This window comes from Microplitis mediator, chromosome 6 (assembly GCF_029852145.1).
Source record: "Microplitis mediator isolate UGA2020A chromosome 6, iyMicMedi2.1, whole genome shotgun sequence".
In the NCBI taxonomy this organism is placed as follows: domain Eukaryota; kingdom Metazoa; phylum Arthropoda; class Insecta; order Hymenoptera; family Braconidae; genus Microplitis; species Microplitis mediator.
In genome coordinates, this window is record NC_079974.1 from 8,089,418 (window position 1) to 8,150,746 (window position 61,329).

The 61,329-nt window shown below is 29.7% G+C and overlaps 2 protein-coding genes across 4 annotated transcripts; one reads left to right on the top strand and one right to left on the bottom strand.

Moving 5' to 3' along the window:
* Nucleotides 1-28,067: 28,067 nt before the first annotated feature.
* Nucleotides 28,068-30,165, bottom strand: LOC130670476 (uncharacterized). Its single transcript, XM_057473882.1, has 3 exons — nt 29,460-30,165; nt 28,764-29,360; nt 28,068-28,696 (listed from the first exon to the last, which is right to left on the bottom strand). Exons 1-3 carry the CDS (start codon nt 30,163-30,165, stop codon nt 28,068-28,070), a joined length of 1,932 nt encoding a protein of 643 aa, XP_057329865.1.
* Nucleotides 30,166-31,674: 1,509 nt separating this feature from the next.
* On the top strand, nt 31,675-44,416 carry LOC130669623 (uncharacterized). Of its 3 annotated transcripts, none has more exons than XR_008990226.1 (7): nt 31,675-31,893; nt 32,211-32,456; nt 33,043-33,072; nt 33,158-33,283; nt 33,455-33,674; nt 35,300-35,498; nt 43,811-44,416. XR_008990226.1 is itself a non-coding variant. In XM_057472614.1 (7 exons), the coding sequence occupies exons 5-7, from the start codon at nt 33,519-33,521 to the stop codon at nt 44,142-44,144; spliced, it is 684 nt and encodes a 227-aa protein (XP_057328597.1). In that variant the 5' UTR covers nt 31,675-31,893; nt 32,211-32,456; nt 33,043-33,072; nt 33,158-33,283; nt 33,455-33,518; the 3' UTR covers nt 44,145-44,416. The 3 variants fall into 3 exon arrangements, 2 of the variants coding, with proteins under 2 accessions (XP_057328597.1, XP_057328598.1); XM_057472614.1 differs by having other exon boundaries at nt 43,816-44,416; XM_057472615.1 differs by having other exon boundaries at nt 32,211-32,282; nt 43,816-44,416.
* Nucleotides 44,417-61,329: the final 16,913 nt, after the last annotated feature.

A 61,329-nucleotide genomic window follows, 5' to 3' on the forward strand; every position in this document is an offset into this window, starting at 1 on the left:
TACCGTTGTCGCGCCCCAGGAGTCACCCGAGCCCAGTGCATCAACTGTAACTTGGGAAACGACCGGCGGTGAATGTTGTCCCGACAGCAACATCCACGACTACCAAGCAGTCGGAAAATATCCCTCCCGCCGAGATATCGAGTCCGACAATCCCGTCAGAGACTATCCTCGGAGTTCAGGTTCCAGCACTTGTCGATTAAGGAGCTAGTTAAACCTTTATAGGCCCTGAGTATATTGCTCTTTTTACAGACCTCGGAATCTCCAGTGTACCAACCCCACCTAAACGTGTGCGAGTAGCTACTGGAGAGGAAGTGCGAGTTTGTAGTGCCGCTGACGTATGTGTATGTGTTGAGGACCGCCAGATTAACCATCGCTTCTACTAGATGCCGTCTTTGACCCAACCATGTGTCTTGGGTCTAGATTTTCTTCAGGCAGCCAAAATCACGATTGATTTTTCGTCCAACACTTGGTGGTTTCAAAACCGCCCAACTAAAGTGCATACTTTTACTCCGGGGACTCGTCCTTGCTCGGTGATGGTGTGCAACGGTCTCCAAACGATGACGGAGGACGAGGCAGCTCGATTAACAATTTTTTTGAATTACCACCTACCTACTAGTACTGATAAGACCGGAATTACGACCTTAACCGAGCATCCTATCGATGTCGGTACGTGTGAGCCAATTAAACAGCGACACTACCAAGTATCGCCAGCTATACTCGAGATTATGTGGAAGGAAGTCGACTATATGCTGGAGAATAATATTATCGAGCCTGCGAACAGCAACTGGTCCAGTCCCGTTGTCATGGTTAAGAAACCTAATGGCAAGTATCGTTTCTGTATCGACTTCAGGAAAGTTAACGCCAAGACTAAGCAAGATGCTTACCCGATCCCGATCATGACCGCCATATTAAATCAATTAAGGCGGGCAAATTATTTAACTACCCTTGACCTCAGCCGAGCGTACTTCCAGATACCACTGGCAGAAGATAGTCGAGAGGTAACTGCATTTACCGTACCAGGTCGAGGATTATTTCAGTTCAGACGGATGCCATATGGACTCACCAACGCTCCAGCGACCTTTCAACGGTTGTTGGATAGTCTTATTGGCCCTGAAATGTATCCTCATGTCTTTGTCTACCTAGACGATATTATTATCGTCACTGAAACCTTCGACGAGCACCTGTATTGGCTGAAGAAGGTGTTAGAAAAGATAAAGATGGCGGGACTGACCATCAATAGGGACAAGAGTGTCTTCTGTCGCGCTGAAGTCCGGTATTCGGGCTTCTTAGTGAACAGCGAAGGAGTCCAAGAGGACCCAGAGAAGACCTCGGCAATTCGTGAATTTCCGATACCAAGAAACCTCAAACAGGTGAGAAGATTTCTTGGTATGGCATCTTGGTACCGACGATTTATACCAGAGTTTGCTACCGTGGCTGAACCTCTGACCAGGCTGACCAAGAAAAATATTTCTTGGCACTGGGCTGAAGAGCAGCAGAAAGCTTTCGAGATTTTAAAGACTAGGTTGACATCAGCTCCAACTCTAGTCTGTCCCGATTTTTCAATACCGTTTACTCTCCAGACCGACACAAGTAGCGTAGGGTTAGGATAGGTATTGACGTAGGTAGTTGATGGCCAAGAGCGGGTGATAGCCTACGCGAGCCGTGCACTCACGGAGGCTGAAAAGAAATACACCACGACCGAACAAGAATATCTCGCAGTCATCTGGTCGATCAGGAAGTTCCGTTGTTATTTAGAAGGGTATGAATTTACTGTGATCACCGATCACAGTAGTCTACGCTGGCTGAATAACTTGAAGAATCCTACGGGCCGTCTGGCTAGATGGGCCCTGGAGATGCTGGAGCACATGTTCACTATCGTTCACTGGCGTGGAGCTTGTCATCATGTACCGGATGCTTTGTCTCGAATACCGGAGGGTGAAGCCGAGCTGCTGAACCTACTCGAGGAGGTTCGAGACCCGTGGTATCTGCGGAGATGCCGAGATATCACGCGAGCTCCAGATAGATTTCCCGACTGGCGCGTGGAGGGGAATAAAATGTACCACCACCGGCCAAATCATTCCGTCAACTATGAAGTTGAAGATCTCGATTCTTGGAAGTTAGTGTTACCGAAAGAGATGAGGAGAAGAGCGCCCCAGGAAAATTAGAGACCCCTCAAGCAGGTCATTTGGGCGTGGATAAGACTCATCACCGTTTGGCCTTCTTCTACTACTGGCCAAATATGTTTCGAGACGTAACGGAGTACGTGAGAAGGTGTGATGCATGCCAGCGAGATAAAGTGGAGCAAGCTGCACCCGTGGGCCACATACACCAACGTATCATCGAGTCACCTTGGGCCATGATTGCTGCAGACGTTATGTGTGCTGGTATTCCAAGTAAATCTGGTCATACAGCTATTCTGGTGATCCAGGATTCATACACCAAGTGGGTGGAATTATATCCACTCAAACGAGCAACTGGAGCAAAGATCGTGTGTGCCTTGGAAGACCTAATTATGTGTCGCTGGGGAGTACCGAAAGTTTTGCTTACCGATAATGGTACCGAGTTCGTCAACAGAGATTTGCACGCTCTGGCAGCGAGAATTGGTTATAAGCACGTGACCACTCCACCGTATCACACGCAAGCAAATCGAGTGGAGAGAGTCAACAGAGTCCTGGGGACTATGATACGTGCTTCTATTGGTGCTGATCATCGCGAATGGGACCTGCATCTGCATGAGTTCCGATTCGCGTATAATACCGCATTTCACAGTTCCGTGGGGGCCATTCCAGCCTTTGCCAATTTTGGTAGAGAGCTCGAGGCGGCTATTTCGCTTCGGCGAGAGGTGGAGAGGGTTATCGTAATTATTCCGCGTCCACACCAAGAATGGGTCGACCGCATGGCACGTCTAAATAAATGGAGAGAGTCCATTGTGCATGCGTTGGAGACTGCATTTTAACGTCAGGCGCACTATTATAACTTGCGCCGACGACACCGACAGTATCAAGTTAGTGACTTGGTATTGAAACGTCAGCATGTGTTATCCTCAGCCGCGAAGAGATTCACGGCTAAGATGATGACCCCGTTTCATGGACCATTTATTGTTTCTCGTCGTATTTCTGATACGGTATACGAGTTAGAGAGCTTGGACGGCCGGAATCTCGGGAAGATCTCTGTCCAGGATCTTAAACCGTACCACACTCCCGAGTAATTAGTCCTGATTTATTTAGTATATCGTTTTTTTTGTGTCGTCTTTTTTTTTGTTGTTGTTTCGTTTTTTTGTATCATGTAAATCGTAGGAAAGGCAACGGTCTATTTATAAATCTCGGTGATAGCTTGGCCAGTCCAGCCGCTACCACGTACTGATTCATTCCTTGTTACAGATGGCGAAAAGTGTCGAGGAGTTGCAGGAGGAGTTGGCACGCGTGATGCTAGCTGCCGACGAGGGGGATGCGATAACCGAACCTGACGCGATCTCGGTCATCACCATCGACGACTCGAGACCTCCAACACCGGAGGAGAAGGAGGAGTTCATTGACATCCCGTAGCCTCCACAATATTTACCGGGGATCTACATCCCACCGGAGCCGGACCATCCTGTATGGGACCCGGTCCAGCCCCACCGACCGTACCTGGAGTGGTTAGAGCAGTACCGCCCAGGCCTTATGCAGGCAATTATGGTGACTGCCGTCAACATGGGTCACCGAGGAGGGCATGGGTGTGCTCTTGAGAGGTCCACAGTGCGTCTCGCTATTTTCGCGACCCGTTTAACTAAGTTAAACGTAACCATATATTTTTTATGTTGGAGCATATATTTTTTTTTACATTTTTTTCATTGAGGATTTGTTAAAATTTTGAAATATAATTGAAATAATTTTGGGAAAAGTAATTATTATACCCTAAAAAATAAAACTCAGTTTTGACTTTATTTTGGCGTGTTTTTTTGAGTCACGATAGAAACAAGTATTTCGCGATTTTAATTTGTTTAGCATATCAAAATCAAGTCAACTTGATGAGTTAACAAGTGTAGCCAAAATCAAGTTAACCAAGTCAAATAAATCAATAAAATCAAAATCAATTGATACCTTAAGGTAGTTGTTGACAAGGGCAACTACTTTTTTTTTTTCCTTTAGAATTTTTCTAATTTTATTCAACACATAATTTATTTAAGAAGTTTCACAAACCTTTGAATAACTTCTAATGTCCCCTCGATTTCTGGTGGATAGACAAACTCGAAGATGAAATAGGATAAAAATGTTAATAATATTCCATCCAAAAATGATTTTGCACTAATGGAAATCTTTTGCTTAATCACAACATCATATTTGCTAGAAGAGTCGTGTATATCTTTCCCTGAAAGTTACAATTAAAGAATTTTCGATTAATTTCATATAATTTATTTTATGTGTGACATGAATAATCATCAATGCAAACCTCTAATAATGAGTACTGGATTCAGGACTCCGACCAATCCTAACAATTCTTCATCGCTTGCGTCCTCCTAAAAACATAAGAGTACAAAATTTATTAAAAAATTATCATTATAAAGTATGTAATGAAATTGGTAACTTACTTTTATTACTGTATAAAGCAATTCCAATTTTTCTTTAGCTCCCATATATTTAGAGATAAAATCAAATAATATGTTCTGAAAGGGGACTTTGTTATTCAGCGCAGTGCGCTTCTCTTTAGCCTTTTTCAATTCATGCTGAACATATTTCATATCTTCAGTTATGTTTTTACCTTTAGACTTCTTCTTAAATTTTTCAATCGCAAATATTGCCTTATTTCTTGAGAAACAATTGATTGGTCCATATAATTCTTTCAACGAGTTATCTTCTTGGTAAAGATTGTTTGGAGACATGACAAAACTCGTTGAAAGAATTATATGGACAGTGGAACTATGGATAGTTATTCACTTTAGCCGCGAAAATTTAATTCTAGATTCTTCGAAAAAACGCGCGAAATATAAAAAAATTGTTATCTCAAATAATTGTCTTCATCATCGAATGTTGCTCCTTACTATTTGACTATCCATAAGCGCAGGATAATAACTAATTATTGGTTAATCTTCACAAGTGTTGAAAAATTTCCTTAAATTGTTTATTTTACGGTAAGTATATCTAACAATTTCATTATTAACTTTAAGGAAAATGAATGGACAAAAATTAAAAGGTTACGTATGAGACAAAAAAATATTATGTTCCAAATTTTTTGGATAAAAAGTCATATTTTGGATCTTTAAACGTTTTTGGATTACTCATAACATTTTAGTTTTTATTCTTCCAAATGAGCACAAAGAAATTAATGAGAGATTAAATCTCTCAATACAAATCAATAAATTAAATGAAAAATCATATTTTTTTCTCTATAGTTATTTTTTTAAGCTTCGAGTATTAGAATAAAATTTAAGTTTTAAGAATAATGTTGATAATTAATTATTATTAATTTTTAAAATAAGGTCCTTAAGTGTACCCATAATTGCTCACTAAAAGTTGTGATGTACCATTACTCGATCAACACATGGCCCTATAGTCGCTCAAAGACAATATCGATTAAACTATTTAAAAATGTATTTAATAAGATATAGTTCTAACAATTCTTAAAAAATTTGACGTAACCTAAATCTATTATAAAATAATTTGATACATTATATTTTAATATATTTAGATTCACAAATAATTATTTATCAATAATAATATTTTTAGTTGTAATTTTTTTTTATAAAAATTATTAAAAAACGTCTTAAAAAACAATTAAAGTGAGCGACTAATGGTACTGAGCGGGTATAGGGGCTTTTACCTTATTTAAAATATTTAAATCAAATATATTCGATGGTAAAATAGAAATAAATACCATTAGAGCACAAATTATGTCCCCAGTAAAAACTAAATTCTTCTTAGGAATTTTTGTTTTCTCGTGGTATATTGCAATCTGATTAGTGAATAACAGTTGAACAAACTGTTCTAGTACTAACTCTAACCACCACACATTTTAGGTTTCTATTCTATACTACTCTATTATTACGCATCAACATTCTCAGAGTTATAGAATTTTCTCAGATTCTTGAAGTATCTAAATTAAAAAAATTTTATTAGTCATTTTTCACCATAATGAATCTGATTGATTTATACTTGCCGAAAGGCAAATTATTCTATTCATATGATGAATTTACCGAATGGTGTAATAAATTAAAAGCTCATGAACATCCAACCAAATTGTCGGGCTTTGATATAAAAACTTTGACTGCTGCTAAATTAAAAAGATCCAGCTTTACGATCCAGATTATGGATCCAGCTTTACGTTACTATAAATTCCATAAAAAATGTGAATTTTTTGGTGAATTTGTATCAAAACGGACCACTAAACGTAAAATAACGTATGATTCCATTGAAAATATTATTATTGATATCTTCATTGAAATAGCAATGATAAATTATTTTAATTTTCAATAAAGTTATTTAATTTTAAAATTTAATAAAACATTTATTTACTTTTACAGATCGAAAAAGGTTAATTGCCCATTCTTTTTTTATTTTCGAATAAATCAAGAAGGGAATGCTTTGGAACTAATTGACTGTCACTGGTCGCATAATCACCCACCTCATGTATTACCGGTAAGAATATCTATAATAGTTAACTTTCGTAATAAATTTGAGCAATATATAAAATTATATTCTTAATAATTATTAATTTAAACATTTATTCGATTCTGATGAAAAAATTATACGATGTAATGTTTTTAGATTGCTGATGAGTCAAATGATGTTGCTCAGTCTACTGAAACGCCAGTACCTGAAACTACTGAGGAAAATCCAACTAACAAAATCAATTCCGACAAATTTCTTCATATACTTAATGACATTGAAAATTATCCATTCTTGTTAGCGAATGAAACTATAAATCTTGATGATGTTGTCGAATCGATTAATGAACTTGTACCGATTGTTGATGAAGCTATTGGGAAATATGGTCATATAATAGCTCACAAGTCTCGTATCAATGCCAACAATAAAGAACCTAGATCACTTGCAACTGAAAATATCGAAGAAACTGGACGTTTTGCTACTGAAATTTCCAATGAAGGAGCTGAAAAACGTGGGGTTATAAAACTTCACGAAACATCTAAAGAAAAACATATTGTGAATACAACAGCTGAAGGCTCTGGTGATGGATTTCCCAAAGAAGCTGTAGGTTTTGATACAATTGTTGAGACTAGAGGTCGAGGATTTGATGCTGAAAATCGTAAAGAAGCAACTGAAGTTCGAGGAATTATTGTCGAGAGCAGTAATGGAGGATCTAACGTTGTAATCCTCGATAAAATAGACAGAAGTCTTGAAGATATTGTTGACACAACAGCTGAAGGCTCTGGTGATGGATTTCCCAAAGAAGCTGTAGGTTGTGATACAATTGTTGAGACTAGAGATCGAAGATTTGATGACGAAAATCGTGAAGAAGCAACTGAAGTTCTTGGAATTATTCTCGAGAGCAGTAATGGAGGATTTAACGTTGAAAGCCTCGATAAAATAGACAGAAGCCTTGAAGCTATTATTGACACAACAGCTGAAGGGTCTTGTGGTGAAATTCCCAGAGAAGAAGCTAGAGTTTTTGATGTAATTACTGAGAGTGGAGATCGAGAACCTGGTGAAAATCCGAAAAAAGTAGCCGAAGATTTTGAAGCTATTACTGAGATTAAAGATGGCAGATTGATTGTTAAAATGTCTGCAGAAACTGCTGGGAAATTTGAGATTTATTCTAATGAAGTCGAGGAGCAAAAAAAACAAACTGATAAATTTTCAAGCAATTCAGTAACTGTTGCCGTTCTCAGTAAAACTAAAGCAAGCAACTCTAGGGATTCAAAACTTGTAGACATTTCTACAATTCAAATTAGTCAAAGAAAACCAAGAGGCCGTCCAAAAGGGAAAGTTTTGTCAGCCATTGGGCTGCCTATTGCAAGAGTTCCTAAAAAAAACATCAATGATCATGACATTTCTACTCTAGCTTCTTTTACAAGTTTAAGAATTGAAGATCAAATTGAAAAAATTGTTAAATGGGTTATTAAAACTCATGATATCATTGACAAGGTTATAAATAAATGTAAGAAAATTAGAACTGCTGACATACGCGAAAAATTACCAGATTCCCTTCTAGATGATGAAGTCATCTGGGCTACTAATGTGATTAATGATTGTCCTATTCCATTTTTATCATTTATTAGTCACTTTATACCTATAAAAAATGAAAATTATTTTTAGTAGAAATTAAAGTAAATAAAATTATTTACTTATTTTCACGAATATAATTTATTATATTTTAAATATATATAACATATAGATTCTTTAAGATATGAAGGATTTAAGTAACACAGATATAAATATAAAACTTTATTAGTAAATAAATAACGAGTAATTATAATATAAAGACATGTAAATATTCAATTAAACGATAGTTATCTAACAGTAATTTTAATATATATTAAATTTAAATCAAGTTTATTGTTACGTCAAAATAACACATATTAAGAGTTGTGCTCCTGTTTAGCCTTCGCCGAGCGAAATTACTGGGACGGAGCTATAAGGATGACTGTTTATTATAAATAAAATTAAAATAAAAATACTTACGGTTCGTTGTCTAAGAGATAATTAAAATTATTAAAAATTAAGTAAAATAAAATTTGATTAATTTAGTAAAATAATAAAAGCAAAATTAAAACAACTTCCAAATTTATTTAAATCAAAACAATTATTTAAAAATTATTACAAAACAAAATTAAATTTGATTTAGACAATTAAATGCGGTTTACAATTTTGAACGCTTTATAAAATGATTTAGTTCTCGATTTCACTTGTTATTTAATTTATTTAAACAATCAATTTATTATTTAAATTTATTATTAATTATTTATTTAATTAAATTGTTACCTTGATTTATTTGATGATTATTATTATTATCAACAATTATTTATTTGATATATTATTTATTATTCTTCCTTCTCAACCCTTGATAATTGATGTAATTTTATCAATATTGAATTTTATTTATTAAATGAATTATATTTAAATAATTCAAATTAGATTTGATAATCGATGGAGTGTTTATCAAAATTATTTATTAATTAAATGAATTACCACTTTTGAATAATTCAACAATTATTTTAAAAAACTTTTGAATTATATTTTAATAATTCAGTTTATAAACAATTAAATCACCATTATTAATGATTTAATAAAATTAAGGACTTTGCCTTGAAATAATTAAAATTTCGTCAATGACGAATGAGCTCACTTAGGAAACTGAAATCTTTTTCGATTTCCAGAAGAGCTGTTACCAGGTAGTAACATTCCTTCCAATAATTATTTAATTATACCAATTATTTCATTGGTCATAATTGAATCAATATTTTTTTATAATTATTATTTATATATATATTTTTCATGACTTCCAATGCAGTTAGCAACATACCCCTTGCGACCTTCAACCCACTCTGGAAACACTCTGGAATCATTGTCAGAATGTAAACATTCTAAATCCAGTATGTTTCCAGAGTGGTTTTGTGCCCTTTTTCCAGAGTGAAACCAAAGTGGTTTCAGAATTGATCCAGAGTAGATCAAAGTGTTTTCAGAATGGACCAGAAGTGAATCCAGAATGAAATCAAAGTATTTTCAGAATGGACCCACAGTGAGTCCAGAATGGAATCAAAGTGTTTTCAAAATGGGCTCAAAATGAGTACAGGATGAAATCAGAGTGTTTTCAAAATGGGCCCAGAGTCGATAAAATTAAAATACTAAGGAATAAAAAAATTGGGTACTTTCTAAACACATAAATCAATAATAATCTACAGAAAAACAATTTTAACCCCAATTTTTTAATTAACTATGCTTTTGTTAATTAGTTAATTTTTACTTGTTGAAAGTTTACATAAAAACCCTGATTATTTCCAAACTAAAAACCCCGAATTCTTTTTACTTCTTAAAGCTATTCTTGAAAAGGTATAGAAAAGATCGCTGGTGAAAAAATAAAAAAATTTCGATTTTATCAACAATCTAAGCCATTGAAAAATAAAAAACGTAAATAAAGCAATCAAGAAAATTTTTTTTTTTTTTATTATTTTGTTTTTTTATTGCTGAAAGCTACATAACAATAATTTGAAAAAAATTTTTACTTGCATTGTTAAAATAATTGTCATAAACAAATACATTGCTAATTAGATTTAATAAAAGTTTTTTTTGGGAGAAAAACGCTTAATAAAAATAAGGAATTTTAAGAAAAAAATCGTTTCTTAAAAAAATTTTTTTTTGCTAAACAGCGCATTAGCTAATTAATAATTTTTTTTTTACTCAATATTGATATTAAGGAACCATAATTTTTTTTAAATCATCATTTATCGTGTTCTGTTATATTAGAAAAAAAATTTTTTTCATTCATTTATTATTTGTTTATTAAACAAACAATTTGTTATAAGCAAATAAATTTTCACGCAATATTTTTTTCAAATACTAAAAATAACCATGCGTTTTTTTTGTAGAAAAAATTTTTTTTTTATCTTTGATATAATTTTTTAAATTATTGTACACTTGGACTTGTCGCTACCTTTCTGTTCTTCTCCATTGTTATTAAAATAACTTATGGAATTATGAATAACAGTAATTTTTATGAATACTTTTTAATAAATACAAAAAAAATTATTAATTAGCAAATTCGCTTTTTAGCAATAAAAAACATTTCTTAAGAAACAATTGTTTTTTTAAAAATTGTTATTTTCATTGAGTATTTTTATCCCAAAAAAAATTTTTTGCTTTGACCCGGGTTTTAATGTGAAAGACTTAAGAGAAAAATTTGCTGGGAGACGATATATGTGAAGGAGGAGAAAGTCACTGGTGCTAAGCAGCAGTGGAAGTAGTTCAGTGTTCACCGCTAGATCGCGCCCAACTTATGATTGTCCTGTTCCTGGTTAGATAGGTGTTTCAGAGTTTTTATATTCTATATTCAAAAATAATTCTGGCACGGGTACTCCTCTGTTATTTGACAGAGTGACAAGTGCCTGTTTGGATGGTCATATATTAAATGCTATATTACATTGTGACAATAATGTCAAATATTTTTGTTTTCTTGAAAAAATTGTTTTTACAATCCAGAAACATAAAATACGTTTCAGGTAATGACAAAAAAAAATTGATTTTTGTATTCAATAAATGCTCTTGAATAATCTTAAAATAATATATTTCGGTAAATTTTTTTTTTTCTTTCAGTATTCATTTACACTGAATACCCTCTGGTTTGAGTATGTATTCACTCTGATCCCACTCTGGAAACATTCTGGAAACACTTTGGTATCAGTTTGTGTTCAATGTGAATGCATAACGGTGTCAGTATGTATCCACTCTGGATACTTTCTGGAAACACTTTGGATTTACTCCGTATCCGCTCTGGAAATACTCTGGGTTCACTCTCAGAAAAGGGCACAAAACCATTCTGGAAATACTCTGGAGTCCGTATGGTTGCATCGTGTTACCAGAATATTTCCAGAGTGTATCCAGAATGTTTTTAGTGTCGCAAGGGACGCATAAAGCATTGGAGTCGAATTCATAAATCAATATTTATTGATTCTTACTTTTTCCTTTATTGCAATATATTCTTTTGTTATTTAAACATTTATAATTCATTTCATTTTTAATTATTAATAACTTGTTTATTAATAATTATTATTTAATTATTATATTTTATTATATCATTTCATATTCATTTATCATTTCATTTCTTTATTAATAAACATATTATTAATAATTAATTTTATTTCTTTTTCTTTTAACAACAAATATCTTTATCTTTTAAAGATATTTCAAAATTCATTTCATATTTTTTTTTTATAATAATAATTTCATAATTTTCATTTCATATTTATTTAATTGTTTTCATTATTTATTCATTCATATAATTTCATTTTTATTTCATTATTTCATATTTCATATTTATACATTTTTATTATTTCATTATTTCTTTACTTATTTATTTATTAATAAAATTCAATTTTTATTTATAAAATATTTGAATTTATATTCAAATTTTATAATCATTTATTTGTCATCATTAGATATTTCATTATCATATTTATTTATATTTATTAAACAACAATATTTCATAATAATAATTTGAATTTAAATTCAAATTTAAAAATCATCAACCGTAATAATGGCTGGAAGTCATTTGCTAATTAATTAATTTATGCATAGCCAGATGGCATAGCATGTACGATTTTTAATAAATTGATTGACAGCAAGAATACGACGTCGTGACGTCACATTATGAATCGTTAGTGCAGTTTTTTTTTTTATAATTATATTAACAAAATGGCGGCTTTAATTAACTGTTGATTTTTTCCTGAAAATCTAGAAAAAATTTCCTGAGGCCGCCATTTTGTTAATTTTTGAAAAAAAAAAAAAAGCTTCGATCAGGCCCAGGATTATCTATTTATAAAACTAATTTTCTTCATCCGATTGATTTTAGATGAATCTCCAAGGACTTATGACAGTCACCGCAAGGACCTTTTTTTTGAAACTGGGTCAACACAGACAGCTATAACTTTGAAAATTATAAATTTTTTTTTTTCAAATTTTCGTGACTTCAAGTCAAAACATTGTTTAATAATGCCATATTATTACTTTTGTAAAATAAAATGATTTAATAGCAAAAAAAAATTACTGAAAATTCTCATTTTTTCGTGTCTCTGACTGCCCCTAACCCCTTAATTCTCTAAAGAGAATTTAAAAGTATTGAAAATTTCAAAATATGAATTCTCCTTAATTCTATTTAATTCTCTGAAGAGAATTTAAAAGTTTTAAAAATTTCAAAATATGAATTCTCCTTAATTTTATTTAATTCTCTAAAGAGAATTAAAAAGGATTCAATTCATTTTTAATCCTCTTTAATTCTCTTTCTTAACCAGAAATATACCGTCCACTCATGTCGATTCAAATGCCAATTAGTATCGAAATATTGTAGAACTTTAGATGGAGCCATTTTCCGAAACTCTTGATAAGTAGCATTGTAGTTTGATTCGCTAGTACTTTTGGCTAACTTTTCTAAAAATTCTAATGTCGCGGTACACTGAGTAGAAGAAATTCCCATTTCTCTAACTGAAACTGTGCGACCGAACGTACGCAATGTATGGAATAAATATACACTGAGAGAAAATTTCATTCTAGAGTAATAAAATTTTATTACTATCTAATAAAACGTTTATTTGGCTAATTCCAAATAAAAATTTATTAAATATTAATAAAATTTTTTTAAATACTAATATACGTTTTATTAAATACTAATAAAATTTTATTAAATACCAATAAACTTTTCTACTCACTCAGATTTTAAAAAAATTTTGGAAAATCCAAAAGTGCACGCCTCATAACGCTTATTCAAAAATACAAAATAATTTATTATTTAAGTATCCTACCGGAGGAATTAGAATTAAATAAAAAAATAAATGATATTGGTTTTATTATTTTTTTTTTAATATTACTAAGTTACTTGAATTTTAGGATTCATTCTTTCGCGGTTTTGGCGTCCGATGAGAAACGTACAGCGCATGCGTGTACATATTTATCAGCCTGGCTAACAGCGCCCGAACGTGGCCAAAGGCTGAAGTCCCACAATCATAGAAATACACCCATATATATAGATATACACTAATGCAAAAAATTAAAGGAGCAGAAAAATTTTATAAATTTTTTAGTGATTTTTGGAAGGCTGTAACTTGGTAAAAAAAAATCGTATCGAAAATTTAAAAATAGTATATTACACACTGAGGGAAGTAAAGTAAGAAATGTCTCAGATCACATGTAATTGTTGGCCGAGGCGAAGCCGAGGTCAACAAACATGTGGTCTGAGGCTTTCTTATTTACTTCCCGAGGAGTGTATGCTATTTTTCTCCTCGACGGAGGCGGAAAGCGGCAACTTCGTTTTGCACAGCGGGACGAAAGTTGACGCTTTCCGCCCGTCGAGGAGAAAAAGCATTTTATAGCTTGAAATCTCTAGTTTAGGTGTATTTTTTTCAAAATTTTTTAAAAGCTCCGATTATTGCGCAAACATGAGAAATACCGCGAGCCAAAAAATTTCTAAATTTTTTTTTTTTTCCGAAGAGCCTACGGACCGCGGAAAAATTCTTTCAACTAAACGAATGCATACATCGTTTAGCAAATTTATTCAGCTTCAATTTGGTTTTTTTTTTTAACCTCGTAGGACGATTTGTCGCAGAGATATCAGCCTTCAAACAGAAAATGATCCTTTTGGCTTTGATCTTCGATATTTCAGGTACCAATGATCGCACAGAAAGTTGAAGGGCGGCGTTAAAAACTTGAATAAATTCCCTACAAGACCCTGTCATCATTTTTTGAAAAAAAAAATTTTTTTTATTTTTAATATCCATTAGAAGAAAGTACAGAAAAATGACTTTTTTCGGTTTTTTAGTAAATCAACCGCTACTCTGCAAATATCGATAAAAAAAATAATGTTGCCAGGGACTTTTTTAGCTTAATGTACCCCCAAGACCCCTGTAAATTTTTAAATTGATCTATCGAACCGTTTTTTGGGAATCATCGATCAAAGTTTAGCTAAACAATTAAAGGAGCAAGTTTTGTTCCTTTAATTGTGTAATCATAATCAAAATGAAAAAAATTTTTTTTTTCGACTTTTCTCAAATTTTTGCGTTGGTAACTCAGCAAATGCAAGGAAATGACAAAAAAAAAAAAAATTTCCAAAAAATGTCAAAAAAAAAAATTTAGAACACAAAAAATTGAAACTCGTTTTGATAATAGTGCACTTGTATTACCTTACAAATACAAAATGAATGAAACACACGCAATGTAAGTCCGGCAAATTGCTTGACTGGGACATGTTGAGAGTAATGCACAACCTCAAACGCTTCGCGTTATGAGGCGTGCAATTTAATAAATGAACTGATAAGAGTTTAAAGTTATTAAATAAAATGAAAAGAAAAGCAGAAAACCAGACAATTTAGAAGAGCATTTGTCAAAAATAAAGACTGATTTTATAAATTCAATAGAGTATTTATTTATTTTTATTATTTAAAATCTCTACATGTAATTACATTGGATCCATTCGCTGTAACATGTATTTTAAGAGGCTTTATATAAGAATTTGTATCATAATACATAAGTTGAAATTTTTCATTAGCTTTTGGTAGAGTTAGAAGAAAACCTTTGACGTGATTACATAAACCAATAGTAGAACTTTCTTGGTAAATAAAATAAATGCATTGGTCTTTATTGGTAATTATACGACAAATAATCCCGAACACTGGATCATCATTAATATTTTGCCGAATGTAGATAGCATATCCAGGGCTAAAAATTTTTCCATTAACTTTTGTCCATGACATTTCATATAATGAAGACCCCGGTATGTCCAAGTTAGAATCAATAGTTTGACCAACCTCAATATAGTTTTTAAATCCTTCTTTGCTCAAAAATCTATAGCTTAGTTCTAGTTGTGCTTTATTCGCTAAAGTATAACCAATATTGACTCTGGAATTCACAACATGGGCATATTTGCCAAATTTTTGGTGAAAACATTCAAATTTCGAGCAAGATAAATTTTTCACTGGACCCATAGCTTTAATAATTCTAGGGTAATGAGTTAAAATATGAAATTTTGCCGTTAAATTACCTTGAAATAATTTTATGTGAAGTTCATTGTGAGTTTTAATTAAAGATTGTAGAGGTGATAAATCGTGTTCATCAAAACAGTCGGCGGTGACTTTTTCAAATTTAATTTACTGGTATTTCATTGATATATTCAAATATAATAAAAACTTTTACATGTCTACGATATTTGTTCAATATATATCATATGTAAATAATTAATTAACTAATACATTAGAAGTAGTCTATTTCAATATGTTTTATAAATATTAGCGTATTCTAAAATTATAATTGACATATTATTTTTTAAAAAATCGATTAAAAAAATTTATTAGAAATTAACACTCAAGTACCACTTCAGCTATAATATACCTCCAACATTACAAGCGAGATTAATATCACTTGATTCACTGACTTTAATTGAAATCAATTAGAGTATCTTTGGTTTAGTGAAAATTTATTTACCATAAAAATAGATATCAACATTTTATTTATTAAATGTTTTAATATATTTTCAACAGCTTCCAATTATTTTGAGAAAACCAAAGCTACTCCAATTGATTAAAAATTTAAAAAAATTTTAATCCCACTTGTTCCTGATATTTTTTTAGTAACTTCACCCTTAGTCCAGCTTTTGGAATCAACTCTTTGATTTCTTCTTGACTACTTAAAGTCATGTAGTCGTCGAAGGTTTCAAAATCGTTTAATTCATGTTCTATAAAGACAAGATATGTCAGGAGTAAAGAAATAGGTTAGGTTAGGATGTCTCGTTGGAAAATCTTATTTACTATTTATTAAAAAGTTTTACTGTGAAAATTTATTATAGTTAATAAAAATTAATATTTTGTTATGGAACATGAATTATGTACATTAATTAAAAATAATTTTTTTAACAACTTACCTGAAAAAATAGGCCACAAAGATAATAATTGCCAATCCTTTAACAACTTTTCCATATTAGTGTTTTAGCACATTTAACTTCTATATTTTAATGAATTTTAATAAATTAAAAAAATCGATAAATATTTATTTATGTTTTGTTTAAATTATTATTTTATTGTTAAACTTCTGGAGCGAGTACAAACTGCGCGAATTGGTGACAGCAAACGAAAGCGACGCTCGTGGTTATTTTAATAAACACATATTAGTATTTAATAAAATTTTATTAAATACTAATAAAATATTATTAAAAAGTAATAAAAATTTTATTAAATACTAATAAAATTTTATTAGTCTTTAAGAAAATTTTATTGGTAATTATTGACAATAGCGACTCCACGCATTTTCCAAAGTTCCAAGTGCTTACACATCAAAGATCTATAATTAAACTTTTTCCACGTGTTCTGCTACACGGCGGAAAGAATTTTCTGTATGCATTTATGTCTCTAACATAGGATATCTATCCAAACCTTGTAACTAAAGTGCGCAAAATTGATAAAAAATGACACAAATTATGCTAATTTTCAAAAATAAATTTAATAAATTTCTAGTAAATACAAATAATTAATTTTATTAATACCGTAAGATGGACGGTGGCGATAGAAAGGTCCAACTAAGAGTTAAAAATATTTTTTGAGCTCTTGTATAGTGAAAATTGGCATATTTCTGTTATTCCAATACACTAACGGTGTACAACAGCTCACCTAGCACTTGGTTACAAGTAGTTTGGACGGTATCCGCCTTCCTTTGCTAGTATAGTGTCTGGTTGAAGCCCGCAACACAGTTTCACGCCGGCTCGTACTAGTATGAGATGTAGTCTAAGGCAACAGTGCGTTAACATAGCCTTACTGACGAGTCCGTTAACGTACTTAGGACGAAACTACAGAAATTATGGCAAATAGGCATATATCTTAAGTTTTGGTGGTTGACTTAAGAGTCAATGCATAGAATTAAAAGAAAAATATGTCAAATGGTGCAGTGTAGCACGGAACAGAAAAATTTCAATCTAAATCTGTAAATCAAGCTAATTTTATACCTTGTAACAGGGTGAATTATAATTTTGTGAGAAATTAAATATTTGAATTTGAATTTTGTTTCCCGCCGGTAACCGGCCAACGACCTCGTAATTTTCGAGTTAGTAACGCGACTAGTCACCGGGTGTCGCACGATCACTTAGACCCGAACATTCGCCACTCCCCTAGTCTAAGTTTCGGGAGTGAACCAGAATAGAGGGAATGATAATATAAAAAGGACTGCGGAACACGGAATCATCAGTTAAGTTCTAGTTTTTGTTCAGACGACGACAACGGCAGGACACTAATTAAAACAAGGTAAATAATTACGTCTGTACACGCTTCACGTGGAACGAGGCGATTACATTAATTAAAATAAAATTAATTAGGCTCTCTAAAGCCAATTGTTAACCCATTTTATAAATTACAATTTACTTATACGCACTGTTCATTGACAGGTACAATTACAAGCTTATAATTTAAAATTTCAACCCAAAAATTTTGATTATTGTTGGCGGAAGAGGAAATACGATAAGGAAGCCGGACAACGGAAAATCTGGAAACCAAATTTACACCAAAAATTGAGAGCAGCCGAAGCATTTCATCATCTAAAATTTTCCAAGGACTGCTGAATTAAATTTGGAGGTAAATTATAATTAATTCAAGCCGCTGATTAATTTTATTAATCTGGCAAATTAATTATAATATATTACTTAATATCTTTCCGTTGGTCTCGCGTAAAGAAACGGATAGTTCAGGCTCTCCAGCCGTTCAATCTCGTGTTCTCGAAAGTTCCGTCGCGTCAATTGTCGTCAATATCTGGTTTAAACTCTGTAATAATTATTCAAGGCTCCACAGCCAGAATAAAACTAAATTTATCTCGTAAATAATCCGGTAATTAAAACGATTGATTTATTAATTTATTCCAGGCTCTCCAGCCGTTATAAATTAATTTATTAATTGATCTTAAGATTAATACAGGCTGGAATTTATTTCGTCGGCCGCATTAATTCTAAGATTTATTAATTTACTCGAATTACTCAAGTTAACGTCAATAAAATCGGGAACCGCGTGACGCCAGTTCACCGGTCAAAATTCTAGCCAACCCGAAAACAAATTCTAGTCAGAACGTGATTATTAAATTAATTTTAAGTTGAATAAAATATCTAAAAACTAATTAAAGGATACTAGAGTTTGAATAAATTAAATTGTGAGTAAAAAGTGAAACGGACTATTTTAAAAGTGAAATAAATTATTGTGAAAATTGTCAGTGGAAAAATTAGGAATTGAAAATAATAATTGTATAAGAATTGTGGCAAATTAATTATAAAATTTTAATCCGAGAAAGTTAATTAGGAAAATTTATAAGTGAAAAAAAGATTAATTAATTTATGAATTATATTAAACAAAAAATAAATTAATTAATTGGAAAGGACAGTAAATCATAGAATGAAAAAATTATATTGAGTATTGGAAATTATGAAGTGTTGAAAAATTGAGTGAGAAAGTTAATGAGTAGAGTCACTTAGTTATAGAGTCAATTAGAATAAAGAAAACTGTGTCTGTGATTTAGGTCCGGTGGACATGTTAAGAGTAGATTAGTTATACATCCAGGGGATGATTTAATAGAAAAATTTAGTTATACATCCAGGGGATGATTTTATAATAGTTTAGTTAATGTCCAGGGGACAAATTTATTAATTGTATTAAGGTTTAACGTCCAGGGGACGGTATTTTAACGTGGGAGTGTGGGTGTGGAAACGTCCAGGGGACGCTATTAGTTTTGTCATAAGATTCCGTCCAGGGGACGAGGTATAAATTAGTTTGTCATAAGGAAAACCGTCCAGGGGACGAGGTTATTAGTTTGTCATAAGAATATTAGTTTGTCATAAGATTATTAGTTGTCATAAGAATATTAGTTTGTCATAAGGATATTTAGTTTGTCATAAGTACACGTCCAGGGGACGCATTTAGTTTGTCATAAGTATCTAAATTGTTAAACAAAAGGTTAAATAAATAATAAGCAAGGTGCTTAAATTAATTAAAATTAAAAGCAAAGTTTTAATAAAATTTATTTCAGCCTGTTCACTATTCCTCTCCTCTCTCACAAAATAAAAATTTACAAACGACCCTGAGAATCAAAAATTACAATTAACATCCGGTTCTGGAAGGCCGAGTCCATCTTCCAGTGGCGCCCTAATATTCGACTATAATACTTAGGTGCGACCAGACTTGGCAAGCTAAACACTCTGTCATAACCTTTGGTATACACGTACTATTTATTAATGCTTAATTAACACCTAAATAAGCAAGTATATCTTTAATCCGCCGACAAATGCCAGAGAATGAAACAAGTCTCTTGGCAATTTGAATAATTTTGGATTTTTGCTTGATATAAACAGGTGGAGCCGCGATTCTAAACAGTTACCATTTTATTTATATGAAATATAATTTTATTAATATTAACTAAGTTTTTTTTTCAAGTCCAAATAAACTTTTTTATTACTCTTGAATAAAATTTTCTCTCAGTGTAGATAAGTCGGTATTCCAAGGAACAGATCTGCAATAACACTACGTTCTGTTAGATCTTTGTCCGTCATGAAACATTTTATCAGAGGACTAACTTTTATGTTTTCATTTCTAAAACATTCCATAAACCATCTCAAAGTATCCCGCTGTTCATTGGCAAGGATCCCTACACTTACGACCTTGGTTTCCAGAAATGCATCTTTAATAACAATCAACATTAAAGTACACCCTCTTTTAAATAGATTGTACGTGCCATCAATAAATATTATTTCGTGATATTTAGACATATTTAATCGCATCTCACTAGTTGAAAAGTATAGTCCTCTAAATTGATTACTATCATCGACTGCTAATTGAACTTGTGCATCTGCAAAAAAAAAAACCATTATAAAATAAGTAAACTAAATTACTTGACAGAGTATTTAAAAATTTGATTAAAAATACTATTGCTAAAAAAGTGAAAATTAATTTTAAACTGTAAAAAAATAAACATGGTTGATTTATGTTTAATCATATATTTTCATTTTCAATAACTATTTTTAATTTCTATACACACTGTAAAAACAGTATTTATTACTCAATTGAGTTATGTTAATGACTTAATTATAAGCAAACTTTTGATACTTCTAAATATATTTTTTGACGTACAATTGAAATGTCAAAATAATATACAATACTACAAATTAATAAAATTAGTTTTCTTGATACTAATTATTGCGAAATAGATAATATTTTCAACCATAATTAGTGAAAATTATAAAAAATATTTTCATTTGATCTAACTAAATCTATCAAGAGTATTTAGTTTTATATTTAACTAGTTGCAATTATAATTTTTATAACAGAATATTCGAAAAAAAAAATTGTCAAACTTACGATAGTCATTTTCTAATACATTTATAGCAGCTATCAGTGTATCATCATCAGGATTACTCAATTTCTTGGCTAGATTATGTATATCCCTCTTAGTCATTGTTTTGTGGTATTCTTCGTTCACTTTTTCTTGGATACACGTTTTATTTGTTTTCATCTCAAGCAAATTTAGAATCATTTTTTTTTTGTTCGCAATCTAATCTTCTGTTTTCGGGTATGTGATTTATATATTCCTACATCAAATATAAAAATATTAAAACCATTACGAAAAATAAAATTCAACTTTATTATTAATTGAATTAATTGGTACCTCAGTCCCCGGATGATTATGTTGAAGATTTGAAGTTCTTATCTGAAGTGCATGCTGATTTAAAGGTTTATTAACCTGAAAAAAATGGACAGTCACGCTTCAATGAACTTAAAAAAAAAAAAACCGTTATTAATTAGTGTTTTTTTTGTTGTTGTTGTATGTCATAATAAAATTCAGATATTAACATAACTGAACGTACCTTGTTTGACGAACTTCAGCTTCACTCCCGTGTTTATTTTTTCCAAACTTGCATTCATATCTTATTGTCTTATAAATCAACCTTTTTCTGACATCTTCACAATTTTCATCTTTTCTATCATCTTCAGCTAATATTCTTCGATTTCGATAAAAAAGTTTTTGTTTCTCACTTTTTTCATAACGCGTAATCAGTAAATTTAAATCATCAAAACTTTCGAATTTTTGTTTTTTAAAAAAAAGTTCTCTCATAGAATTTTCCATCATGGCTAAATGAATAATAATCAATTTAATATTCGTTCGCTGCTGTTAATATGTACTCGTCGTCCATATACATATAAGAATAAAATTTGACTTTAGAGTTTTCGGAAAAAAATATCGGTCGATAAGGTAGGGTAAAATAACGTTTCAGCAAACCCTGATAGCCAGAGTTTCTGATCAGAAAGTTGGTGTACATGAGTTGCGACCAACTTGACGACAAGGTGTCGACAACTTTCAGTTGTGTAACTGTTGACCACAAGTTGTCTACAAGTTGTCGGCAATAGTTGCACGAGCTGAAAGTTAGCGACAAGTTTCTCGGAAAGTTGCCGTCAACTAATGGAAATTCTAACTTTTGCGGCCAACTTGGCGACAGGTTGCGGCAGCAGGTTGTCGACAAGTTGCGGCCAACTTGGCTATCAGGGTATAAAAGTCTTATGTAAAATCTCGGCCAGTAATGTGATAACTGAAGCTGTTTGATCTCTTTAAGTCTTTCATGACCTAATTTTTTTGTAATTAAATAAAATTGAAAAAAAAAAACAATTTAAAATTTTTTTTTATTAATGCAGCGTGAATAAAAATATTTCATTCACGCTAGAGCCACGCAGATTCACGCGGCTCACGCTAGAATCTCGCAATGTAAATAATACTAAACTTTAAAACTTATCAGTATTTTTTTTAATATAAATTGATAAAATTATTAATTCAAAATTATATTCATCACCTTGGAGATTAATAATAAGAATAAAAATATCATGGGCATCTTATCAGTCCCATACGTAGCAGGCTAAAAATTAGTTATTAGTTACTAATTAAACTCTAATTATTTTCTAGTTAATGATACAGTTCAATTTATCCGCACGACAAATCAGAAGAGTATATATTAAGCTAGAATACAATTTTATATGATTTTATTCAATCACTCTAAACATACTTGTAAATAGATGATAATAAATGACAAATCACATAAATAAATAAATTTAATTTAAAATTAGATAACATCTCGAGATTGATATATAATTTTAATGTATTTACTGGTGTACTACATAAAAGTCTATTGTAAGTAAAACTATATGAATGTTAACTCTTTTATGTTATCTATATGATCAATTATTCCCTCCACAACAAAATTTTCCCAAAATAAATTTCTTGTACATAAATAAATTACCGTTAAAAACTTATAACACAGAACAAAGTTACATTACTATTATATCGCGTTACTAATGTCAAAAGGGCGTATCTCAAAATGCACACCCTTTTAGCTCTGCAGAACCAAAAGGGTGTATAAATAAATTTTTTTTCTCCAATTAACTTGGTAATGTTTTTTTCATTTCAATAAATATTTTCTCCAATAGATTGAGTTGTAAACTCATCTATTTTACCATTCTTGTGATTTTTTTGGCAAAAAATTGACAAGAATTTTTAAAAAAACGATACGCCCTTTTGGCTTTAAGAATAAAAATGTTTAAAGCCAAAATGGCGTATATCAGAAAAAAATTTTTTTTATATTTCCTTTTGGTTCTGTAGAGACAAAGGGCGTATATTTTGAGATACGCCCTTTGGGCATTCGTAACGCGATATACTACTTATATTATTATTATTGAGTTAGTTATTAATGAAACGAATATTTATTTTGATAAAATTTCATCAAGTTATGAATAATTTACTTTATCGGTAATATAGACGAATTAACATTGGTATAGTTTCATTTAGGGTGAACCTTCTATTGCACACCTATAAATACGCTAAATTTACAGAATATAATGATTTGTAACTATTTAAAATAAGAATGTCAATGATAGTGCCGAAAAAAGCGTACATTCCGAAATGCGCTGCATGTAGCTGTAGCGCACTGGAGTTACGAGTGTCATTATTGAAAGGAAATTCGAAACAGTTGAAGAAATAATTAAAATTGATTAATTAATTATATCAGTTAGTTATTCAAATTCAATTTTTCCCACCAACAACTGCGCTGCACTACTGCTGCTTGTAGCGTATTTAGAAATACACCTCAAAGTAAAAAAATAATAGTCTCAAAAATTGGGAGTAACATTATTATTATTATTATTATTATTATTATTATTATTATTATCTTAAGAATGCAAATAAAAATTATTTCATGTTTTTATTGATTTCGCGGTTTCCGTAGTTTGACGTTTAATTGTACGTACGTTGGTATACGGGATCAGTTATTTTAATGGGGATTATATAATAAATTAATATTAATGATGGGGAAAAACCTTTTTTAAAGCAAGTAATTAACTTGATTTCCGTAATTATCGATTTAAAATTCAGTTTCAAGAGAAAGTTAATTTTTCGTAATGTCAATTAATTTTAAATATTTTACATTTTCGCGCCGAATAGTTATGCGCACAAACTTTGCGCATAGGTCATAATTTATTTTTTTTAGTACAGTCCACTAAGTAACCACTAAAGTTAATCGGAATGTAATTTTTTTATTTTTCTAATATATTTTGATGAATAAATTATTCTGCAAAAAAAAAAAAAAAATTATGAAATGAATGAATAAAGATTGGGAAAAAAATTTTTGCTAGTAAAAATTTCATCTTCGAAAAAAAAATATAAAAATCTCGGTATCAATCAACTTCAGTGATCAGAAAATTTTTTAAAATCCCGGGAAAAAATGATTTTATAAAATATTATAATGAAAATCGCCTGGTAAAATTTTATACAATTTTTTATGACTTTAAAGTGAAATTTTATACGATTTCATATTTTATAAAACATTTTTTATCGGGATATTAGAATTAATGGATTAAACTTACGTGCGTGATTTCGATCACAAAGACGAAGATAATTAAATAATTACACTTCCACTTTTTATTAAAAATTCACTAACACAATATTGACTGCACCCGCTCTGTGACAGAGAACGATTGAGACTTCATTAGTTCTTTTGTCCTGTGCAACGTCTTAGCGTGTATTTTTATGTCGAAGAAGAATGGGTGAGGGGAAATATTTACCGGCGTGCCCTTTGTACTGTCCGACACCCCTAATGTAACTCACACCACACGCATTAGTGTCTGTAGTCCCTGAGTCGTAAGTACTTGGAACTCTTGTGTTAATCTACAAAACCGAGCGTCTTTTATCGTATGTAAACAAATATACACAATACGAATTTTCTCCTATTAAAACCCTTACACTTTTATTTTATTTTATTATTTAGGTATGACAGAATGATACGATTTTAATTCTCAAAATTATTACTATATTATATATTTATAAATTATAATTTATATTTATGAATTATAATTTGTAATTATAAATTATATTTATAAATTATAAATTATATTTATAAATTATAAATTATATGTATAAATTATAAATTATAATTTATATTTATAACGACAGTTGATGTGTTTTTGTACTTATACATATTACATCAAAGTTTAAAAAAATTAATAATTCATTTTTTTATAATCAATCGATTGAAAAAATTAATTATTGTTATGCCCACATATAAAATTTGATCAACCCTCTATGGAAAAAATTTATAATACAAAATATATGTTAAAATATAAAAATTATATATTTCATGTAGAAAACAAATTTTTTTTAAATACATGAAAAGTAGATATATATGGGTCATTCCACCAAATAAAATTATTTTTACGGGGCGACCCTCGTCGATTTGGTTCAAACTTTGTAGAGTCGTTCTATATATTAAAAAAAAAAATTCTCTGAAAATTTGAGCTTTTTATATGCAGCTGTTTCAAAGTTATGATTTTTTGAATTTTTTAAAAATATTTGTTTTCAACTTATTTATTAATTTTTTAAAGGAAAAAATTTTTTTTTAAAAATGAGCACATAACCGTTTTTCGTAGGAAAAATTCTCAGCTTTCCAATAAAAATATCTGTTTTTCATTTTATGTTACAAAAGACCTTTTAAAATTCGATTAAAGACGGAGAAACGATTTTTATGACTGTGCGGCGCTTGATACATCTAATTTGATATTTTTTTCTGAAAGCTGAGACTTTTTCCCACAAAATATGTGATTTTCACGATGTGCATATTTTTTGTTTGAATAAAACCAATAATTATTTAAATACAAGTCATTGATTTTATAGTTTTAACAAACTGTAATAGTTCATTGTGTGGCAAGAGATGAAACAAAACGATGTCAGAAGAAAGTAAAGTAGGCTGCCCGAGCCGTAGGCAAAAGCTGACAATAACTACAATCTGAAGTCGTGTTTCATCTAGTGTTACACACTATTTTTTTCATGATTACCTGCATTGAAAATTATTATCAATGTCAGCAGCCAGTTAGAATCAAGTTATATTAAACCCAATGATGCGATCAACCATTAGTGTACGCCTAACTTATGCTTTGCAATTTATAGTTAAACAGAAACCATAAATACTATTTATTATGCACACAAATTTTTATAAAACTTGATTACAAAGTCAGAACTGTCATTAACGCAGATGACATCAATAGTCTGAAATCACTATTGAACAAAACACAAGAATCAAAGTTTAAATTACTAATTCCTAGACTTGAACCATTGAGGCTGGTATCATGAAAAATAGTTTTATAATTTTTGTTTTTAGAGCTTTACTGCAGATACATACCCGAAAACATATCCTCACACCGCAAGTTAATACATCCGGGCTGTTCAACATTTTACCAGCGTTGATTTCACTGTTATAACCATCCCTTATTAAAAGAAACGACTTAAAACGATTGGAAAAAAAATTTTAAATACTTTTTAAGGCTTTTGAATACTTTGAATACTTTTGAATCACCCTTTTTATGGGCATTTAACATTACAAACCGTTTCGAATCGTTTGGTTTAATCAGGGAATGATGACATTTTTTAGAAAATAAATGTTTTGGACGTACAATACTTTGAATCATAAACGGTGAAAAAAACACAAGCAGTGCACCCTATCTCACTTATTGTTGATAGCTTAGGATAAATATGTGGTAAAAATGTATCAACATCCTCAAAAAAAATAAGAATTAACGTTTTTCAATCATAGAGAGTTTATATTTTATTTAATTTTATTCAAACAAAAAATATGCACATCGTGAAAATCACATATTTTGTGGGAAAAAGTCTCAGCTTGCAGAAAAAAATATCAAATTAGATGTATCAAGCGCCACACAATCATAAAAATCGTTTTTTCGTCTTTAATCGAATTTTAAAAGGTCTTTTGTAACATGAAATGAAAAATAGATATTTTTGTTGGAAAGCTGAGAATTTTTCCTACGAAAAGCTGTTATGTGCTCATTTTTAAAAAAAATTTTTTTCCTTTAAAAAAATTAATGAAAAAGTTGAAAACAAAAATTTTTAAAAAATTCAAAAAATCATAACTTTGAAACAGCTGCATATAAAAGGCTCAAATTTTCAGAGAATTTTTTTTTTTAATATATAGAACGACTCTACAAAGTTTGAACCAAATCGACGAGGGTCGCCCCGTAAAAATAATTTTATTTGGTGGAATGACCAATATATATATATATATATTTTTTTTTGTATAGCTGGCTTTCGGCCGATTTCCGCATATATTTCATATATTTACTTAGAATTCGTAGAATATGTCAAAAAACATGTATAAAAATAAAAACAAAGGGTATAGCCGGATAAGTATGGGAATTCTGCCCCCATGGCTTTTTTGACTCAAACTTAGGGGGTCGATTTGGTGTCGAATGAAAATAATTCACCTCAATTTTTAGCTCTTTAACTCAAACGGTATTCGAGAATTCCAAAAAAACCTGTTTTTTCGAAATTATTTTTATTTTTATAGTAAAATTCGGAATTAATCAATGATGATTTTTTCCCTAATTCTTACGAGTCCAAAACATGAAAAAATCATATGATCGTGATTCTTAAACGGAAAGCCGATTTTTAACGGAGAAAAGAAAATTATAATCCTTTTTTTTTTAGCCTTTTTGAAATATGTCACTCACCAAAATGTGTCAGAAAATGTCTTTCATACTCCGCTATACTCAGGAATTTTTTTGAATTTTTTGAATTGGTGGAACAATTCAAAAAAAATTTTAAACTCTTTTTTTTTATGAACTCTTGCGTTTTAACAAACTTATATTTTTTTTTAGTACAAATAAATACGTAGAAATTTTTTTTCTACACCAAAAATATATCTTTGCAAAAGATAAACATGAAGAATCTGTAGCTTAAAGTAATTAAAAGGGTTATTAATGATTCAAAAGACACTTAAAGGTAATAATAATATATTTTTTCATACTATTGGGAAGTATTTTGAATTTTTATACAGAAAAAATAAAAATTATAATCAAAATAATAATTACACTAGTCTTCATGACTGTCTTCATTTATGACGACACTGACTTTTTCATCAATAAACAGACAACTAAGTATCTCAGCAGGTTTTACAATTTGCGCTAAATATCGAGCGTGAGATAAATGGTATATAATAGCAGCAATGTGTGAGCAACATCCAACAGTACGTCTACCATTTGCACAATTACAACAATATCGAGTTATTCCAGAGATATTGTTCTTATCTGGCTGATATTCTACAAAACAATAATATGTCTTCGAATTAATATGTCGAGATCTGACTTGGAATTTTAAAATATTAGGTGTAATTTTCAAATAATAAAGTATGATCGTTCCATTTTCATCCATCATTTCAGCTAAATACGATACAGCTTGAGACATCTGATATGATCCTGTGAAAAGAATTTTGAGTTCTTGTTTCGTTAATTCAGGAAAATCAGTTAATATATCTGAAGTTATTGTTGCAAAAGGAACTTTTCTTCTTGCCCAACGATTAGTCTCTACCTCCGAGGCTAAGGTATTATCTTGATCCTTTTTTGAGTTCATGGCGGCAATAAGTTGTTCACGAAGATCGAGATCAGAATCAAGTCTCGTACCATATTCATTATGCAGAAAACAAGCGATTCGACAAAAAAACACTAGTTTTTGGAAGCAATTTATTGTCTAGTTTGTGATCTAAAATCCTAAACTTCTGTTTAATATTGCCATGTACTGCTTCTACAACCCAACGGATTTTGGTAACGAAACGGGATTCATTTGATTCATCTGTGGTCAGCTGATTGAGTTTTCCTTTGAGAGCAGGCATTAGTACTTTGAACCCCAATTCTTCTAAATATACTATCACATCCCGGAAGCCACGATCAACTACAATAATGTCACCTTTATTCAGCAACTTAATCAGACCATTGGGGTCATTTAAGATGATTCTCATAATCTCAGCATCGTTCATATGAGCTGTATATGGCCCAAGCATATCTATAACGAAACCATTTGTAGTACATATCGTGAATGGTTTGCACAGAGGGACTTTCTTTTGACCAGAATATGATTTCCTCTGGTATTCGTTATTTGCACTTTTTTGATGACGAATATATGTTCCATCGCAAATGAATATCAACTGGTCATCTTTTACTTGATACAACATTTTAGCAGTACTTGACGTATTGGTGAGTAATGTCTCCCTACTAATAGCATCGATTCCGAAATACTGAGGCAAAACATCTTTTTCAAATGAAGATATTACTTCATCACAGTAGTCGGATACCATTTGTTCCCGTGGCAAACCAAAAATTGAAGATATCACTGCATTTGAATTTTCAGTTCGTAATTTGAATAAAAAAATAACAAGAGCTTGAATGACATGACGAGTCACTGATTTTCTCATCGACGTTAACTTTTCACGAAGTTTTATCAATTTTTCCCAGGTAAGGCTCGTAAATACTTCCAGCTGTTTTTCTGAAATCGAGTGATCTCCAATTTTATCAATTATGGACGAATCAGTGCCAATAGCCAGCTGCCCAAGTAATTTTTCCAAATCACGAACTTCAAATACACTGGTATTCGAATAAATTCGAAAACTGTTAATGTCTTCATCATAGAATCGCTTTTTTATAATATGATCTTTACAACACCGATTTCCTTCTGGAATAAAGAGTCGTCTTTTGGAAAATACTTGCTTGCGTGCTTCAAACGGAACTATGATGATATTTGCTGATGATCCACAAAGGCAACAGTATTTATGTGTCGATATGATTCGGGGAAAACCCAACTCCACAAATTCTAATTCTTCTTCCATTTTTTCTTCAATAACAGATGAAGGATCTTGAGATGAGGATACAGATGAAACAATAGTGGATGAGGATTGAGACAAAATTGGCTGGCTTTTGATACTAACTCGATCTGCAGATGAATCCTCAGTGTTCTTAAGTATAGGTGGTCTTGTTAAAATAACTCGACACTTACTACAAAAGGCATCATTAATAAGGACTCTCTTTCCAATTTTTTCAGTCGCAATATAAGCTTCATCGATTGTCATAACAACTTTCTTATAGCCAACTGCTTTACGCAAATTTATATTACAATTGATGCATTTTTTACCAAAATCCATTCTGAAATCAATATTTAAATTATATATTAGGAATTTAGAAATATATAAACTGATTAAATATAAAACTTCACTTACTTGAGTGGGTGTAATCGACTGTGACACTATTTAACAACAAAAAATAATATCTTATGAAGATGAGACGAGATAAAATAGCAACAATGATACACCAGTGTTATTTGATCGTGGAACGGAAAAATAATCTCAATATAAATGTACTGAATTAATTAATGCGTTAACTGCTATTCAATTCATACAATGACATCAACCATGAAGGCTACTTTAATTTTAGGTTACCTAAACATGCAAAACCTTAGAAGATAAGATGAATAGAAATAGAAAATCCCGGTAGATGGCGTTATAATGTACCAACTTGGCGAAAATTTTGAAAAACATAGTTTTTACGTGATCGTTGTTTAGTAAAACGATCGAAAATATTTGATGAGTGATGTAATTGCGAATTTTAAGTAGAAAAAAAAATTTCTACGTATTTATTTGTACTAAAAAAAAATATAAGTTTGTTAAAACGCAAGATTTTATAAAAAAAAAAGAGTTCATAATTTTTTTTGAATTGTTCCACCAATTCGAAAAATTCAAAAAAATTCCTGAGTATAGCGGAGTATGAAAGACATTTTCTGACAAATTTTGGTGAGTGACATATTTCAAAAAGGCTAAAAAAAAAAGGATTATAATTTTCTTTTCTCCGTTAAAAATCGGCTTTCCGTTTGAGAATCACGATCATATGATTTTTTCATGTTTTGGACTCGTAAGAGTTAGGGAAAAAATCATCATTGATTAATTCCGAATTTTACTATAAAAATAAAAATAATTTCGAAAAAACAGGTTTTTTTGGAATTCTCGAATACCGTTTGAGTTAAAGAGCTAAAAATTGAGGTGAATTATTTTCATTCGACACCAAATCGACCCCCTAAGTTTGAGTCAAAAAAGCCATGGGGGCAGAATTCCCATACTTATCCGGCTATACCCTTTATTAAATACCCTGGCGGACCCGATATTACGGTAGAATTACGGTAAGTTACCGTAGATTACGGTACGAGGGTAATATATCGTAACATACCGTATCTTACCGTAGTTCTACCGTAACCCTACCGTAGTCATACCGCAATCCTACCGTAGTTCTACTGTAATTCACCGTAATCTTTCTGTAGACCTACCGTAATCCTACCGTAATTTTCGGTCGTTCTACCGTATTTTACCGTACTTCTGCCATAATATTACCGCAATTCTACCTCAATCCTGCCATTTCATGACTGCAAGATACGGTAAATTAACGGTAGAACTATGATAAAAATACGGTACCGATCCGAACACTCCACTTGTTTCGCGGTGATTCAAAAGATTTTATTTTGAATTTCGATGATTGGGCATGCGCATTGACGTAGTCTTGTAGTGGTTCAGGACACTAGAGTTAGATACTTGTATATATATATATTTATGTCACGTCGACTCTAGGAATTAGCACTTGCTTTCGCGGCTTTCGTCTGGGTTGAGATTGCACGTTTGTGCGACTGACGCTCATTCAATCGTCACCTGCCGGTACTACCGATATAGCCGCCACAGTCTTGCGAATAGACCTTAACCGCAAACCAACTGATCAGTCTTTGTCTCTGTGTAACAAGCCATTCCAAAAATAATTATTCACAGGATATAAACAAAACGCTGTTTGTTTTTTGTAATAAAAACTTGAAAAAAATCATTAAACTTGTATTGGTAAGTAGTTTATTTACATAAATTGTCAATTAAGTTATTCAAATAAAACCATTGGTTTTCCACGATATAACGTCTGAAAGCAAGGTTAAATATACATTTGTATACATTAAAAATATGTGCATTTTAAATTTCGAATGAAATTAATATGTCATTTCAATCATAATAATATTTTTCGGAAAATAAGGGCCAGTTTTTCAAACCGAGTTTATTTTTATCCGGGTTTTAATTATCATTGCTGGTATATCTATATATTATTAATATATAGTAATAAGTAATTTGGATATTTTATTGTTTCTACGAAGATTGTTATTTTTCAGAAAAGATTCTCAACTGCAAGAAGATACGTAGTTAACTTGGGTGATGAGCAATATACCGATGATGAAGAGAAGGTATTGAAATAGGAAATTAATATTAAATATATCTACATATTGTGTAACATGAAGTAATAAGGAATAATAAATGTTTTATTGCTGCCAAGATGGCAATAATACAAATAATTTGAATAATGGCAATGCTGTTATTAACATTCTAGTATTATTACTATGGCTACATCGAATTTTTGTGTAAGTTATAATTTCACTTTTGTCATTTTATACAAGTCTAGCATGAAGAAAATTATCAAAGCCATAAAAAGTGAGTGAACATAGATTGCTTATAGCAATCACGTTAGACAAACTTAAATAATACGAAACTTTCCATTTCTTATTTTGAACTTGAATTTTCATCCAACTTTAATTTGTATTTAACTGATAAAATGTCAGTTAGAATCTTGCTAAATGATTTCATAAACTAATTTATACTGAGATTGCCACTTATATTCCATGCAGACAATTGCAATTATTTTTAAAATGAAGCATGCTCTAATTTTGCTTAGAATATATAGTGATTTGCCAAGTAAGTTCATAATTAGCATCAATCTCACTCTGTTATATATGCATATTGAGTACTTTTAAATTATTCGTGAAGTAAGAAAAGTTTTTGGCAACAAAATGATTTTTATTTTATAACAATCTTTAATCGATTCATAACAATCTATTTTCTTAATGATCTTATGCATACTTCTATTTTGTACTGTATGGGTTCTATCTTAAGTAAAAAGATAAGGTATGAAATAAACAATGTTTTTATGGTTCACATTAAATTTTTCAGGAACTTGAAATTGTGACGCATGAAGATGAGGTGAGATATTATTATTTACGTATTATTCACTATTACTTAATCGACAATGTTGTCAAAAAGCTAATACCCTTTTCTTCAACATCAGTGAACTGAGATAGATAAAGAAACTCTCAACGAAAAGCTTGTTATCAACCCAGTCAATAAACACAGAGAAAGAGCTGAAAATTTGAATAGACGGGTTGAGAATTACAGAGAAAAAAGTGCAATAGCTGTAAGTATTCGGAAATCGTATTTAAGATAGGACTGACGGCCGTAAATCTCCATAAGTCAAAGAAAATTGATCTATATTTTAATTTCACAGTGTCAACAGTACTATCTTAACTTATCGTTTTTAAAAAAAGAAGCTGTCACGAGAATTTATTAAAATTTGGGATCTTTTCAGGATCATCACAATTTTACATCAGATAATGAAATGACGAACTCTTTATCCTCACCGTCATTACATTATGGCACTGACGATTCAGATAGGGAGATTGTTATTGATCCCGTGGCTCCTAAAGAAACGTCAAAGAAAAAAAAAAAATACTAAATCAGTTGCGTCAACTCCCCCCGAGTCTTCTACTGGTGATCCAAAAAGCGTTACAGTCGACAACGAAAATTCAGTAAGTATTTGTAATTACCCCCGTAGGAAAAAAAATGTTGACAACGGGGCCAGTCTTGGCACAATACTAGGCTACCGAGGCTCGGCCTCCCAAGGTTGGTCCGAGAGCCGACCAACGTTCAAGTGACGAGTCTTGGTTTGCCAGTCTTGGGCCAAGGTTCAGCCATTATACAAGTGGCAAGCCTTGGTTTACCAGTCTAAATAACAAATGGTACCTAAAAACCCCTGGCTTCTGTGAATAGCGTAAAAAATTAGTTTCATCGATCCACCTGATATCTCTGTGTACAAATTTATTTCCATATGTTACCATCACGCACATGTCTACTAATGTTTTTTTTTTTTTAATTTATTTTTAATAAGCATAGGTGCTTATTTAGCAACAGTCTTGGCACAATACTGGCTCTCGATATTGGGCCAATACTTAGATGCAGTCTTGGCACAACACTGTCACTCAAGCTTGGCTGGGTGTTATCATTCCGATGCTTAGACAGACTTGGGCCAAGCTTGGATTTCAAGCTTTCCCCAGAGTTACTAAGTCTTGCGCCTAGCCTCGGCCAAGCTTGGGCCTATTGTTTCTTCCTATAAGGGTACGGGTTTTATATATAATAATACTAGGGTGTCCCAAAAAAAAGGAAAATATTTTTTTTTTAACGTCTTATGGGCTCAAAAGTTACTTCATATTATAAAAAAAATCCTCACAAAATTTCAGCCAGATATCTTTAAAATTGAGCTATCACAAAGGGGGGTCCCCTTTCCCATTTAAAACACACGCGACAAATTTTCATTTTAGTTTTTTGTTATTAAGACTATGAAAAAAATTTTTTTTTTAATTTTAACGAGCATGATCTTGTAGGAAATTTAATTTCCTCCAAAAAGTATCTGATATCATATATACGTCAAATGAATGAGAAGAAAGTTATAGGGCTTTAAATGTCAACGAAAAATAAAGTTCTCTTTCCGTCGACATTTTAGTTCAAAAAATTAATATTTTTTAAACTTCACTTTTCGTTAACATTTAAAGCCCTGTAACTTTTTTCTCATCCATTTGACGTATATAAGATATCAGATACTTTTTGAAGGTAATTAAATTTCCTACAAGCGCATGCTCGTCAAAATTTGAAAAAAAAATTTTTTGATGCAATAAAAATGAAAACTAATAAAAAAAATTTATCACTGAGTAAACTAAATTTTTGTTGATTTTTGAAGCCCCGTAACTTTTTCCGCGTTTGTTTGAAGTACATAATGCATTAGCACTTTTTTGTAGAGAATTTAATTTCCTACAAAATCATACTAAGCGAAATTTAAAAAAAAATTTTTTCATAGTCTTATTAACGAAAAACTAAAATGAAAATTTTTCGTGTGTGTTTTAAATGGGAAAGGGGACCAAATTGGTGATAGCTCAATTTTAAAGATATCTGGCTGAAATTTTGTGAGGATTCTTTTTATAATTTGAAGTAACTTTTGAGCCCATAAGACGATAAAAAAAAAACATTTTTTTTTTGGGACACCCTAATAAAGACATTACAATAACTTTAAGATAAGAGGAAATTTCCCTTTATTTCATTATTTTATCGAGAATTACACAACAAAGGATACACGAACTTGACAAATTAAATTCTGTTCAAGGTACAAATATTGCCTGATTTCTTCTTTGATAAAAAATGGTACGAGAAAGCTAAAGCCGCATTTGAGATAGAAACCCGGTTAACAAATATAATGAACGGCTATTGGACCGATAAAGAAGCTTCAAAACTTTGCTTAAAAGTTAGAGCAGACCGCCCGTACTTAAACGCGGTACCAGAAAAGGATCTCGATAATATAAAAGGTAAACTATACACATGTATTGTCTTCATTTTGTCACGATATTTAAATATCGCGGCATCTTCGCATCGAGTCGGAGAAGGGCAACAGATGGCAGCACACGCTGCTCAGCACGTCTCACCCATTGTTATTATTATTATACTGTTATTATTATTGTTTTATGTATTATTTATTTTATTTACTGTGCTATTATTATTTGTTTAATTTACTAGATACAAATTGCGGACGAATCAGTAAAAATTACTGAATATTATTCGCCGATGGATGGATTTTACAGCCGCCGGGATAATTAATTGCGTATTTATTTATTTTATTTATTTGATTACTATTATTATTATTATTTTGGTTGGTTGGCGCATGCGCGGCAACGCAACAGTTGGCCTCGGTGAATTTATTTAATTTAAATAAATTTACGGGCATTATGGCTAAACTAAGGGAATATTTAGGTAAAGAATTATATAATTAATTATACTCTGGAAAAAGAATGGCCATTTAATGTCGGGAGGGGACAAATTACATGCCAAACAAGTCATTGCATCATGTTGATGTCGATGAGTGAATTAACATGCGACAGAGATAGTGCTCCATTGGTTGAAAAGAGAAACCATTATAAAATGGCGCCGGCCGAGGTGCCGGCATGGGACTCACGTGCTGCCATGGTCAGACGTGGATAATCTCTTGTAAGAGTAAGGTGTGCTGTTGTTGTTGGGAAAAAATAATTTATTAAGACGCCATTTGAGCTATTTTGCATAGTTGGAGAAATACTGGCATTTTGCATATTTATATTGATTGGAATTGTTGGCCGTTAATTGATATTGCTTTTAAATAAAAACCAATGGAGCCAGTACGAGTTTTGGAGATTGGCGAGGACTGTAAGTACCTATGAGTATAATTCATTGGCGTGTAATTTGTCCCGCGTTGGTGGCCATTTGGGTATACCTCACGTGTGAGTGAGAGAGAGCGGTCCATATATATATATATATAGTTGCGTTATTATTTGTCCCGGCGACAAAGCTTAAATCCAAAACTTGGAGGGTAAATTTATGATTTTTATATTAATAATTATTAGTGGCCGTATATGTTGTCGACGGTAAATAATTATTAATCTATTTATTGGTATTATTTTGTATTTTATTAATTATTGGTGACCGTATATTATTGACGGTAAATAATTAATATTATTTATTATTATTATCTTGTTTTTTTAATAATTATTGGTGACCGTATATGATATTTACGGTAAATAATTATTAATATTCTTTAGTATTATTCTGTATTTTTAATAATTATTGATGACCGTGTGTGCGATTGACGGTATATAATTATTACTATTCACTATTATTATTTTACTTTTATCAATTATTGGTGACCGTATATTATTGACAGTAAATGATTATTAATATTCGGTTATTTGTTTTTTACATTTTTTTTAATAATTATTAGTGACCGTCCATTTGATTGTCGGTAAATAATTATTATTATTTACAATCATTATTTCATAAATAAGTATTAACCTTTACGTGGATTATTTATCACTTTTGAGAGTATTGTGAACATTTACTTACTGCGGTGGATATTTAAAAGTAATTAATTATTATTTGGAAGACGTGTTGAGTTGATGCGACAATTATTCTTTATATTATTTATGATTTTTGTGTTAGATATCCACCCATAGGTAATTTTGAATATTATTTTACCATAATTTAAATACCACCAGTGGGTGTTGAGATTAAAATTGCGGTAAACACTTAAGTAGTATTTGTGAATATTCACAGTTATATAATTATTATTATACACACTCGATGATTAACTGGTGTAATTATTTACAATCATTAACAGCCATTATTAGTGGTATTAATTAGTTACAAGTAATCAAGGTATTATTATTTATTTGTTTTTGTAGAGCGATCAATTTCCTACAAAAATTTGTATTAGTCAATTTGATCTATTGATTTGTTCACGAGTTAAAAATACTCAAAGTTAAAAAAAAAAATTTCCCGTGTTATTTAAATGGGAAATCGAATTTTTTGATGAGCTAAGCCGCCATTGGACTTGAACCCTTTAGCTCAGCGGCATAATTTTTTATTTTCTATATACTACCAGATTTTTTGGTATAACAGTAAAAAAAAATCGGTCTGTCAGTTGACCCTGCGGGCCAGCCCCAAAACTTCCCGCTGTTTTCGAGCTCAGCGAGCTCGAAAACATTATTGTGAATATATTTTCGAGCTCTTCGAGCTCGCAAATACTTTTGTATGCCATTGTTTTGTAAAAAACCATTTTTTAGCATTTCTTTCTTCCACGATATCTCGCGAACGAATTAACCGATTTTGATGGTTGAGGTGGCAATCGACGCGTTTTATCAAGTTCTAAAGCTGGTCGAATTTTGAAATTGATTTATTCAGCCGTTTTTGAGAAATTTCAAAAAAACCAAGGAAAAAATTTTTTTTGAATTCTTTCGTCAACGGTTTCTCTTGAACGAATGAACCAATTTTGATGGTTGAGGTGGCATTCGACGCGGCTTATAGAGTTTTAGAGCTGATTAGATTTTGGAATCAATCCATCGAGCGAATTGGAAGTTATCCAAATAAAACATTTTTGAAAAAATTTTATTTTTGAAATATCTCTGAACGCACCCTACCGATTAAGTTCAAATTTCTACGGCCTCAAGACATTAACAAGCCGCGTCGAATGACACCTCAACGATCAAAATCGGTTCATCCTTTTAAGAGTTATGAATATTTACATACATACATACGTACGTACACACATACATACACTCGGACACCATCGTAAAATTAGTCAGAATAGCTTCCTAGGACCTCAAAACGTCGACATCTGATGAAAATTCGATTTTCTTAAATCGGACCGAAACCAATAACTTCCGGAATTTTTGAAAATTTACAATTTTCTTAGCGGGAAGTTAAAAAAAAACTTTTGTTCCAAATAAATCAATTTATTTGTGGCTTTTTTATAATATTTCTTAATGACAAATAAATTTATTTGGTACAACAAAATATGGCAGTTGATTAAAATAATTTTATTATTTGACTGAAATATATCATTTATTTGGGGTAAATAAGTGAGATATATGTGGTGAAGGTATTAAATTTGTGATGAATAACGGAAAATTTGGCGATGATTTACATATATTTAAATCACATGGCCAAACTAACATTTATTTGCAGCAATTGGATCATTTCTTTACCACAAATAAATTACTTGTTTACGCAATTAAATTGCTCAAATATATTATATCTTTCTCAAAATTAAATGTTTATTCAGCCGTATCCAAATATACGGTATCTTTTCCTCAAATAAATTTTAGTCGGCACAAATATCTTTTTTCATTATTGTATTAGGGTGAGCCAAAAAAAATTGTTTTTTGCATACATAAATTTAATAAATTGATATTTGAATGAGTTTCTATGATTATTAATGCTTGGATTTCTGACTTATTTTCTAGCTATTTTTGGCAAGATTAATAATGAAGTGCCTATTAAAGTAGGAAAAAAGAAATTTACTACTAATTTTGACAATGCAGTGCGTGCTTGCGGCAGCCAAAATTTTAAATTACGACGCTTAAAATTAAAACCTCGCGATACTTCTGGATCTTTAACAAAAAACAAAGAAAACATCGGAAGTGATGATGAATTGCAGTTAATTGATGAAGAAATGGATAAACTGTTGAACAGAAAACATCTAATTGGAGAAAAAAGAAAATTAAAAGAACGTCAACACAATGCAGAAATGATGATTAAACAAAAAGAACAAGAATTACAAAAAAAAAACTTAAGAACTCAATAAAATGCAATTGGAATTTGAAAACTGTTCCGTCGAGAACGGAAGTCCTAAAATAAATTGTCATCATAATAATATTTAAAAATTAAATATTTAAACCGGTCTCCATCTAGCGGTGCTAAAATTCATCTCGTCGTCAACTCGGGTCGTACCGCGAACGCGCGCGCTAAACATAGTGTCGGTTTCTGTGTGCATCTTCGTTGCACTCACGCCTTCAGTATATCTCTGTCGTTTGGGTGTCTGAATTTTTCCGTTCCGTCGAAACGACGACCCGGCGTTACCGCGTCTTTTCGTCAGTTGACCACAAGTCTTCACGCTGTACACACTTACTGTGAACATTCTATCCGCTAAATTGCCAAGCCAATGTTAAAATTAACAATAATTGTTAATTAATTGATTATCAATCACGAATTCGTGCCATCGTGCCAAGATAAGTATTAATTGATACGGTTTAATAAGTTTTGCTAATTATTTCGTTGAGTTTCACTAATATTTCGGGAATTGAATAAAGACCGGGTGTTTTATTACGTCGTAGTAAAAACAAGCCGGGACTTGTTGCGCGTGGGTCTCACCCATCAAACATCGAATATTCAGTTGTGTTGCTATTAATTATTCAATAGGATTGAATTCGATATTTAATCTTAATATTCGTATTAATATTAAATAATAATCGATTCAAATAATATTGAATATTTAATAATTATTGTCTTACATTAAATTCCGTCAGTTCATCGATCCATTTGTTTACATCTTAATTACCTTGCAATAATTAAGCATTAATAATTATTATACATACGTGATAATCTTAATATAAATAAAACTAAAAATTGATTTATTCGCGCTAATAATAATCATCAACGCATTTGGCCGTTGTCATATAATAATCATCAACGCATTTGGCCGTTGTCATATAATAATCATCAACGCATTTGGCCGTTGTCATACAAATACCATATACAACTTCATTCGTACCATAGCCGCGTGCTAACCACAGCCATCAATCCAATTGATGAGAATTTAATTAACTGCAGTTAAATAACAATCTGTTACAATTCATAATAACAATTATAATAATAATTTAGCGTCATAATAGTGTCATTGGAATATCCCATTACAATTTTGACTTCTCAATTCGTAACGCCGATCTGATCAATCGGTAACATCGTCGCGACGCATTTCATAACACAAACATTTAACGACGCAATCGTTATCAACTGAAAGCTTTCACTCATTCGCTCGCATTAGTACCAAGTACTATTTAACCGTCCCACAGTGGACTCTTTAACATCGCATTAGTACCAAGTACTATTTTACTGTCCCACAGTGGACTCTTTAACATCGCACTAGTACCAAGTACTATTTAACTGTCCCGCAGTAGACTCTCTATCATCCCAGTACACATTGACATACACACATACACACACATCTCTACATTTCATTTTGTATCAATTGTTCAACGAGTTACCCTCATTCTCATTATCTTAACATTCTCAATCTTTTCATTGTATTTCTTCAAAGGGTTTTATGCCGTAGCGCTTTCCCTATTTTTTTTGGGTCAAAATATATTCTTCGATTTTGATATACCCAAACCACGAGTTTTATTAAATAATACCTGTCATATCCTACCTATCATTATAAGAAGTTAATTACATTCCAATTACTAATTTAATTTAATTTACAGGTAAATTTAGATTTTAAATATAAAATAAAAATAAAAAGAAAGGGAACATTTTCCCACAAACAAAAACAAAAAAAAAAGAATTTTAGAGAAAAGTGAACCAACGCGAAAAATAGAAATTAATAATAAAAACAGGCCTTTCGTTATAATATTGCTTTACTAATACCAAAAGCACGTATATTTTTAAACGCCCTCTAGCTTTGGGGAACTCTCGAAAGCTAAAAGGACGTATAGTTTATTTTCATTGCCAATTGTTTTGTAGACTTATTTTAGAGCTAAAAATTAAAAAAAAAAGTGTCGAAAGTCAAAAGGGCAAATAGCTGAAATTATTTCTTTAACTTTCCTTTCTAAGTCTTTTACCGGACTATAATCGTAACTCTATCGTAATAATATCATAACAAACCATAACTTTACCGCATTTTTGAAGGAAAACTTACCGTAGAATTACGGCATATTGACAGTACTGTTGTGGTAACTGTGCAGCAGAACGACCGTGACACTACTGAAATTTTACGATAGAGCTACCGTAACTTACGGTAGTTGTACGGTGACTTACGGTAGCTCTACCGTAACTAACGGTAGTTTAACAGTACTTCTACTGTAACTTACGGCAATTTTACGGTGGCTCTACCGTAACTTACGGTACTTCTACCGTAATTTTACGGTGGAGCTACCGTTACACCACCGTAGGTTACGCTAGAACTACCGTAAGTTACGGTAAACCTACCGGTAGACTTACCGTAATATTAGATCCGCCAGAGTATTTACATAAAATTATAAAAAAAAATATCGGTATGATGACATAAAAAAAAATAAAATATATTTTTTATACGTATTTTATGTATCTGTTTGTATTTTTTTTATGGACTTGTAGTATATTTTGTTTATACTAAAAATATGTATTTTTCATAATTTAACATATATTATTTGTATAACGTTTTTCACATGGGGTACAGACAATTTTTCAATTTATTTTTATTCTTGTTTTACACAATAAGATGTAAAAATATCATCAGCTTCAGTACAGAGAAAAAAGGATTTTAGTCCTATACGGCTGAAGAAGAGAGCTTGTATACCTTTTATTCGCCAAGGCTTTTCTAAGCGGTTTCTAATGTAATTTGGGCCGGGGATAGCGAAAATCCAGTTTATTTTGTTAAAAAGTGGTGCAAGCTTTCGTTAATAACAATTAAATTATTTAAATAAAAATAACTCCCGAACCACTGGTTTAATGGGGAAGTTTAATGGACAGAAAATGTTCAGAATAAAAAAATACCCAAAACAGATATCATAGTGTTTTTTTGTATCTCAAATATTATGCGAGATATGGCGAAAAAATTAGCCAGGCGCCTGGACGTCTCTCGCACGACCAGGTGCCTAGTGCACACGCTCTCTCACCACCAAATCGTATCCAAGTCTTGATAGACCAGATTTTTTCTAAGTTTTTTACATTAAAAATGAAAGAAAATAAAAAACAAAAGACCTTTTTTTTGTTTCTTTGTTAATTAATTTTATTAACAAATGGAATTTTCAAAAGTCCGATTTGAAAAAGAAGAATCTACAACATATCTGTACGAAAAAATCCATTTGTTTATAACATTAGTAACCAAAAAAAGGTTTTTGGACGATATGATAGAAATTCGTTTCAGAAAAAATGCTGTCGATTGGTGGTACCGATTTTTTTTTTTATTTTCTTTCATTTTTAACGTAAAAAACTTATAAAATATCCGGCCTATCGAGAGTTAGATACGATTTGGCGGCGAGAGGGCGCGTGCACTAGGCAATGCGAGAGAGAGACATCCGGGCGCCTGGCTCGTTTTTTCGCCATGTCTCGAGAAATATTTGAGATACGAAAAATAATTATGATATTTTTATTGAATATTTTTTTAATCTGAACATTTTTTTTCAAATGAACTTTCCCATGAAATCAGCAGTTCCGGAGTTATTTTTGAATGATGAATAAAATTTTTTTGATGAAATTACAGTGCAAAATGTACTTTTACAATCGACATTAAAAAAAAAAAAAAAAAAAATTTTTAAATGTCGTCATTGTTATTTTTACTACAATGTTGTTTCTTAATTTAAAAAAAAATTCGAGTGAACCAAATTACAATGTTTGTAAATTTCAAACGATTTTTATTGGAACTTGGCAAACTATTTCATGAAATTGGAATTCGCGGTAGATAAATAAAATTTTTCAATAAAATTACAACAAGCAATGTAATTTTCATATGAATATTTTAATAATACAAAAAAATAATAATTTTTTACAGCAGTGTTGTAGTTTCGATTGCAAATTTGTTTTATAATTTTACAAGAAATTCCAGTGAATCAAATTACAGACAATAATTGTGAATTTCAAACGATTTCCATTAAAATTTCGAAAACAATTTCATAAAATCACAGCGAGCGTTGTACAAATACAAATCTTTGCTAAAATTACAACAAACAATGTAATTTTAAAATAAACATTTTAAAAATACAAAAAAAATTATTTTTCGAAGTCTTTGTTGTAGTTTTGATTGTAAATTTGTTTTACAATTTTACAAACAATTTATATAATCCAAATTACAGACAATATTTGTAAATTTCAAAGGTTTATTAAGAGAATTCGACGGACAGTTTCCTAAAATTATGATGCATACAGGATTTGTACATCAAGATAGTAAAATTACAATACGTTTTTGTAATTTCTCTGATATGTCTTAGAATATTACTAGAATTCTATTTTAATGTTGCATTGGTAAACACTGATTTGTAATTTTACTCAACCTTTGTTTTGTAAAACTATTGTAATTTAACCAATATTTTTAACAGTGTATGATGTATATTTTTTATATAAGTGCAGGAATTTTCTTGGAGGACGATTGGTTGTTCAACGAAGCTATCGACGGCCTCGTTGAAGGAATCATAAATGGTGGCAGATCTACGAAGCCGGAGAATGATTCACCTGCTGGTCCATCTCCCGATAACCATATTTTTGATCAGCCACCGCTGTACCGGTGCCAGTTCAAACCCTGTCAAAAGGTGTTTGTACATCGGATTTCTTGGCGTCGCCACTGCATAAAGAGAAGAAGAAACGATTATTGGTCCATTCCTGTAAACCATCCCAAAAAAAAAGGAAAAAAAAATCCCATTTCTGCATTGATCCTAAAAAATTCAATGACCAACATGTAAGAACATTAAAATTTTAGTGATTATTAGCCTTCAAACCCAAACGGCCCTTTTCAGGGCCACCAAATATTTTAAAACGTATGAAACTATTCACGTAAAATTAATTTTACTTTAATATCATCATTGCTATCATTATTATTATTATTATAATTATGATTATTCATTGTTCATTACATTAATTTTTTCCAGCTTGAAATACACAGAAAGAAAATTCCACTAAAATTTAATATGTTAACATCGTAATTGTGGACTATAATTTCAGTAGCATCGATTCTCAAGTGTCATTTTTTCTTAAAAAAATTTTTTCATTGCTTATAATCGTTTTTTCAATATTTTGATTTATAAACAATTAATTAATAAATTATTTTTTCCTCAAAAATCATAATTGGCACTTCTTCATAGGTTAACAGATAAAAGTTTTTTTTCATAAACAATTTTATTGTTTGTTAACTTATCAATATGTTATTAGCAAATTCTATCAAATGTTGTATTTTTTTCTAGAGCTTGAAAAAATAACAAAATCAGATACTCCTGACTAGAAATTGTCCCAATACATATATTGAGTCCCAATTGAAAATCGCTGTAGCATGCGCAGAAGCTCTACCCCAGTCGGAACCCGATCGGGATCTTGTTGGGATATCCCAATGCCATAATTAGTTACCCGACATCAGTTTTTTCTGAGTGGGACCTAATTGGGAACTCACTGGGATTTACCAATGCAAAAATAAATGACTTATAAGATCAATTTTAAAAGAATATGAAACGACTAAAAATATATTATTATATTATTTTTTGTAGAGAATTCAATTCCCTACAAAATTATACTAGGCGGAATTTGAAAAAAATTTTTTTTCATAGTCCCCGGGAAAAAATGTATTTATGAAATTTTATAAAATAATATAAAATTTTATACAATTTTATAAAATTTTGTAAGATTTTATAAGATTTTACAGCAAAATTTTATAAAAATTCATACAATTTTATAAAATTTTGTAATATTCTATACAATTTTATAAAATCTAAAATTTTATAAAGTAAGATCTGAGTAAAGAACGTAATAAATAAATGTAATTGGGTGTGGTGCATCCCTCCAGAGAATTTCTCTACATTATAAAATCTCTCAAAGTTTTTCCCTACACGAGTCAACTCTACAGACAAATTTTTACATCGCAACAACTCTACACACGATTATTTTCACATCGATCCATCTCTACATGAGAACATCTCTCATATTGAAAATCTCTACAGCGATTCAACTCTACAGCGATTATTTTTACATGCCCCTTAGTTTAAACAGTAGAATTTTTGTTATGACATTTCATTAATAAAGTAGGTTAATTATATAAAAGAAAGAATGAATGAAATTGAAATCAAATTATTTAAATATTACAAAAGTGATGACTCATCCCCATAAGAAACTTAGAAAATTTAGGGGTTGCTGCTGTTAAACTGGTGGTCTGATGTCAACTTTACATATCAATTTATTATTTAATCAGTATATTTGTTGTTGTCTTCATATTTTTATTTTTAATAAGGTAATAATTGCTCACCACTCATAATTTACTGGGTAAGGAAAAAAAAGTACGGGTACGGTTACCATAATTTTATAAAATTTTTTATTATAACATTATAGGAACTACGTCCATAATTTATAGGAGTAGTTTCTATAATTATAGGAATGCTACCCTTAACATTAATACTATGGGAATCATTCTTATAATATTGTTTCGTAAATTTCAAATATTCGCGCCAGAACACTTGACAACTCTACGCTCTACTATACCAGAGGTGCTGCTATCGACGCGCCCTCTGATACTCGGAATTTCGACTCGATAGCCAGCCACGCGGCAACTGGCATTATTCTACATCACTCATGATAGAACACCACGTGCTACCAGTTTTCATTATAATTCGATTACATTGTGTTCATTACTCTACATTATCAAGTGCATCATTCTAATTGTAACTCGCTGATTTAACATGTATTTGTTATCATCCATATTCCTCAATTATATCTTTTTTTTCATATATAAACTCTGTGCTCATTGCTGTGGTGACCGCGTGTTAAACTAACCCGCGGGCTATATCTATTCACATACTCGCCATCACGTGACTTTGCAGCCACAAATAATTTATATCAATTTTACAAATTTCTTTCTAATACACTCTCCATTTATTACTCAGTGCTTAATTATTTACTCGTACTCGATGCTAACTGGGTGACTGATGTCATCATTCAGTCATCCAGTCATACTTAATCTCTAAAATAAATATCAAATTTTATTTGTGACTGCAAAGTATATTATACGTTCAGACTCGGCTCACTACGCATCTTGATCTTTCTCGGCTCTTACTCGTACTCTATGTCGCGTATTAAAATTAATTGTGACTTAAATTTATACTCGAAATATTGTGATATTTTTGAATCATTAATTGTTAATAATTTATTCGTTACTGCGCTCTATACTATAAATTAATTCACGTATATGGTGCCGTGTAAAATTATAGAAAACTCATATTCTACTAAACTCAAAAAACTCAATCTTCAATTCAACTGCGCTCTATATATAATGTATATAATATTTCATGTGTACGGTGCCATGCAATTTATATTAACTCAATTAAACTCAAATGCAATCGAATAATGTTTAATAAGTGCTCTGATATAAACTCGTGATCGACTCTTGTACTCTTGCTATTATCTGTGATTTATTTTTATTAAATATGGACAATACACCAAATCAGTGACTTATTATTTCTTTCACCATCCCGATCTAGCAAATAAATATTTAATGTAGTTTTTAAGTTAATATTTTACAAATATATTGGAATGAACCCTGTGTATTATAGGAATTATTCCCATAAGTTATAGCAACAATTACCGGAATATTATAAGATAAATACCATAAATATATTTATATTAAAAATAATAATATTAATTATAATAATTACCTTTTTATAGGAATATATATTTCCCACACTTTTTTTTTATTCTTTATATAATTATTTTTTTAAATAATTAATTAGTAATAAAATAATAAATTTTTTAAATTAAATATATATAATTTATTTTTAAATCAGAAAACTCAACAATTAATTAAATTCATAATTAATGAAACACAAAAAAACAGCTTGATTTGAAAATTTTAAATGCAAATTTTATGCAAATCTTAAAAAAGTTCTAGAAGTAGCAATCACTCTGCATATTGGGCAAAATTCATATTTCTTTGTACCATACTGTTTGAACAGCCAACACATAAAGAGACATGATTACATGGTGTCAATAACATGTCTCTTTCATTTACGAGACACACGACGCAGAGCGACCGTCGTGTGGCTACTCCATATTCTTCAGGCTGAGCCTGAATTAAATATTCTTGAATCGGATTATCTCCTTACCCAATTATCGGTGAATTTGCTCTCGAATTGTTTGACTCCCAATCTTGTTCAAATGATGCAACTGAAATATTATCTAAAAAAAAAAAAAAAAAAAAAAAAAATTAGCAATTCACATTAAATTAAATTCGTTTATTCATTCAGCAAACCGTTCTGATTATTTATCTCTGGTGGTGGCTGGAGTTCAAATGCATTATCGCGAAAAAAACGAATTTCTCGTGCGTTATTTATCATGAGTCCTACATTATCTTCCGGCTCAATCACTTCCACTCCATTCTCAATATTGTGATTATAATTATCTGTAAATTAACACAAAAAAATATATTTAATTGTAACTTTCTAAAGAAACCAAATAATTGTTATTATTATTTTAAAATATAATTTATTTTTAACTCAAAACGTAGGACCTAAACCGATTTATGTCTCGTCTATTCCTTCGTTCTCTTCCTTGTCCATCAATTCCTTGTCGTTATGAGGATCATGTACATTTGCAGCTCTGCCTCTTCGCACCCTGTAGCCTGGTGGTAGCCCTCTCCCACGCCTCTCTTGAAGATTCACCGGTTCAATATCTGAAATTGTAATTCAACCTCATTGTATTGAATAAAATATATATTAATTAATGAACTTAACTAATATCAAACCTGGTAAAGCATTTCGCGGAACTCTGAGGTCTTCAATGTCAGGTAGCCTCAGATCATCTTGATCATTATCTAAGAATAAATTCAAAGTTTAAAAATTGTTTCATCAATTAATAATTATACAAATAAAAAAAATTATAAAACATTTTTATGTACTCGGTATATCCAACGTATCTGCTTCAAGGCTGTGCCGATGTCGAGGTGTTAATACGTTCCACAGAAAGTCGTCCATAGACCACCTATAGAGTGATTTAGTTTTTTAATTTTTATACTTGTTAGTAATTATTTTAAGTATAAATTTCTTAAGTGTTCTCATTATGTATTCGAAATTAATAATTATAAGAAAATAAGTTACCTCCCACTGTCGAGATTTCGTTGAGAACTTATGATACGTTGATCATCATCAATCCATCTCGTGCGGCGAGTCTCATTAGAAATTGGAACTCCCTGCTGTAATCTTGAATACCTTAATTCTTGATCAGAAATTATTTCAATCAATCGGTCTGAAAAAATCAGAATTTCTCATTGAGACTGCATTTTGAAATCTTGAATAAATATTAATGAATAGTAACAGTTACCAATCAAATCAAATTTTTGCGTTGGTGACTCGGTACATGCAAAGAAATAACAAAAAAAATAAAAAATTTCCAAAGAATGTCAAAAAAAAATCGAAGAAAAAAAAAATTGAAACTTGTTTTTTGTGTTCTAAATTTTTTTTTGACATTTTTTGGAAATTTATAATTTTTTTTGTCATTTTCTTGCATTTGCTGAGTTACCAACGCAAAAATTTGAGAAAAGTCGAAAAAAAAAATTTTTTTAATTTTGATTTTGATTACACAATTAAAGGAACAAAACTTGCTCCTTTAATTGTTTAGCTAAACTTTGATCGATGATTCCCAAAAAACGGTTCGATAGATCAATTTAAAAATTTACAGGGGTCTTGGGGGTACATTAAGCTAAAAAAGTCCCTGACAACATTATTTTTTTTATCGATATTTGCAGAGTAGCGGTTGATTTACTAAAAAACCAAAAAAAGTCATTTTTTTTGTACTTTCTTCTGATGGATGTTAAAAATAAAAAAAATTTTTTTTTTCAAAAAATGATGACAGGGTCTTATGGGGAATTCATTCAAGTTTTCACCGCCGCCCTTCAACTTTCTGTGCGATCATTGGTACCTGAAATATCGATGATCAAAGCCAAAAGGATCATTTTCTGTTTGAAGGCTGATATCTCTGCGACCAATCGTCCTACGAGGTTAAAAAAAAAACAAATTGTAGCTAAATAAATTTGCTAAACGAACTATGCATTCGTTTAGTTGAAAGAATTTTTTCGCGGTCCGTGGGCTCTTCGGAAAAAAAAAAAAATTTAGAAATTTTTTGTCTCGCGGTATTTTTCATGTTTGCGCAATAACCGGAGCTTTTAAAAAATTTTGAAAAAAATGCACCAAAACTAGAGATTTCAAGCTGTAAAATGCTTTTTTAAAATCTCGATACGATTATTTTTCACCAAGTTACAGCCTTCCAAAAATCACTAAAAAATTTATAAAATTTTTCTGCTCCTTTAATTTTTTGCATTAGTGTATTTAAATACTTTTAACATTAGATATTCAAATTTGGCCGATTAAGATGATTTTTAACAATTACATTCTCTCAAGCCCGTATATTCTAAGCCAGTTACAGCTTTTATTCCTTTAAATTTAAATTTTCGCGCCGATTATTCAACTTCATAGTTCAAACTACTAGTTCTGATATATAGTTGTCTCGTTCTTTTAATTCAATTTAATGGCACGTATATTTATGAATTAGAAGTTTTACTTTTTACTTCATAGCAAAGTACCCTAAAGTATTTTTTTTCTTCTGATGTAGAACCACTTTACTGCTGATCAGTATCGAGTCATTGGCAATATAAGAACTTTAAAAAAAAACGCAGTTCCAACAGTGTTCTCAAACAACATGCTTCAACATGAAGAACAAATGAGCCCAATCGATGAGCAATCCAATATACCCGATCGCAACAATTATTATGAAAGAAATGAGCGTCCTACCAATGCCCAACGAAATCTTGATGCAACGGAAATAGAAATTAATGAAGAGTTAGATAACCATTTATATTTTAATGATCAAAATTGTAATAACGAGATTCATAAAAATTTACAAACTTTATTACAAGCAGCTATCGACCAAATAAATAAACTAAGAAATAATAATAGGAAATTATACAATAAAAATCATTTACTACTGCATCAACTCAGAAATAAAAAGAAAAAAAATACTGAAATTTGTCAAAACTTAAAGTCATTTTTAGCCGAAGACCAAATATCGCGTTTAGAAAATGAAAATATGAAACACACTGAAAAGTGGAGTGAGAGCACTATAAAATCCTCACTACAAATAAGAATGATGACTGGTTGTAAGGGATATGAATATCTTCGATAGAAAGCAAATTATCCACTACCATCGTTAAGAACATTGCGTCGTCGAGTAGAAGATTTTAAATTTACGCCTGGTCTAGATAGTGAAATAATTCCATGGTTAGGCAAGAAAGTTGAAACCCTTGATGGGTACGCTCGTAAGTGTTATATTTGTATTGATGAAATGCAAATGAATTCAAAAATAGAATACGATAAAGGATTAAAGCGTATGGTGGGATTCATTTCTCCAGAAATTGCTTCTAGTGAAAATGACTTAGTAAAACCTGCTTGTAAAGTATTAGCTGTAGTTGTAAAAGGAATGACCAAACGATGGAAACAAGTAATTGGTACCTTGCTGACTGGGTCATCTGTTGACAGTACGAAACAGTGGGAGTGCGTCTTGAGCTATATTCATCAGCTAGAAAAAATAGGATTGGATGTGAGAGGTATATCTTCAGACATGGGGCCTAATAATGTAGGTATGTGGTCAAAATTAGGTGTTCATGCTACCAGAGGAGCAAAAGTATTTTCTTCAATTCCTCATCCTGTAGATCCCCAAAAACGATTATATTTTTCACCAGATGTACCACACATATTGAAAAACTTATGGGCAATGATAGTTAGCCAATCTTTTTATTTACCTGATGACATAAAAGAAAAATATCAATTTTTAACGAACGAAATATCTTCTAAGCACGTTAGAGAGATAATAAAAATTCAGACCCGAGAAGAAAATCGTGGAATAACATTGTCTTATAAACTAAAAAATGATCATATTGATCCATCAGGATTCTCAAAAATGAGAGTTCATGTTGCGGCTGAATTTTTTTCTCGCCGAACAGCAACTGCTCTACGTTTGTGCGCTATGGACCCAAACATTCCGGAAATTACAAAAGAAGCTTTACCAACTGCATGGTTCATTGAATTAATTAACGATTGGTTTGATATAATGAACTTAAGAGCCGAAGGTATTGGTAAGAATGAACGTGGTAAAGAAAAAATTAATAAATTAAATGAAGTTATGGGAGTTATAAAAAAAATAACTTTTTAAAAACCTGGGTGGAAACCCGTACAAACAGGAATTTTATTAGCCACCACTACGGTGATAAATTTGTACAATGACTTAGTTTTAAATGGGCCTATACATTATTTACTTACTTCAAGACTTACGACTGATTCTGTTGAGAATTTATTCTCTCAGATTCGGGGCTGTGGTGGTGGGAATACGAATCCTGGTCCAGTTCAAATCAGAAATATTATTCGTTTAATTAGTATTTCACAATATTTACACACTCCTAAAAATACAAATTATGAAGAGGATGGTATTGAATACTTCGTAGATTTTCTCCGTCCACCCGAAATAAACAATAATATAAAAAATGAGTTGAACAATGACAACGATTACGAAGAAATAAAAAACTTCATCAATCATCAGGATTTTACGAGAATGCAAACATTAGGATTATGTTACATAGCTGGATAGGCAGCGATGAAAGTAAGCTTAAAATGTAAAACATGTAAATATAAAATTATATCGGAAAATCCTATTGCTGATAATATTCCATTTGAATGGATACAAGAATATTCTCGCGGTGGCTTGAGTTATCCATCGAAAAATGCTTTTTGTGCAATATCATCAGCTGAACAAGTTGTTTGCTCACTACCTCGGGAAGTGATAATTAAACAATTAAACTGTGAGGATTGGTTATTGCAATTAGTGTTACAATCAATGGATGAACAAATACAACAATCTATAAAACCATGTTGCAACCATAACACTTTAAAGTTATTATTAAGGCAATACTTAAAATTACGCGTGCATATCATCGCAGAAGAAATAAATAAAGAGTCAATGAATACAACGGAAGCAATTAAACAAGTCGAGCAAGGCAGTTATGCTAGTCGATCAGTATTTATAAAGAATTCGGCTGATAACTATAAGAAAAAAAGACGCGTTGGATAAAAATAAATAATCATTAAATATACATAAATTTTAAATGATAAAGAATATAGTCGCTGTATACTGTCAATTAAAATTAGTTACTTTACATACAACTAAGTAGAAACACATCATTATTATCTTGTAATGATTTTTATTTTAATATATAAAATATATTAAAAGTATACTTCAAGCGTGACATCAGGATTTAGATTATTATATAATAGTTATGGTATCTATGTATGTATATATATGTATTAGGGTGGTCGTTAAAAATTAAATTTTCTCAGGCGCCCCATAAAAAGCTTCTTTTTAGTAAAAAAATACTTGGCGAATTTGGTTTTTTCGTTTTAAGTAAAAAGAACACGTGCCGCAAGACAATCAAAGTTCATTTTTCGGTACAATCGCGGTTTTTTTTAAATATCTCATGTAATATGCAGATTAAAGGAAAAAACCACAGGAATAATTTTGTAGGAAATTAAATTTTTGACAAAAAAGGTCATGTTCATTTTTTTCATAAAACGTGTATTTATGAAGATAATTTAAAAAAAATTTTTTAGATCTCATCAATTGGGCATTTTAAGGATAACGAATGTCAAAAATAACGTTTTTTCTTAAATGTAGACAACTTCGTAACTCGTAAAATATCAATTATTAATGCTTGTTACAGTTTCTATATTCTTAGAAAAATTTTATTTTCAAAATTTGTAATCCTTAAAACGCTCAATTCATCAGATCTAAAGAAAGTTTTTTTTTAATATCTTCATAAATACACATTTTATAAAAAAAATGAATATGACCTTTTTTGTTAAGGATTAAATTTCCTACAAAATTGTTTCTATGATTTTTTCCTTTAATCTGCATATTTCATTAGATATTTAAAAAAAACCGCGATTGTATCGAAAAATGAACTTTGATCGTCCTGCGGCACGTGTTCTTTTTACTTAAAACGAAAAAACCAAATTTCCCACGTATTTTTTCACTAAAAAGAAGCTTTTTATGGGGCGCCTGAGAAAATTCAATTTTTAACGACCACCCTAATATGTATAGTAAATGTATAGTTAAAGATCACTATTTCTTGAAAACATGTATATAGGGGAGGGGGGGGCAAAAGGGGGTACCTAAGGAAATACTAATTTTTCGAGGACTAAAATACGCTAAATCTTTTTGTTTTTAGTGATATTCGAGGTAAATAGACAAAATTTTTAGCTGCCGTTAAAAAATAAAATTTTTTTTTTTGGCGGGCAAAACGGGGTACCCTTAAAAAAAGTTGAAAAAAAAAAATTTCTGAAATAGATCAAATTTTATTACTTGAATCTCTTATATGTAATATACATAAAGAAAAATTACATTTCACATCATTGGTGGACACGAAGGCAAAAAAAAAATTTTTTGTGGGGCAGAGAGGCCTCCCTCCAAAAAATATTTTTTTTTTTTTTTTTTTTTAATTGTTTTGATTATTAAGAATGTATTTCTTTCTCTTGACCACTATTTTTGGTTTTATAATACTCAAGAAAAATTTTTTCAAGTGTAATAAATCGTTTCCCCTCGATTAGCTTAATTACTAATTGCTATTTAATAAAATAAAACAATTCTGTATTTCTTATTTGTCATTATTCGAACCCAACAAACGTTTTTTTTTTATTTTTTAGATTGCAGATTATTTTGCATTATTTAAAATATTTTATCAATAAAACAATAAAATATTATTTTCGAATATTTTTAGTGGCCAAATTTGCCCCAGCTATGACAAATCAGCCGAAAAATGGATTAATGTATTATATTTTATTTAATTTGACGATAGAAATATAAAAGAATCATTTTTTCAAAATTTTCGGCCGGTCCATTTTGCCCTAGGTGTTATGGGTAAGGCTAAAAATGCGGAATTATATCAAATTTTTTTTTAATTTAACGATAAAAATTTGAAAGAATCATTTTTTCAGGATTTTCGGCTGGTCCATTTTGCCTCAGGTGTCATGCGTAGGGCTAAAAGTGCGCAAATATATCGAATTTATACTAATTAGACGAAAAAAAAAATTTTTTTTTTCAGAAAATTTTGAGGATACCCCGTTTTGCCCACCCTACCCCGTTTTGCCCCCCCCCTTCCCCTATATATATATATATATATATATATATATACATATATATATACACTTTTTTTCGTACTCACATTAACTTATGTTAATAAATGTATTTATATTTATTTAATATTATTGCTCAAAGTTGAATGGAATTTTTTAAGCTTTTATAAAATCTTACAACGTATGAAAAGATAAATTAAATTTAAAATAACTATATGAGGCTTGTAGTGTTATTTTATAATCCTACCACAAATAATCTGATTAAATTTCTAACAATATGTAATTTCTTAAATATGGTTAAAAAAGATTATGTTATTAGAGAATTTTTTTTTTTTATTAGAAATTTATCAGATCTAATAGTCATCGAAGAAAATTCGTAAGATGTAATTTTTTTTTATGTAACTTACTTACACAAAAATTTAATTTAATCAAATTTATTTAATATGGCGAATTTTTTTTTTTTTACCTTTTTGAGGGAGTGCCCCATTTTGCCCGCAAAAGTGAAAATTTTTTTGTTTTAAGGGGGGGGGGGGTAAGGTTTTAAAGCCGAAAAAAAAGCATATTTTTGTGATTATTTCCCAGCGAGATGAGTAATATAATTTCATTAAACTTAATCACATATTATTATACGACTTTTAAAGAATATCAGCGAAAATTTTCAACGAAAAATATTGATTAATAAGCTGGTGACGTTGAATTTCTGGAGGCGCCTCGAAAAAAAGTCGTTTTGCGGTGAACATCATAACTCGTTACCGGATCATCAGAAAAAAAAAAATTGATACGCATTTTAAAGTTGATGTATTTCTCGAGGTAACCACGAAGAGTTTTTTTTTTTTTTTTTTTTTTCAATTTTTTGCAGCACTTGAAAGTGAAAAACGCGATTTTATCTCAAAAAATCGCGGTTAATTTGTTAATAAAAAATAAAAAAAAATGAAAAACAAAAAAAAACTCTTCGTAGTTACCTGTTGATTTATGTGAAGAAGTAATGTTCAAATTTTCAAAGGGATCGGTTCAGAACATTTTGAGTTCTGATGTTCACGGACTTTAAAAATAACGTTTTCGGGAAAATCCATTTAAAGTTTTTTATTCGTGAAAATTTGAAATAAACTATCAATCAAAGAATATAAATTTTTATACTTATATTGAGTCATCAGTTTACATCCTTTGAAAGACACACAGCCGGAGAAAGGGATTCGGAAGAACAAAGAAAATTGCAACTGATTTCTACTACTATCTGGTCATAAAGTATTGACCCTTAATTTAAAACATGAATAACTTGTGTTTAAAAAAATCGCATTAGAACGTGAAACATATAGATCGTTACATTAAAGTCTCTTCTACTCCTATCCAAAATTTCATGAACCTAAAAAATTTTTTACCCGAGATATAAACAATTGAAGGTTGAAAAACATGGTTTTTGAGGGGTATAAAATCAAGCACCAACTTTGATTGTTTATCACTTCGTAAATAATTGTTCTGTTGCTACGCTGATTTTTTTTGTGGATAGTGGATTCTTTCCGAATAGAATTCACGAAAAAACAATTTTTTTTTTTTATAAATTATTGCTATAATTTATAATTTATCGTCACGGACTATCTTGGGATCTAATTAAGATACGAATTAGATTCAAATTTGTATTTACGCAGAAAGTGATATTGAGTATTTTACGTGAGCGATGACTGATGCTGATCGCGATTCTTCTGAATTATAAGCTTTTTTAGCTTTCACGCAGGTGTTTATGACCGCAGTTAACCCTGAGAGCTTACCATGATGGTCTATTGTCATCATTTTTGTTAAAAACGTCCGAGCCATAAAAGTTTGGTTTCTATACCTGCGAGACTCAGAATTTTTACTTATTTCTGTTTGTTTACCATAGGCGCCGATAGCAAAAATACAAATTTCATATACTAAATTTTCTAATACATAACTTGTTGAGAAAACTTATTTGAAAATTTCTAGTATTTATTTTTATATACTATATAATTTATTTTATTAAGCTTTATTAACTAAAAAAATGTTTCATGTACTCGGGGTTTTAATTCATTATATATTTAATTAAATAAATTTTATAAACTCATTATCATTACTATAAATTTTAATGTTATCAAAAAATTATTATCAATGCAAAAATATTTTTTAATGTACTAAGAAAAAAATTTTAACTACAAAACTAACGTAAACTTTACTTATATTAAAAAAAGTTTTGTTTTACTTGGACTAAAATTGAATATATGTTATATGGCACACAAGAACATATTATCACACTTAAACTTTTTTATTCATAATGAGTAGAGAAAAAAAATTGTCAGATCATTCATAATCACTACCGGAATCACTTGTATTATTGTTTTCATCAAGTCGTATAATTATGGGTTCAATTTCACTGTCCATCTCCGAACATGTTTTTCTTGACTTTTCTTCTTCCTTTTCAGCATGTTCAATGCATTTAGGCCATAGCGTAGGAGGAAGATCGTCCATGGCATTTCTACATAACTGTAATACGTCATTTATTTTGAATGTTGAATTATTTGTGGCTACCTTATTTTTGACAAACGCCCAAATGAGTTCAATGGGATTGTACTCGCAATGGGCAACAGGTAACCATAACAGTTTAACTTCGTCACCACGTTTTTCCTTCGCAATTTTTTCAAGTAAATATCGTGGTGGATGACGATAAGGCTTTGATAACTCCAACAATTCATTTTTTGTTAAATTGGCAAACTCGTCAACATCTTCAGGTAATGGTACGGGACGATTATTAAGCCATTCAATGATTTTGTTTTTTCGCCATCCTGTAGTTGGATTTCGAAATTGAGGATCAAGCATTTTATGATATGGTGCCTGATCTAAAACAATAACAGACTTGTTTGGTAGCACGTTTAAGACTTGGTTAAACCATTCTATATAATGTTCAGCATTCATTTCGTCATGATAATCAGCTGAACCTTTTTTACCGATAAAACAAAGTCTGCAACCTGGTACAAATCCGTTCAAACCACCGATATCTAAAATTATTACTCTTTTTCCTGCTCCTGAAGGTGTCAGAAATCCACCTTTGTCACCGAAAACGTTTTGAACGCGACAGCGATCACTATCAAAGTTACTGTTATCACTAAATTTAATTGTTTCAATCCAACCATACTTTCTTGAATGATTAGCACCGCACCAAGTTTCGTCAGTATAATAAATATTGTAATTATTTTTTCTATACTGGGAAATTTTCCGAAGGTAAGTATCTCTCTGCGCAGCAACAGACACACTTTCCATCCACACGGGTTTCTTATTGAATTTTTTGTACGTAAAATTCAATTTTTTACACCGTTTCTTGAGTGTTGTTAATCGAAATTTTGGCGAATCTTCAAAATTTTCTTGGATTTTTTGATGAACCATTTTCATACTTGGATACGTTTTTTGAGCGTAAAAACCATGTATAGTTCGCCTAATCATTCCTTGTAAAAAAACATCACACGGAATCGGTGGCCGACCAGATTTTGGCGCGGATTTTAAACTTTTATTTTCTTTATATCTTTTTGAAATACGTTTGATAGTACTTGAAGATATTCGTGAACATTCTGCTGTTCTTTCAATTACATTTATTAATTTAATGGGTTTCTTTTCTTTCTTTTCTTTTTCAAAGAATCTTTTTACACGCAAAATCAAAACTTTTTCTCTTTCAGTTAAATAACTGTTTCCTCCTTTAAAATCGTCGAATAATTCGTCTTCAGAATCATTGTCGGAACAATCTGTTTCAGAATTTGTTGATTTTTCTTGATTTCTAATTTCAACACTATTGCATTCATCACGATTATTGTAACAGTTATTATTATTATTATTATTATTATTATTATTATTATTATTATTATTATTATTATTATTATTATTATTATTATTATTATTATTATTATTATTATTATTATTATTATTATTATTATTATTATTATTATTATTATTATTATTATTATTATTATTATTATTAATATTATTATTATTATTATTATTATTATTATTATTATTATTATTATTATTATTATTATTATTATTATTATTATTATTATTATTATTATTATTATTATTATTATTATTATTATTATTATTATTATTATTATTATTATTATTATTATTATTATTATTATTATTATTATTATTATTATTATTATTATTATTATTATTATTATTATTATTATTATTATTATTATTATTATTATTATATTATTATTATTATTATTATTATTATTATTATTATTATTATTATTATTATTATTATTATTATTATTATTATTATTATTATTATTATTATTATTATTATTATTATTATTATTATTATTATATTATTATTATTATTATTATTATTATTATTATTATTATTATTATTATTATTATTATTATTATTATTATTATTATTATTATTATTATTATTATTATTATTATTATTATTATTATTATTATTATTATTATTATTATTATTATTATTATTATTATTATTATTATTATTATTATTATTATTATTATTATTATTATTATTATTATTATTATTATTATTATTATTATTATTATTATTATTATTATTATTATTATTATTATTATTATTATTATTATTATTATTATTATTATTATTATTATTATTATTATTATTATTATTATTATTATTATTATTATTATTATTATTATTATTATTATTATTATTATTATTATTATTATTATTATTATTATTATTATTATTATTATTATTATTATTATTATTATTATTATTATTATTATTATTATTATTATTATTATTATTATTATTATTATTATTATTATTATTATTATTATTATTATTATTATTATTATTATTATTATTATTATTATTATTATTATTATTATTATTATTATTATTATTATTATTATTATTATTATTATTATTATTATTATTATTATTATTATTATTATTATTATTATTATTATTATTATTATTATTATTATTATTATTATCATTATTATTATTATTATTATTATTATTATTATTATTATTATTATTATTATTATTATTATTATTATTATTATTATTATTATTATTATTATTATTATTATTATTATTATTATTATTATTATTATTATTATTATTATTATTATTATTATTATTATTATTATTATTATTATTATTATTATTATTATTATTATTATTATTATTATTATTATTATTATTATTATTATTATTATTATTATTATTATTATTATTATTATTATTATTATTATTATTATTATTATTATTATTATTATTATTATTATTATTATTATTATTATTATTATTATTATTATTATTATTATTATTATTATTATTATTATTATTATTATTATTATTATTATTATTATTATTATTATTATTATTATTATTATTATTATTATTATTATTATTATTATTATTATTATTATTATTATTATTATTATTATTATTATTATTATTATTATTATTATTATTATTATTATTATTATTATTATTATTATTATTATTATTATTATTATTATTATTATTATTATTATTATTATTATTATTATTATTATTATTATTATTATTATTATTATTATTATTATTATTATTATTATTATTATTATTATTATTATTATTATTATTATTATTATTATTATTATTATTATTATTATTATTATTATTATTATTATTATTATTATTATTATTATTATTATTATTATTATTATTATTATTATTATTATTATTATTATTATTATTATTATTATTATTATTATTATTATTATTATTATTATTATTATTACTGTTACTAGTATTATTATTGTTGTTATGATTGATATCTTTATCTCCAGTATCATTAAAATTATTACTATCAATGCCACTATTATTATAAATTCCATTAACAGGTTTCAAAATTTCGAAATGGCCATCGAGGCTGTGTTCCATCAAATGACCAGTAAACAATAAGTAAATCGTAACTTTACTTAATGGTTGATTAAAATTACAAGTATAAAAAGTATGATCTGCATTCTGACGTTTCAGAATAATATTAATGCTATAATAATTTGCTGCTGCCTGACATTCTATTATCGATGCGTAAGTTCCTGGCTTACCCATAGTAGCCTCATATACCTTTGGATTTGTTATACCTAATGTAAATTGGACATGATTATAAAAAGTATCCCAATTTTGAACAACATGTGATACAACTTTTCGCCGCACTTGAGTAGCTCGTGTATTAATGGATTGAGCTATACATTTAAAGAAACAATCACCTCCACCACCAGCACTTATGATTTCAAACTCACAGTGATCAATAACTATCATTCGCGGCATGATTGAAAAAAAAAATTTTAATTAATTAACAACGGCAATTAAATAACTAACATTTTTTAGTATTAAGTATTACAGTTATAACCTTGATGAAAAATTTTTCGAACTAAATGTAGACAAGAAAATCGGACTACTTATGACCATTAGGTAAATTGAGTAAAGATGAAATATTTTTAACTCAAATTTGAACGTAGTGAAATTTAAAATTGATTTAAGACTTTCATTTCATTGTAATGAGATTTTAAGTATACAGGATAGATATTAGCATACTTCAATAAAAGAAATATATTTGAAGAGAATTTAAGGTTTCATTCTTTTTAAAATATATTTAAACGTTAATGACTAATATACCTGAAAAAAAATTAAAGTCTCGAAATCTATAACCTACATGGAGAAAAAAATATTTGTCGCAAAATACCAATATAC

Coding starts and splice junctions, on each gene's coding strand:
- LOC130669623 (XM_057472614.1), top strand. CDS start 33,519: ATGGCACTGACGATTCAGATAGGGAGATTGTTATTGATCCCGTGGCTC. Junction 33,675..35,299: donor CAGTCGACAACGAAAATTCA/GTAAGTATTTGT, acceptor ATTCTGTTCAAG/GTACAAATATTGCCTGATTT. Junction 35,499..43,815: donor GGATCTCGATAATATAAAAG/GTAAACTATACA, acceptor ATATAAGTGCAG/GAATTTTCTTGGAGGACGAT.
- LOC130670476 (XM_057473882.1), bottom strand. CDS start 30,165: ATGGATTTTGGTAAAAAATGCATCAATTGTAATATAAATTTGCGTAAA. Junction 29,361..29,459: donor GGAAAAATTGATAAAACTTC/GTGAAAAGTTAA, acceptor ATTCAAATGCAG/TGATATCTTCAATTTTTGGT. Junction 28,697..28,763: donor GGTTGTAGAAGCAGTACATG/GCAATATTAAAC, acceptor TCCAAAAACTAG/TGTTTTTTTGTCGAATCGCT.